Genomic DNA, 72,089 nt, shown 5'->3' on the forward strand with positions numbered 1-72,089 from the left:
ATATATATATATGTTTTGTCTGTATATGACTCTCTATATCATTATTGAGGCTTTAATTTAAAGCTGAGTATATATAGTATAATAATATCTTAATGGAAAGCAATTTTCTGTTGTGACTTATTAGGGGAGTAGACCTAAGTAACCCTTTTATAGGCGCATCGTATGCAATTTCTATTTTCCCGTGGTGTGATAGAGATTTTCTTTTTCCAATTAGATTTTCTGGTCGGTATCCCCATAAAAGATATTTATTACTACTTTCCTCAATGGATTTTCTACTCGCTTTTCCTGAATGGATTTTTTAGTCACTTGCTATAATAATAATATACTGTATTAATTTTCCATGACTCACTTTGGCATCCCCAAGTGGTTTCCAGTTGCCAAGCTCCAACAAGTTTGAAGAGTACCCTTTAAAAAAAATATCCCTCACCTTACTCTAGCTAGGGGGAGAATATTTTACAAAACTTACATATTGAATTCAACAAACTTCTTTCTTTCTGATACACTATTATTTTTTTTATTTTTTATTTTTTGGAGATTATAACAACAATCAATCTTGTAAAATTTTAGAGATCATAGATATGCCGCAAATTATTTGTATGGATTTTTAATGTAAAGCCATAATATATAAATATATATATATATATATATAACAATACCAAAAAGTCTTGTAACTATTCAAAATTCTTCACATAAGAAAAATCATAAACTTTGATCACGAGCTCATCCGTCGGCTAGAAGTAGAAGGATGAGACCTAATAAGTGGCAAATTCACATTCCTTCCTATGTTTTCCAACAAAAGTTAATAGGTAAAGAGGTTCCATATATCGGCCTCCCAACCCAAGCCCAAATAAAGTGCAAATTTCTAGACTTTGGAGAGTCTGCATGGGCTGGTGAGAGGTTAAACCCATATTTGTTGGCCCAACCTGTCAGACACAGAGCACAGGGCCAGGGCCTCAACAACAAAGAAAAGAACAAATAGAGATAGTGGGGCCCATTATCCCAATATGGGAATTCTTTCTTTCTTATTCAAAGTCACAAACTCCATTTATCAAAAAAAAAAAAAAAAGATAGATCCACACTGACTGCAGAGCTGACAAAAGTCGTTACTAATTGCTTAGTTATTAGGAGGAGTATAGTATATATAATATATAATACTAGTAAGTAAGAGAAGACTGAAAGATAAGATTCAGCTCCATCTGTTTGTCTCTCCGTCTTTTCAGGATTCAACAGCTTTTAACTCCATTCTTTGTTTTTTGCTACCTCTGCTTTGTATACAATACAGCCTCCTTTAATAAAATCTGCCCTTTTTAACAATCTCTACATTCTCTTTCCCATTTTACACATCGTTTCAGACCTCTTTTTTTCTTTTTCTTTTTCTTTTTTTTGGCTAAGAATTGTTTCAAAGTTCATAAAGGAACGAAAAGTGATACATGTAATAGGATTTGAATTTATAAACTATGAAAATTTTAATGTACTAATGATGTGCTTCATGATAAAAGCTTGTTAAAATATTGATAAATTTCATTTTAGTATAGATATAATTCAATCTCAAGTCTTTATTTAACAAAAACAAAATTCTTACTGGTTGAACTAACTAGAACTTCCATGCTTTAATACTCTCAACCTAGGAATGTGCCTGACTTTGTCAAATTGAGAAATTTTCAAACCAACCAAATTCATCACATGTGTAAAAACTAACAAAATCCAATCTATATAGTTTGAGTTGGATTGATGGTTCTACATACATACTTCATAATTTGTAAAAATAATTAGGCTTTCATAAACTATTTAAACATTTGTTTTATAATAAATGATTAAAATTCATACAATAGGCCTAAATTCACAAAAATTATAACCCAACTCAACTCGCTAATCCACAAAAATCAATACACAGCGCTAAATTGAGTTTGATTTTAGTTGTGTTGGATGGGTACCTCTAACTATAACAGATGTCCAAAATCTACATGGCCTTAGCCCTTAGGTATCCAACATTGGTAACAGACTAACAGGAGAGTGAGGAGAGAGTGGGAATGAGACAAAGACTTAGTCAAAGTATCTTTTTGACTTGGTGTTTGGGAGTTGGGTTAAAGAAATGGATATAAAAGTCAGTGTCATGTCACATGAATCATGGATGGAATGGTAGAGAGGTAGACTGATGTAGTGTTTGTTAATGTTACCGCTCACTGTGAGTATTCAAATCAAATTTGGACTCCTTTTTTGGTGTGGCTTGAGTTGAGGCTTGTGGTGTGCTATGCCGTGGGGGTGGGTCTTGGGTTTGGGGTCCGTCAATGCGTCATCCTTCCATTTTGGTTGCTTATTTTATCACACTTCCAAACAAAATTTCCGTCTTTATGCCGGCTTTTGGCTCATTCCTCCCAAGTTTTTTCATTTCATTATGTTATTGATTTATCATATTCCCACCTCTCTTTCTTTGACTAAAGTCTATTTGAGTAATTCTCAAAAAAAAAAAAAAAAAATGTCTATTTGAGTATTTATTTCTAACAAAAATGTTTAAGGTCATCAATTATTGAATTATAATAACAACAACAACAATAATAATTATAAAAGCTACCTAAAGTATTTGTTTTTTGATAATTTAGGGTCTGTTTAGATACCGCTTATTGCTGAAAAATAAAAACTAAAAACACTGTAGCGAAATAATTTTTAAATGTGTGAATAGTGCCGTGGGACCCAGTTTTAAAATTAGATAGTTAGATTTGCTGAAACCATACTTGCGGGTTTCATGAATAGTATACGGAACCCACAGAAAAAAACGTAGACACACTGGAAATACACAAACACGCTATCCAAACTCACACTTAATACATATAACAAGAAAAAAAGAATTGAACGCTAGACTTTTTGGTTAAAAATATTCGGAGGTATTAATTGAGTTACAAGACTTATAGGTACTCTTGAGTATTTTTAATTGGTTGGTTTGAATTTTTTTTTTTTTTTTTTTTTTTTTTTTTTTTTGTGATCAAATAAAAGGCTTCCACTTACATAACCCAAAAAATAAACATCAATCTAATAATGAAAAGCAACCATCATATAATCAACATCATATATTCAAATTATATTGTGATTCTAAAAAATATTACTTATATCGTAACTACTAAAATAATCTATTTGAGTGTTTCAACTTTCAGCTCAATTTGATTAATAAGGGGTTCTTAAGAGCATTCACATCTGGTTAGTCAAACTAGCTTGATGTTAAAAAAAAAAAAAAGTCAAGCACCCACAATTTAATCATGCATCAATCTCCTCAAAATAACCCAAAAAAAACTAGAGATGAATAGTACCACACTACTTTGTGGTGAGTTACTGTTCATTGCCAATGTTAAAAAAATGATTTTTTTTTTCCATCTCTCTCCAACCTTTTCTCTCTCACCCCAACACTTTCTCACCGAATCCACCACAAAGGCAGCAACCCACCTCAGATCTGCCACCACCAACCTATCATTTGATCCGCTCCACCCAATTCAAATCAAACAACCCAACAAAAATAAAAAATAAAAAAATCAACTTCAAATATTGCAACACCAAACCCTTCACCCAAAATCAACCTCAAACTTTCAGAATCACAACAAATAGCCATCAAAAGCCTCAACTCAAAGAACTCAAAGACGCAGTGAACAACAAACCCAACCCCATGAGCCGTCTATCACCACCATTATTACCACCACACACCCCAGCCAATCCACCCATAGAAAGATCGACGATGGGTTCAATGGCCAGGGAGGAATAGAGAAATTGAGAGGAAGAGAGAGAGGTTCAATGGTTAGTGGAAGAGATAGTGAGAAACAAAGAGAGAGACACAGAAGGTTACTTAGGCTTCGTTTGGGAGTTTATAAGGGAATGAAATTGAATGGAATGGAATGATCATAAAGGAATGGAAAGAAATGGAATGTATTTAAGTAACGGAAAGAAATGGAAAAGAATGGAATGGAATGAAATTAAGTAACCTTAATTGGATGTTTTAAAAAAAATGAATGGAAATGAATGAAAATGAATAGAATTTAAATAATCTAGTTTGGGAGTAACATGGAGGGAATGGAATTGAATCATTTTATGACAATATTACTATTAGACCCCTATTTTAAAATAAAGAGTTGAATATATAAGGGTATTTTGGGAGTTTTAGTAAAAAATATATTAAATCTAATTACATTCCCTCTCATTCCTCCCAATTTTGAGAGGAATGAAAATTTGAGATTTTAAAGGAATAGAGAGAAATAAGTGTTCCTTCCTACCCATTCCATTCCCTCCCACTTAGGTTTCGTTTGGGAGTTCATAAGGGAATGAAATGAAATGAAATGATCACAAGGGAATGGAAATGAACGGAATAGAATGGAATGTATTTAAGTAAGAGAAAGGAATGGAAAAGAATGAAATGAAATGGAATTAAGGCCTCGTTTGGGAGGAGGGAATGGAATGGAATTGAAAGAAATAAAAAGAATAATTTTAGAATATTCTTCCCTTCCCTTCTCCTTGTTTGGGAGTTTTAATGGAGGGAATGGAAAGTTCATTCCCTTATTTGGGAGTTTAAGTAGAAGGGAATAAAATGAGTAGGAGGGAACACTCATTCCTCTCTATTCCCTTAAAACCTCAAATTTTCATTCCCCCCAAAATTGGGAGGAATGGGAGGGAATGAAATTAGATTTAATGACTTTTTTACTAAAACTCCCAAAATACCCCTATATATTCAATTATTTATTTTAAAATAAGGGTCTAATAGTAATATTGTTATAAAATGAATCCATTCCATTCCCTCCATATTGCTCCCAAACAAAATTACTTACATTCCATTCCTTCATTTTAAAACATCCAATCAAGGTTACTTAATTCCATTCCATTCCATTCTTTTCCATTCCTTTCTCTTGCTTAAATACATTCCATTCCATTCTGTTCCCTTATGATCATTTTATTTCATTCCATTCCCTTCCCTTATGAACTCCCAAACGGAGCCTAAGTAACCTTGATTGGATATTTTAAAATAAAAGAATGGAAATGAATGGAATGTAAGTAATCTTGTTTGGGAGTAACATGAGAGGAATGGAATTGAATTATTTTATGACAATATTACTATTAGACCCCTATTTTAAAATAAGAGTTGAATATATAAAAATATTTTGGGAGTTATAGTAAAAAATTTATTAAATCTAATTTCATTCCCTCACATTCCTCCCAATTTCGGAGGAAATGAAAATTTGAGGTTTTAAGGGAATAAAGAGGAATGAGTGTTCTCTCCTACCCATTCTATTCTCTTCCACTTAAACTCCCAAATAAGGAAATAGACTTTCCATTCCCTCCATTAAAATTTCCAAAAAAGGGAAGAGATGAATAGTCTAAAATTATTTTTTTTTCATTCATTTCCATTCTATTTCATTCTCTCCTCCCAAACGAGGCCTTAAACTCCCAGACAATAGAATGGACTTTCCATTCTCTCCATTAAAAACTCTCAAACAAATGAATAGAAGAATATTCCAAAATTATTCTTTTTTATTTATTTCCATTCCATTCCATTCTCTCCTCCCAAACGAGACCTTAAGGAAGATTAGAAGAGAGAGAGAGAGAGAAATAATTAATAATGAATAAAATAAATATTTTAAATGAAATTAAAGGTAAAATATTGAGTCTGATATAAGTGTACCTACAAATGAGTAAATTAAAGTAGTTTTATAGATCAAATTTGACTAAAATGCTGTGAATGCTCTAACGGTCACAATAATTCACTACACTGCAGGCCTTTTGATTTAATGGACTCAGCTGCGTATGCTGCGTTCCAAGAAAAAATTTAATGAAAAAAAGTTTGGGAATCCAGAGATGGCGGAGAATTTAATAGATGAGGGCATTGTTGTTTTTTTTTTTTTTTTGAGGAGCAGATGAGGACATTGTTGTAGTTGATGAGAGACACACACATCCTTTTTAAATGTCCTCCATACTCCATATGTACATGTTGTAGTTCCTCTTTCTTTTTTTTTCTTTTTTTTTTTTTATGGGACATGTTGTAGTTCCTGTTCAGCCCTAGAACTAATTAATTAGTAATTCCGCCTATCCGTCCTATATCTAATACAGATTTTTGCCTAGTTTTATTCCTCAACAGTAAGTTTTTTTTTTTTTTTTTTAATGAAGTGAAAAGGAAGTTTATTTTTAATTCACGTAGACAGACAAGTAAAAAAAAAAAAAAAAAAAAACGATGCACGTTATATATATATATATATATGTTCGGATTCGGTAAGCCTATTAGCACAGTAGTTGGATACACAAAATACATGGCGAAAATCAATCTATCAATCTCTACGTAGTAAATACATGCTATAAAAAAAATAAGGAAAATATTAAAAAAAGAAAAAGATAAAAGATAACATGTCAATATAAAGTAACAAATAAATATAAGAATTAAGTTTAAGAAATCTTCTACATGCCAAAGTTCTTGGTAATATCTTCCTTAAAAAAATTAAAAAAAAAAAAAAACCATTCTTATAATCACGAAACAATCTTATGAAATCTCTCTCATAATATATTGGGATCTACACATTTGTAGTATCTAAGTGTTATGAGAGGAAAGTCTCGTAAAACTGTCTCATAAAATAATTACTACTTTCAAAAAGATAACATGTCAATATAAAGTAACAAATAAATATAAGAATTAAGTTTAAGAAATCTTTTACATGCCAAAGTCCTTGGTAATATCTTCCTAAAAAAAAAAAAAAAAGTCCTTGGTAATGTGATTTCTTTTTTGAAAAAACCATTCTTATAGTCATGAAACAATCTTATGAAATCTCTCTCATAATATATTGGGATCTACACATTTGTGGGCTCTAAGTGTTATGAGAGGAAAGTCTCGTAAAATTGTCTCATAAAATAATTACTACTTTCTTAAAAAAATTTATCAAAAAATTGAATTAGTAAATTAATAGGGGTATAATAGGAATATTAGTAAATTAATGACTTTTATTTTTAAAAATAGAACAATATTTTGGGACATCTTTTTTTTTTTTTTTTTGAAAGGATATTTTGGGACATCTCAAAATGGAATAAAAGACAAAAAAAGTGAGACGGAGAGAGTATTATATACTGATTACATGGGCCAAGTTCTCTGCCTAGGTTTTCAGCAAAAAAATAGAAAGTTCTCTGCCTAGTGCCTAGGTTATGTAGCAGTATCCAAAAGAAAAACTTCACAAAACAAAGGCATGGGATTTGACTTCGTACATGTCTTATAAACAAACTAGATCATATGAACTATGAAGCACAAGTCTCCATCTATTATTGAGTTGAAAATTCCTTAGGGCACCAAGAGCTTCATAGCTCATTGGCACTTTTTAGGACTCTGGTTCAATTACTAGAGGTTACATCTCTCTCTCCTTAATGTAGTTAAAAAAACAAAAACAAGAGCAAATCCTAAAGACGAAAATTGGCAAATTGCCTTATAGCGTTGTCATCCACCATGTTTTACTTGATATTTGATAAGAAAGCTAGGATTCACATCGGAAGAAGTTCAGTCTGAAGTTGATTTGGTGCTGTGTTCTTGTTGATGTTAGATATAGGTTTATTTGGAATAACAATGTTAAAAAATCTATCTATAATAGCTCTTTGCGATGGGTTTAGCTTGTGTCCAATGTTTTAAAGCACTGGACATGACACATGTTCGGTCTCATATTTCGTCTCATGCCACTGAACAGAAGTCTCATCTCTTTGTAGTTTATGAAATACCTAACTCTATTTTTGATAATTGGTGTTGATATCAATTATGTTGTGTTAGTATTTTGCTTTAATGAAATTTTCTCGTTCATTTAAAAACAATTGGCAAATTGCAACCTTAATTGTCCCACATCACATTACATCACAAAGTAAAGTAAAGTGTTTCTCATAAAAAAAAAAAAAAAAAAGGGTAAAGTAAAGTAAAGTAAAGTAAAGTGGGCTATAAAAAGATTATTTAGGTTAAATTGCAATTTACTCCTCTTATGTTTAGGTTTGCTTTTAATTCGGTCCCTTAATTGTGAAAATTTGTAATTTGTACTCTCAAATATTACAATATATAATATCAATTTGTCCCTTCTATCAACGTCATTAGAATCTTGTCATTAATTCACTCATAAACAACATCATTTTGGATACCAAAAAAAAAGACAGAAGTGTTTTTAGGTGGGTTAACAATGAAAATGTAATTGACCATAGGTCAATGAAAAGAACACATTAACATCATTATAAAAGTCAAGGGTGTCAATTGTAAATTTTGAAAGTCTTAAAAGTGATACTTAGTGTGAGTTTGGATAGCAAACGCAGCTGGCATTTGTGTTTTTTCCTGGGTCCCGTGGACTGTTCACGGGACCTGTAAGTTTTTTAATAAAGCAAAGGTAACATCCAAACTGGGTCCCATGGATACTATTCATAGTTTAAAAATTATTTTACTATAATGTTTTCTGCAATAAATTTTCAGTTTTCAATAATAAGTGATATCCAAACAAACCTATTAACAAGCTTTTGTTCGACTGACACTAACCAAAATTGGTGGTTTTCCTGGTTTTAAATCTTAAAAAAAAAAAAAAAACAAAACAAAAAAAAAAACAAATTTGGGTATATTGTTCGAGAATGGTGTCAAGATTTTGCATGCCAAAGCCAACTATACCAATTTAGATCCGAATTATTCTTGTTGATTGACAAGCTCTAGAGACCCTCGTAGCAATACTCTAAGGAGCACAGAGAGCTTTGTCGCCTAATCCCAACACTCGACATTCACCCTAATACATAGGGTCAGTGAGGATTTTATTTTGAGAGAATGCTACGTCTACAACATTTTTACAACAAATCACAGTTGCTTAGTTATTATTGGCTCAAATTTCAAACTAACGCTAAGATTACTTTTTTATCCCAACAATAACAACTAGTAACAACTTGCCACTTAGGATTTGTTGTAAAATGTTGTAGACATATCATTTCTTTTTTATTTTTACACCCTCCTCTGACCAAAACTAAACTTTTTTTTACCCATAGCAATAGGTATATATGTATTGTATATTTATAGCAATAGGTATACATGTATTGTATATTTGTGAACATACACATAATTTGTAATATGTTAGAGCATTTCCAGCAGTTTCAGCAAATTTTTGTACTGTTTGGAGAATGAATAATAACATTTAGTTTTTACATACCCACTTTTTCAAATACACTTCCAACAAATTCTCTATCTCATTCTTTATTTCATTTAAATATTATTTCTTCATTCATTCTTTATCATCATTTATTCTTCCTATATTTATTCTCAACAATTATATTTTTTAATGAAAAGTGTTATATTTACAACATTTTTCGCAATACTTTCACAACAAAATTTATGTGAAAAGTTGTTACTAGTTCTAATTTGAACTCACCACTGAAATTATTTTTTCTCTCGCCAATATTAACTAATAACAATTTGTTATTTAAAATTTATTGTGAAAATATTGTGGTAGAATTTCTCAACTAGGATTTTTTATTCTTTATATTATTTTTTATTCTTTCATTTCTTTCTCCTCCACACACATGTCCTCTATCCCCCTTCTTTTATTTCTTTTTCTCCTCCAGAACCTTCCAGTAACATCATTTGCTCTTCTCTGTTCCTCCAAAAAAAAAAAAAAAAAATTGCTCTTCTCATCAAAGAAAAGAGAGAGACGGAGACAAAGAGAGAGGAGAAAGACTGGGAGATCGGCGTTCACCATGCCGTCGAAGATCGAGGTTCACCATGTCATCGGAGATCAGCGTTCACCATGCACTACCATGTCCGCCGTCCCACCGCCGCTCGTCCTCCTCCCCACCACCAGGCTGGGTCAGATCAGCTTGTTCTTTTCTTTTTCTTTTTCTTTTCTTTTTTCATATTTGCTTGTTCTGATTCAACTTTATTTTATAAGAATTGGAATTTGTTTTGTGTTCTGTGTTTGGATTATGTGAGAAATGGGGTCAGGTCGACTTGTTCTTTTTTTTTTTTATATATATATATATATTTTCTTGTTCTGATTCAACTTTATTTTAAGAATTGGATTTTGTTTTGTGTTTTGTGTTTGGATTATGTGAGAAACAGAGAGAATGAGAGGGAAAAAAAAGGAAATCCGGAGGAGAGAGAAATAATTGATATAATAATAGCTGGTATAATTTTTTAATCCAAGAAATTCGATTGCTAATGTACAGTAGCCCATCAGACCTGATGGGCTACTGTTCATGAGCCAAAAAAAAATTCAGGTTTATCGAATTTGCTGGAGCATGAACAGTGCACAAATTCTCCAAATTTTAGCTAATATACCCGGATACATACACTGCTGGAGATGCTCTTAGTGATCATCTTACTTTGGAGGTAAATAAAAAAAGAACAAATTAAAAAAACTAAATTTTAGTAACTCACTCAGACTCAAGCAAGCCCTAGGCCTGCTTGAGCAAATCCATTATGAAGTCAAGTGCCAATCAGGAAATTAATAAAGTTCTCAAAATGGCATTTAAGTGAAGCCCGCTCGAGTGAATGATAGGCAAGCAACACAGGTGAGCTCGCGTAAGATATTAAGTGTACGTTTGGCATTGGCTTAAAAAACCAGTTTTTTTTTTTTTTTTTAATACCATTTAGCTTGTTTCTATTAGGAATAATACACAAAGTAATAAAGGAAAAATAAGGATAACACAAAAGACAAATATAAATAGATAACTTGGAGGCACAAATTTATATCCTTAGACAATATTTGCACCCACACTCTTGTTGCTAAAGGGTTATCACAAATTTGTCCCCACAATACAACCAAGTTGTTGAGTTCTACAAATAACAATTCTAAAGAATAACCACAGGATTTCTTGTATTTCTCTCTAACTTACTATTTTATGGAGTGAACATAAGCCTCTATTTATACTCAAAGGGTTATATTTCATCAAAAAACACGTATGGAAAGTCAAAATATTTCATAAAACCATTCACAAGGCTTAAAATCTCTTCAAACATTCAGAACAATTACCAAAAATTTTGCAGAAAACGTGTTTCACTCTGTCGAGAGTTCCTTTCGATTGATCGAATACTCTTTTCGATTGATCGAACATGAATCAAATAGCAATTGAATCATCTAGAGACTCCAGGATTATTTTCTTCATCATTTTGGTCGATCAAGCAAAAGTTTGGATCAATTGAAAATCCTTTAGTTCGAATTTCACTTAGAAAATTCAAGAACTTAATTTTCACTTAATGAAATAATACTCTCCAAACTCAAATATCATTATTACAACCTATTCATGTATATACCTATATACCTATATATACAACAATTTTTGCTACTATTCATGAGTCCCATTTCACTTTTTGGTACTATTCATGGATCTCACTGTATTATTTCAGTTACTTTTTTGCTTTATTTACAGTACTTTCAGTAAAAGGTTTTCAGTTTCAGTTAAATAAGCTATTCCCAAATGGATCCTAAGCTTGCTCAAGTGAGAGACATTTGTAAATATTGTTTTCTATAAAAAATTTGCAGCAAAAACAAGCGGAAATGACAAGGACAACCGAGGCAACATTTTAGAGAGCCTACATAACTTTTCTAGTTTATAAGTATCCATTGAAGGATGATGACAAATTTTTGTAACAGGTCAAAAAGCACCTATTCATAGATTTTGATAAGATAATGATAGAAATTCACAGGATGCTTCAAAATTCTAGCCAACCGCAAGTGTATTTTAGCCTGCTATACTTATTTCTTTTTAGCCAAAGGTCAGTGCATTTGACACAAATGTACGTATGCCTCAAACTCATCTGCCTGAAGGCCGCAATTGACAATACATAGGCTAATGGCTAATCAAACTTGGATTTTAAGTTTAAACTTGTATAGTAATAGATTCGATTGATTAAATCATTATCATCCATCATATAGAATACTAGGAATAATAAGATCTAGTCCCACCATATGAAGTAGAAGAAGATTGGCATGTGTCGGAGTTAATTGATTGGGCTACTTTCCAATGGAACCGTGCCTTCATTGACATGGCTTTTAACAGGTATGATGCAAAGGCTATTTATCGGATCCCTATGAGTAGGCAATGTGTTCCAGACAAGCTGTTCTAGCTGTATAACAAAAATGGGAGGTACTCGGTGAGATCCGGCTATCATACAGCAAGGTATTTGTGGAATGAGTTAAAGTAGGAAGGTGAGGGGTCCAATCCAAGGTCTAGCAGCGAAATTTGGGCGAGAATCTGGAAGTTTCGCCTACCAAATAAGATAAAAGTTTTTATGTGGCGAGCTTGTCATAATATTTTACCAATGCTTGAAAGGCTTAGGCAGCGAAGGATTATTGAAAATGCACTGTGCCCCATATGCATGCAAGCCCCTGAAACAATAATTCACGCATTGTGGGAATGTGGAGCAGCCCAAGACGTGTGGGCTGGTTGCTCTCACCGTGTTCTGCAAAAAGGGCTGACTGGCCAAGTCTCTGTATTTCGGCTAGTTGAGGAGCAAATGCAAAAGCTGCCTGAGGATGCTCTTGAATTTTTTCTGGTGCAAAGCTGGCTGCTCTAGCATAGGCGCAACCGAGTAGTGCATGGTGGTTTTTTGCAGGAGCCAGGTACATTGAATGAGCGGGCACGCAACTTGCTGGCAGAGTATAAGGATGCTCAGGCTCTGCTTGCACTCACCGCCCCTGCTGGCTCATCACTGTTGTGGCGGCCACTTGATGGTTCAACGTATAAGTTGAACTTTGATGCGGCGGTCTTCTTAGATTCTTCAGCTTCAGGCGTGGGCGTGATGATCAGAAATGCTGGCGATCAGGTGATGGCAGCCTTGTCGTCAAGGGGTCTCGCAGTCATGGACAGTGAAGAGGCTGAGGTCTTGGCTTGCTGTCGAGCTTTGGAGTTTGCAATTGAAGCTGGGTTCTCGGACTTAATTGTGGAAGGAGACAATTCAAATGTTATGAGGTCCATTGTGTCAACTTAAGCAAATTGGTCTCGGCTGGGGAACCTTTATGAGGATATTCGCTGCTTGGCCGGAAGGTTGCGACTGGTGGAATTCAGGGCCATTAGTCGTGCTGCTAACGGAGTGGCCCATTCATTAGCTCGGTTTGCTAGAAATCTTAGGGAGGAAGTTGTTTGGCTGGAGGAGAATCCTCCTCCGGCGCTTGAAGCTTTGTATGTGGACTCGTGTTCCTTGTCTATTTGAATGAAGTTGGTTTGGCTTTCAAAAAAAAAAAAAAAAAAAAAAAAAAAAAAAAAAAAAAAAAAGAAAAAAAAAAAAGAAAAAGGACTAGAAAAGAAGTGGCCGGGAAGCTCACAACCAGACGTACAACAAATAGAAGGCAACGCAGGAATGGACTAGCTAGAATATTATATATTCATGAAGGTCCACGTCGCACGATTTTGTTAGGGTAGAATTAGATCCTCTTTATATATAATAATAATAAAGGATAGATATTTAAAGATAAGATAACAATTCATTATGATCAACCAGTTGTTTCTACACTGTATTCATTATCATTATTATAATCATATATTATATAAAGTAGAAGCAAATGATCCCTCAATCCAACATTATTCCAAAGTTCAACAAAATACAAATAAATTCATAGTTTTGGAAAATATACTTCATATTTTGTCCTTTCCAATTTAACATATTACTTAGGTTAGACTCTCTCTCTCTCTCTCTCTCTCTCTCTCTCTCTCTCTCTTTAATGTATGAAAAAGAATTTATTACACAAATCAAAGAGAAAACAATGTACAAAAAGCCCTCATCAAAAAAAAAAAAAAAAAAGTACAAAAAGCCTAGCAAGGGTAAACCTCACACTGTCACACTACCTGTTTTCAGACCTATAACCAGCTAAAAAAATAAAGAATAAACATCTCAATCACATAAAGAATTGCATCATAATGTATAGTCAAAACCTCAACCTACTTAATTAGGGGATGTAGTAGAAGAAAGCAAAAAGCCACCAAAAAGATCCTTTACTTAATAAAAGTTTCAGTCGTTGCAATACGGAGTTTTCTCTCTAGGTTTTCTCTAGAAACCCTAGAGGTGAAAAAAGGGGCTAGAATAGCAACAGGGCTGCCGTCAGGCAATCTTTCTCTCCGTGCAAACGGTAGAAACGACTTCAAAAGAGAAACATGGAGGAGATTACAGATAGGTGTGCAAAGTTGAAGCTATCGTTGAAAGAAGATGTTGAAGTAGCAATCCATGCTCCAATGCCAGAGGAGGGTCTTGTCCTTCTTGGTAAATTTTGTACTAAGCGAAAAATCAATTTGGAGTCGGTGGCCAGAGTTTTGAGATTGGTTTGGAGAGAGGAACACAATTTCGAGGTCAGCGATCTGGGGGAAAATAAGGTAATGTTTCTTTTTCATTCGAAGGATGATATGGATAGGGTTTTATTGCTCAGCCCGTGGTCTTTCGATAAATATTTGTTGATCCTTCATAAGATGGTGCGTGGTGAGGCGGTTAAGGATATAAAGTTTAATAGGTCACCATTTTGGATTCAAATACACGGGCTGCCCACAATGTGTCAGACTAAAGAAGTTGGAAGGAGTATCGGAGCAACTTTAGGGGAGGTGGTGAAGGTGGATGCCAACGGGGAAGGTTTTTGCTTGGGGAACTGTCTACGTATAAGAGTTATTCTCGATGTCTCTATGCCACTTTGTCGGGGTCGGAAGGTGCGTTTAGGGGAATATGGCTTAAAATGGGTGGACTTTAGATACGAGAGACTTCCTATATTTTGCTATCTGTGTGGGAAGATTGACCATGATGAAAGGGACTGTTTGCAGTGGATACGAAGCAGTGACTCTCTAAAGCCAGACAAGAAGCAATTTGGTCCATGGCTACGCACGATGCAAGAAAAAACCCAGAAGCCGCAGCTTGTTATAGCAGGAAAACAAGGAGAAAATAGACCCAGTGACGTCGGAAAGGAGGTCCGGGAACCAGAATCTGCCGGAGTAATGGTTTCGCAGCCGGAGACGGTGACGGAACATGAGAAGTCATTAACGGAGAAGCTATCGGCCTCTAGGGCTGACGTGGAAATACCAGCAACAAACCCAGCTCATGGGTGTATCCTAACACCGGATATTCCGCGTGTCTTGAATCTTGAACAGCAGCTCAAGGAAATCGATGACGCTATTAATGGAGATGTTTTTGGCGCAAATTCCTAACAAAACCAGGATTCTCTCTCAGGGAAGGAGACCAAAATGCAGGCCATGCACGTGACTACGCTGAGTTTGGAAAACAGAGTACAAGCAAGTGGGTCGAATGTCATGAACCAAGCCCATCCATGTATGTATGGGCCGCATAACACTTTACACAAGCCCAGGCAGGAAAATAAGGAGAATGTGGGCTTAATTCATGCTGGGGCAACCTTTACTTTGGGGCTGGCTTCTCCTAAACATCACACGGCCCAGGGAGTAAAAAAGACTAAAGTTGGCAGCCAAAAGAAGAATAAAGAAAACAGAGGACTATCTGGGCAGGAGACTCAGTCGGGTAGTGCAGCAGTACAACTCCAGGGAGAAAAAACCACAGAAACAATGACCATGGAGTTTGAAATGGTTGATGTGGGACTCAAAAGAAGAACAAGGATACCTTTGATTGAGCTGGAAGATAAGGAAGACAATGGTAAACGCATCAAAAGGGAAGGGGAGGTTAAGGAGCTTGGCCAACTTTTAGCACAGCACTTGGGATCGGCGGAGGCTGCGGTGCAGCCCCGCCGGGCACAATGAGTGCCATCAGTTGGAACTGTAGGGGGCTTGGGAACCCCCTAACAGTTAATGCTCTCCAAAAGGTGGTGTTGGAGAAAGATCCCACCTTAGTCTTTTTAATGGAGACTAAGTTTGACGTTACGGAGATGGACGGTATTAAACAGAAAATAGAAAGGCAGCAAGGTCTGGTAGTATCAAGCATACGAAGGGCTGGTGGTCTAGCTCTCTTGTGGAAAAACTCATTACAGGTTGATATAATGTCATACTCACCTGGACATATTGATGCAATCATATCCGAAGAACAGGGCAGGAAAAAATGGAGGTTCACCGGATTTTACGGCCACCCGGAAACCAGTAAAAGAGGGGACTCAAGGTTGCTGCTGGAAGATCTTAGTCGTCGGAGTAGTTTGCCATGGGTATGCATGGGGGATTTTAATGAAATAATGCATGCTAAGGAGAAAGTTGGTGGTGGGGTTAGGCCAGAAGGTCAGATGAGGAAATTTCGGGAGACAATCAACAGATGCAGATTGAGGGACATAGGGTATGTGGGATCAGATTATACCTGGAGTAGAAGACTTGGTAGCAGAGGATGGGTGAGAGAAAGACTTGACAGAGCATTGGTCTCCATGAACTGGGCAGGAGTTTTTCCAAGAGTAAAGCTCCACCACTTGTCAAACTCAGTCTCTGACCACAGTATTTTGGTGCTTAAAGAAACTAATCCACTGAGACAGCAAAGGAGGCAAACAAAGTTGTTCCGGTTTGAATCTATGTGGCTGGAAGATGATGGATGCAAAAAAGTGGTAGAGGAGGCATGGGAAAGGGGGCGGTCCAGCTGCTCACTATGGCCTTTAGAAACTTGTTTGGAGGAATGCCAACAATCTTTGAAGTCCTGGAATGCTCATACCTTTGGTCATGTAGGAAAGCAAGTGGCTACAATACAAAAAAAGCTCCAAATACTTGAAGCAATGAAGGGTAATGGGACGGACCTGGAGGAAATCCATGCAACAAAATTGGAGCTTAATAGGTGGCTGGGAATTGAAGAGGAAATGTGGCATCAAAGAAGCAGGAACAATTGGTTAAAGGCAGGAGATAGAAATACCACCTTCTTCCACACTAAGGCCACGAACAGGTACCAGAGGAATACTATTAGTAAGATTATGGATGCAAATCACAATTGGCTGGAGGATGTAGATCAAATTGGGCAGACTTTTGTGCATTATTTTGAGGAGCTTTTTACCACTTCAAAGCCAAAGGTGGAGCAAGAAATGCTTGATGCAATCCAACCCAAAGTCACTGCTAGAATGAATTCTATTCTTACACGGGAATTTCAAGCAATGGAGGTGGAGAAAGCTCTAAAACAAATGCACCCGCTAACGGCTCCTGGTCCAGACGGTATGCCACCTTTATTTTATCATCATTTTTGGCCTACTGTTAAATCTATTGTTATCCATACTGCACTTAATTTTCTTAACCATGGTGTATCCCCTCCTAAATTTCATGATACTCACATTGTGCTTATTCCCAAAACGAAAAATCCGGAAAAAGTAACGGATTATAGGCCAATCTCTTTATGTAATGTTGCTTACAAATTAGCTTCAAAAGTTGTGGCAAATAGGATGAAACCGGTGCTGCAGGAAATCATAGGAGAGAACCAGAGTGCCTTTGTGGCGGAGCGCCTCATCACTGACAATGTCCTGGTGGCTCACGAAATGATGACTCATATCAGCAAGAAGAGAAAAGGAAAATGTGGCGAAATGGCCATAAAACTGGATATAAGCAAGGCGTACGATCGGGTTGAGTGGGAATGTTTGAAGCAGATTATGATGAAGCTCGGATTTCATATGAATTGGATTAGCACGGTGATGAGATGTGTATCTTTGGTGAAATATGCAGTTCGAATTAATGGGCAACCATATGACTTGAATAAGCCATCACGAGGGTTGAGACAAGGCGATCCATTGTCTCCGTATCTTTTCCTGATATGCGCCGAGGGTCTTTCAGCATTACTACATCAGGCGGCATACAAGAAAATAATTAAAGGGGTGGCTGCTTCTGTGAATGGTCCTAGAATATCCCATTTATTTTTTGCCGATGATAGTTTGGTGTTTGGTCGAGCAACAGTGAATGAAGCCATGGAAATTCTACGGATCCTTAAAGTCTATGAGGTCTCCTCTGGTCAACAGCTTAATTGTCACAAAACTTCCTTATTTTTCAGCCCAAACTCGGACAATGGAACCAAAGAAAGGGTGAAAACAATGTTTGGAGCTCAGGTTATTAAACCTCATGAAGCATACCTAGGTCTGCCATCACTTGTGGGAAGATCCAAGAATAATACTTTTGCCCAACTTAAACAGAGAATGGCTAATAAGGTCTCGGGTTGGAAGGAGAAGATTTTGACGCCTGCTGGGAAGGAAGTTCTGATTAAGTCCGTAGCTCAAGTCGTCCCCTCATATACAATGAGTTGTTTCCTGCTGCCTAAGAATCTATGTGATGAACTGACTAGGGTGATTAGACAATTCTGGTGGGGACAGACTGGGAATGAGAAGAAAATAGCATGGCTGAACTGGGATATGATGTGCAAGCCTAAAGACACAGGAGGTCTAGGATTTCGGGAGCTAAGAAGTTTCAATTTGGCGCTCTTGGCCAAACAGGGATGGAGGCTTCAAACAAACTCCAATTCTCTATTTAGCCGAGTGTACAAGGCCAAATACTTCCCACATTGCAGCTTTGCAGAGGCAAAAATAGGTCGAAACCCGTCCTATGCGTGGAGAAGTTTAATGGCAGCGCAAAACATAATCCAGAGAGGCATGCAGTGGCAAGTAGGGGATGGAAAGAAGATACGAGTGTGGCATGATAAATGGGTTCCTAGACCTTCAACGTACAAGTTGATAACAGCAGAAAAACCAGAGTCAGCAAATGCTCTGGTTTCGGAGCTCATAAACAGAGCAACAAAAGAGTGGAATAAAGGCAAAATAGAAAGCTGGTTCATTCCCGAAGACAGAGAAGCCATTCTGAAAATCCCTTTGAGCTCAAGCTGCACACAAGACAGATTAATTTGGGCCGTGAATAGAAGTGGGAAATTTACGGTTAAAAGCGCTTACGCACTGGCGTTGGAAGAGAAACTTCATGATACTAATGCAGATTGCTCAGATGATTCAGTTAGGAGGAAGATTTGGAAGACCATATGGCAGATGAAGACCCCACAGAAAATAAAACACTTTGCTTGGAAGGCAGGCCGTGGAATCCTTGCCACAAAATCCAGCTTAGCTCAACGGAAAATTCTTCAAGATAGCACGTGTGACCTCTGTGGACAGGAGGACGAAACAATATGCCACTTACTGTGGACTTGTGAACACGCTAAAGAGGTTTGGCAGAATAGTAAATTCGCTTTACCATTTACTATTTCGTCACACTGGGGTTTTTTGGATGTAGTCGCGAATTTATAGAGGAATGAACACATGCGGCTTGGACAGCTGGAGCAGTTCATCACGATCTGTTGGGGTATATGGAAGAACCGGAATGATCTTCGGATGGGTGGTAAGGGACGAGCAGGCAGAACAGTGTGGCGGACTGCCATGCACTTGGTAGAAGAGTTCCGAGCTGCAAATGATGGCAAAACAGAGCATCAGGCCAAACCGGAGCTTCCGATCTCTTGGCAACCACCAAGCCAAGGATACTATAAAGTAAACTTGGACGGTGCGGTCTTCTCGAAGAGGAACCAGGCGGGGGCCGGAGTGATAATAAGGGACGGCGCCGGTGAGGTGATCGCTGCTTTAAGCAAGAAATGGAAGTGTCCGTTGGGAGCAATAGAAGCGGAAGCTAAAGCTTTGGAAGCTGGAGTTGAGTTCGCCAAAGATGTTGGTATTAGAGAGGCAGAATTTGAGAGTGACTCTCTGTTGGTATGCAATGCTCTACAAGGACTGGGTTCACCGCCTTCCTCAGTGGTGAATGTGCTTGCCGGGGTGATGAACCAGATGTCGTATTTTAGACAATGGAAAGTTTCACACACTAAACGACAGGGAAATGTCCCTGCTCACTTACTAGCTCAACACGCCAAATACGTTGAGGATTATATTGCATGGCTAGAGGAATGTCCTAGCCTGATTGAACATGCTTGTGCGCATGACAGGAATGTAACTTGATGATTTGATTTTAATAAAGTGACGCATTTCTCATCCAAAAAAAAAAAAAAAAAGCTACCAAAAAAAAAAAAAAAAAAAAAAAACTAAACCAAACACGCTAACAACTACATAATGGTCTCTTGTTAAATTTGTACAATTAAGTTTCGTGTAAGAAGCAAAGTGATGAAAGCAAACATCTGTCTCCAAAGCTTTCTATATACATATATAATTTCCTAAGGTTTTTTTTTTTGCATTAAAGCATTCCCTTTTGTCAAGACGTAGTAGAAATAAGCATTCATGTCAATTTTGAATCTATAAATCCATCACCAACAATCTTGTTAATAATGAAACAATTATTCGAAGTTCTTTTCATATCCTTTCAGAGAAAGTAAAAGACACTACATATGTATATATATGTTAGAGCTATATAGCTAGTTTATGCTATATTGTATCCAATCAAGTTTCAACCATGTAACTAAAGTGATAGGTTTCCAAGTAGCAAAATAATAATAACCTCACCATATTTGGAAGCTTCTCATGACGGTCTTTTGTAATTGCTTGATTCCCTCTCTCAAGACTCAAGAATAATTAATAAAGTGGTGAGACTTAAGAGTCTTGACTTGTGGTGGGTCGGTACCATTCTTTGATCTTTGGGGGCTCCGATCATCCACCATGTAAACTGTCTTAATGCTCTGTCCTCACCCCAAAATTCTTTAAACTAAATGTGAATTGTGGACTCTTTGTGAACCTACAGTGCTGGAAGATGCTCTTTTTTTCACATGATAACATATTTCAACTAAATTAAATTTAGAGTTCCATCCACAAATGCCCCCAGGAGCATAACTTAAAGAAATTCTTAATATTTAATTGTGAGTTGTAAAGCACACTTTCGATAATAAAAAAAATACATGTGTAAATAATTTCTTTGGCTAGTAGTATAAATTCGTTGTGCTTGTGTCCTCTTTTCTTGATATATATAAATAATTTGATTTAAAAATAATAATAATATTGTTTAATGGAGTATTTAATGCAACTTAATTTATAAAATTGACAAAAAGGGTAAATCTAGTAATGTGGTTGCATTGACCAAATGAAACACATGATTGAATTTAGGCTTTTTTAACGGGCATCTTTGCCAACCGCTCAGGATGCTTAGAAGGAGTTTCTCCAATATTGGAAAATAACAAAAGTAAATAATAATAATAATAATAATAAAACTCAACTCTTTCAAAAAGTGGTTCAACTCTCTATAAAGTTATAAAATTTTATCTTTAACGCTTGCACTAAGGCACCTATTATCATGATCCTTGCACTTAATTTTCCTTGAAAAGAATATTGTGCATTATTGGTCAATGCAGTTACATAATTGAATTTAATTTTAAAACCTAAGATATAGATCTAAGAAACTAGGTCGCTCCATGAATACAAACATGGTTTTCCTTTTACACAATTTTTGACATTAGATAAAAATGAAAAAGACAACATAATAACAATTGCATTTAATTTTCATTTTCATGTTTGTTGGATGAACTTGGTACTATTGATAACGAAATGGTTTCTAGTCCAAAACACTTACAATTCATGGATTACCATCCAGTTCAAACTGGTACTATTAACTTTATAATTTATATACATAGAAACAAACATACACACAAAATAAAAGGAATGAAATTCTAACACAAATATACACCACAAACTCTACTAAACCGTTGTTAACTTATTAGATTGAAAGTGATACAAATTCATTGATGAAAGATATAACTGAAGTCATAGATAGACACTTCTGAAGTCATAACTGGTTATTGTTGCGTAAAAATAGTGAAGTGTACAACTAAACTGAATGTGTCAATTTGTGAATGCCAAAATTGGAAGAACAATATATAATAATAGGTAGTAGCTTAAGCACAACCCAAAATGGTAAAACAAGGCAGGGAAGCAAATAGGTGGTGGTTATAACATCCTTCACATTTGAAGGGTACAGGTGTTAGCACCTATTATATTCTCCTAGACTTTAGACACCCCAGCTGTACAACTATTTTCCAATTTCCCCACCAAAAAAAATAATAATAATAATTCAAAGTTAAAATGCATTTTCTAGCACAATCAAACACGTCATTAGTTTTAGAAATTGTATGAACTCAACTACCTAGAAGATTTTTTTTTTTTTTTTTTTTGGGTTGAAATTGATAAAATAATAAAAATCTAGAGGTTATATAGTGTGGTGTGGTGTGGTGTGGTGATGTAATTGAGTACACACTGTCAAACGAAGAAAATAAAATCTGGGCCGTAAAAAAAAGATGAAGTAGTTACATAAACTAGTAGTTGGAGGAGATGTGATTGAGGTGGTGGGGTTAAAAAGAAAAGGAAAGGGTTGAGTTCAAAAGAGAGGGAATAATAATTAGGAGATGGAAATCAATCAAAGAGGCAAAGCAGAGGTGAAGAAAAATTAGAATCCTTGTGTAAAAAAAAGCCTTTTCTTTTTTGTTCTCTCTCTTTTTGTCTTTCAAAGATTCCATCAAATTTCCGGTCCACCACCTCACCACCACTGCACACAACACATTACACAATCGCCCTTCCTTTCCTTTTCTTTTCATTTTTTCTTTTTCCTTTCCTCTGCTTTCTTTTCCTTTCCCTCCCAACCCCCCCCCACCGCACCCTCTTTTTCTTTATTATTATAAAAAAAAATAAAAAAAAAATACTAATCAATTTAATATTATATCTCTCTTTTTGTAATTATTCTGGAAGAACATCATCATTATCAAATTGGGCTAAAAATCAAACAGAAACAGAAACATAGAGACTGAAAGCTAGAAGATTTGAGAGAAAAACAAAATGGAAAAGAGAAACTAGAGAGGGTCTGGGTCTGGGTTTGGACAATTGGTCAGGTCAAGACAGTTAGGGTGGGTTGAGTCTGTGTTGTGTGGTAGTGGTGGTGGTGAAGGTGAAGGTGAAGGTGGCTGAGTCTTCCTTCACATAAATACATATATTACATACTTAATTTGAGTCTATAATCATTCAGGTAATCATTTTTATTCATTTCATCATTATCTCCTATCTCTCTCTCCCTTTCACTTTTTATTTTTATTTTTTTGGGTTATGTATGTGTCTCTTAATTTTCAAATTTGGGAAATTTTTGTCTGATCTTTTGCAATCAATATCTTATCTTATCTTGTCTTTTTTTTTTTTTTTTTTTAATAAATGTTAACTATTGCAGTCTGTGCAATTGTTGGGTTTTGATTGTGGAGTTTGTTTATCTTATTAGATCTTAGTGTGCTTTTAGGATCTAATATATTTGGGTTTTGTTTAATTTATCAAATTATGTTTCTCTTATGGATCTTCTTCAAATTTTGATTTTTTTTTTTAACCTTGCGCAAACTGAAAAGCTGGACACAGATGGAAAATTTTCTCGTCTGCAATCCATTTTCGTTTGTGGATAATGATACCTAGGATTTTGTTAATGAATGTTGTCTTAGAATGTTATTTTAAAATCCCCAGTTTTCAGACAAAGAACAAGTTTTTTGTCTTTCTTCTTAATTCTTAATTTTCTGGAAGTGGTCGTTTTTTGCTCTCTTAGATTGCATATAATGTGTAAACCAGATATTCTTTTTTCTTTTTCTTTTCCTTTTCTTCCTTTCTTTCTTTTTGTTCATTTTCTCTGCAATTAACGTAAAGGAAGCCCATTTCTTCTTTGACTTAATTGTTTGTTAATATAGCTTTATGTGCCATTTCAGAATAATTGGGCTAAATTTGTTTTGACCCCAATTGTGAACTCAGGAATTCCATCTGGGTGCAACCTCAGACCTCGATTTTTGTTGTTGGTAGTCCCGGTTTTGAGCTTGTGCATGGCTGGGATTGATGACAATGTTGCTATAATTGGAGATTGGGTGCCTCCAAGTCCAAGCCCAAGAACATTTTTCTCTGCAATGTTAGGTGAGGATATTGGGTCTAGACCATTGGTCTCAGAACCTCCCAGCAGTAATAGAAGTGAAGGACTCTTTCTGGGGCGACCTCCAGACCAAATGGTGTCAGGAAATAGAGCTGTAAACAACAATGGTACACTACAAGGCTGTCTTTCTAGTCACAAGCTCACTGAATTTGGTTCATTTTCTGAGCAAAAATCCGGCTCACGTGGTGGCCTAGTTGAAAGGATGGCAGCCAGAGCTGGATTTAATGCTCCCAGGTTGAATACAGAAAGCATTAGATCGGCTGACCTGTCTTTGAGTTCTGACAATCGTTCTCCTTACTTAACAATACCTCCTGGTCTCAGTCCCACTACACTGCTAGATTCTCCTGTTTTCCTTTCCAATTCTCTGGTAAGCTTAAGATTTTTTTACCTTTTTGGTTTTTAAATACTGTTTGGTTCATTTTCTTGGTAATGTATAGAATATGAGGACATTGTATCAGGCTATAATGGTATATGCTAAATTGCTTATTATGCGTTAGGGGCCTAGGAGTGGAAGTCATCAATGCTGTTTTCAACTCTACTGTAGACTGAGTTAGAAATATATTGGTCATATATGCTTTCTTACATGCTAAGCTATGATAAACAGTTCATTGCTGAAAGAAGATTTTTATGACCAATTTCTACTGACAGTTAATTAGTTATAGCAGATTAAGAGAGAGAAGATATTTGAAAAAGCTAAGGCTTCCATCATTAGAAAATGGGTTAACATGAATTTTGATTAAGATTGAAAGTCTGGTGATTGCCAAATCATTACATTGAAGGTAGAATACTAGTTCTGTTGATGTTGCTCTGCCTGATGTGTCCTTCTGAACCTGTCAAACTACAGGCACAGCCATCTCCAACAACTGGAAAATTCCCATTTGTTTCAAATGTTGACGGTAGGAGCTTGACATTGATGCCAGAGGCACCTGATAAAAGTAAAGATAGTCTTTTTGAAGATATCAATACCTCATCGTTTGCTTTCAAGCCTATGCCAGAACCAGGCACCTCTTTCTTTTTCGGCACTTCAAGCAAAGTAATTATACTATACAAATTGTACTTACTGGAACATTCAATTTTAATGCATGCACACATTTCAGATATGATTCATATTAGTGCTCACCACTCAGGAGTCCTCTGCACTTGATGATGTATGGGGAGTGAGTGGTAATCAATTCTCATCTTGCTAATAACACTCATCTTGTACAGATGACACCAGCCACTCTTCCTCAACAATCCTTTCCAAGAATTGAGGTTTCTGTTCAGTCAGAGAATTCTCTTCAAAGTGCAGAACCTACCAAAGTTCAAACACAGAATAGAAGCAACCTCCATCCTCAGGCAGACTTCTCTCGATCATCTACTGAAAAGGATAATGGGGCTAATACTATCTCGGTAGATCAAAGAGCCTTTGATGCTGTTGGTGGTATTGTCGAACATTCTCCACCACTTGATGAGCAACCAGATGAAGAATCAGATCAAAGAGGCAATGGAGATCCCATGGCTGCAGGTGGTGGTGGTGCACCATCTGAGGATGGATATAATTGGAGAAAATATGGACAAAAACAAGTAAAAGGGAGTGAATATCCACGCAGTTATTACAAGTGCACGCATTCAAATTGTCCGGTTAAAAAGAAAGTAGAACGATCTCATGAGGGCCACATAACAGAGATCATCTACAAGGGGGCCCATAACCACCCTAAACCTCCTCCAAATCGGCGATCAGCCATTGGTTCTGGTAACCCACTTGTGGACATGCAACTAGATATCCCTGAACAAGCTGTGCCGCAAAGTGGTGCTGATGGTGAACCAGTTTGGGCAAGTACACAAAAGGGAGTTGTTGCTGGGGCTTCTGATTGGAGGCATGACAACCTTGAGGTGACATCATCAGCGTCTGTGGGCCCTGAGTACCAATCTGCCTCTGTGCAGGCTCAGAATGGTACTCACTTTGAATCAGGTGATGCAGTGGATGCATCATCTACTTTTTCCAATGATGAAGACGAAGATGACAGGGGGACTCATGGCAGTGTGTCATTAGGTTATGATGGTGAAGGAGATGAATCTGAGTCCAAGAGAAGGTTGCTACATATTTCTATTGTTTTCTGAATGATATCTTGTTTCAAATATTGAGATCACCCTGAAACTAATACAAATCTTGTTTATATGTTCCAGGAAAATTGAAGCTTATGCAACAGAAATGAGTGGAGCCACTAGAGCTATTCGTGAACCTAGAGTTGTGGTCCAGACAACCAGTGAGGTAGACATCCTTGATGATGGATATCGTTGGCGCAAGTATGGTCAGAAAGTTGTGAAAGGAAATCCAAATCCAAGGTTGTTAATAATAATCACTGCAAGCTTTGCTTATTTCTTTTCCTCTTTGTCCTCGCAGTTACCCTCATTGCAAAACTGAAAAGATGGAGACATTTTGTTTGTGCAGGAGTTACTACAAGTGCACCAGTGCAGGTTGTACAGTAAGGAAGCATGTGGAGAGGGCATCACATGATCTTAAGTCAGTGATCACCACTTACGAGGGAAAGCACAATCATGATGTTCCTGCAGCTCGCAATAGTAGTCATGTAAATTCTGGCGCCTCTAGTGCAGTACCTGCCCAAGCTTCTGCTGCTGCCGCAGTTCAAGCTCATGTTCACAGGCCCGAGCCATCACAAGTTCACCCAGGCATGGCAAGGTTTGAAAGGCCTGCTTCACTCGGATCGTTCAGCCTACCTGGAAGGCAGCAGATGGGGCCTTCCCATGGCTTCTCGTTTGGAATGAGTCAACCAGGCCTGGCCAATCTAGCAATGGCTGGGTTGGGTCCTGGCCAAGGCAAGCTCCCTGTAATGCCTGTTCATCCATACTTGGCACAGCAACAACGCCAGGTGAATGAAATGGGTTTCTTGTTGCCAAAAGGAGAACCCAAGGTGGAGCCTATGTCTGAGCCTGGTCTGAACCTGTCTAATGGTTCATCAGTATACCAACAAATTATGAGTAGGCTGCCACTTGGGCCTCAGATGTAAATTTCTCATTTCTATTTTTCTATGGGAAAGTAGGAACGTTTACTTTTCTATATATATGCATATATGGTCGTTTTCAATTAGTGATCCATTTACATCTTGATTCTTTAATTTTTATAAGTGACATTGTCATCCAAACCTTGCTAAATATATATATATATATGTCTGTATCTTTTTTTACCACATTTTCCTCCACTACATCATTGTTAGCCTTATAGGCAATGCTAATGCCAAATAGGACATGCAAATTGATTTTCATATCTGTAAGTATCTTGCGTGAACTTGTGCATGATAGAAAATGGAGCAGTAGCATGTTCCTATAAAGATTGGGTAATTAAAAAGTAGAGTACTTTTTACATTGGAATTCCCAAGTCCTTGACAACGCGAACCAAGGCTGAAACAACTGCTATTGCGTGTCACAGACTTGCAGCAACCAAGAATACTGTACAATCAAAACCTGAAACTATGTATGTTGGTTGATTAACACTTATCACAGGCTTTTCCCAAGTACTAGATTTTTCCTTTGGAACCCTGCATCTCCCACTCCATTGAAATGGAAGCTGGAGTAATGGTTTTATATATCTCATCAGAATCAGTATCTGTTTACTTTCTGTTGCATCAGTATATATTGCTTGTTGCATGGTAGTGTTAGAATAATAGGCAAATTATTAGATTTACTATTTCCTTTCAATTTAAAATTTTGAAACAAGTGATAATATATAAAGAAAAAATTTGTAGACTACGGATGAAGCTCTAATCTATAGGCCGCTTCTTCTCTTCTACTGACTTTAGACGTCCCAATTGCTATGGCTGATTTTGTTTAGTGAGAGAGACATACCAGTGCTTGCACAACCACACAAATACAAGGGATCAACCATGCTAATATAGAGCCATCAATGACGAAGAATACCCAAACCATGTTAATTTGTCTTAGGAGTTAATGAGCAGGAAAGTCTTACATGCTTCCACAAACTAAGTGTGCGTTTGGCATTGACTTAAAAAGTTTTTTAAGTCAGTTTTTTTTACTATTCAGTTTATTTTTGCTACTATTTATAGATCTCATTGCATTTTTTAATACTATTCATAAGTTCCACTATACTATTTCAACTATCTTTTAGTTTTATCTACCGTACTTTTAGTAAAAAAAATTTAGTTTCAGCTAAATTAGTTGTTCCCAAACAGACACTAACAGTATTTTTTATCATCAATTTTGTCACGAAGATTTCTACAAATGCGATTGTTTCTTGCTTTAGTTTCTTGTTATTGTCACACAAAAAAGCTTGCATGGCTTTATCTCTCTTTTGCATTTTAGTAAACATTTTACAAGACTTCCCGACTGTGTGCTCGAGACTAAAAACGAAAAATAAAAAAAAGAGGAGGGAGAACTTGAAAAGAGAGGAAAGAAATGTCTTTTTATTGCAGTTTTTGCAGACAGCAGAGAAGTCTCAGATCCTAAATGAGTAAAAAAGAACAGACATACACAACTATGATATATAATTATATTCTACTATGAAAACGCCTTTGTAATGAGCATGGGCAGTCCACAATTCTCTAGTCCAATATATAAGCCTAAATTATGGTTGGAATGTCTTCGACAGCAGCCTTTAAGTCGGCCAATTTCGCTTGCTTCAATACTTTTAAATTCAACTCAAACTGTGCTTCCTATTCTTTTCACTCAAGTTACATTTCTGACACGAATTGTAATAGATTTTCTCTTCTTCTTTTTCATTGAGATATGAATTGTAATAGAAATTTGCATGTACAAAGCGCTAATTCTATATTACACTGAGGAATCTTGGATATCAGCAAAAAGTTGTTGTAAAATAGATCTCAACCCCCAAAGTTAGAGACTCGCGAATATATATTTGGTTATCGCTGACTTAGGAGGCCCAAAACCAGCAAAACAAAAATGATGGCCATGGTCTCACTTTCAACTTTTAACTTTTCTTTTGCAGGGGCAGTTGAAGGAACTCTGACAATCAATTGTATGACCCCATCAATGACCATTAGTAACCAGCACCTCTTGATTGTTCTCTTTTCTATGCTGATATATGGAATTTCTGCGATTAATCTCCTCTCTGCACACGCGAAAGATATCAACCTCAAGTAAAGCAAATAATCTAAGTTAACCTAGATGCAAAAATCATAAATCGTGGAATAAAGAACAATAGAAAATTTCAAACCACAATAAGAAAGAAAAGAATTAGAATCTTCACTCAGCCTAACAGCGCCCTAAATAGAGATATAACTAAGTAGCAATGAAAGACCATTTGGAATCTATTGCTCCCCAAAATTTTCCATTTTAATGTCGTGGGAGGATATAATGCACACATGCTCATTTCATTCCCAGACCCCAGCTCTAGATGAACCCATCAAAGTTTATATACACAAGAAACCAACTAATGTGAACAACAGGCTGGAGGCGGCCAATAGGTCCGACAAAAAATATTCACCTCATATTGGACCCATCATGCATGGGGCCCAAAAGAAGTGGCCATTATGCTAGAGAACAAGGAAACATTATTTAAAATAATTGGAATATATCATTTGGATGATTTCAGTTCCAAGCATCAATGATCTATCATCAAATGACCTGTGTAATTTTTAGCAAATCGGCATAATAGAGAATTTATCAACATAATTCGCATCAAAGAAAATCACATGAGGTTGCAATCTTAAAAAGTAGCATCAATGAAATGGCTAGTTGTATTAGAAGAGTAGCTAAAGAAGTACTTAGAGTACTTAAAAAAAAAGTACTTAGAGAATCTGAAGGACGTAGAGTCAACTAAGCAGACTTGGACCACTTGGGGGTGGAATGAGTACATTCATGCAAAAGATAAATTAACAAGAGAGATATATCTATAACTATAAAACATGCTAGGACAACCGAAAGAAAAACAAGAGACTTGAATGGTGCAAAATGCAATAAAGATGGAGATTAAAGAGAGATGGAAGATTTATTTTGATAAACTTTTAAATGGAAGCTATATAAAAAATTTAAGCGAACTGAATAATCTAAAGGAGGTTAGAAATTGTAAGTTTATTCAAGGTTTTATTACAACTATGGTAAATAATGCTTTGAGGATGAAGATGGGAAAAGCCATAAGGCATGATGAAATTCCCGTTGACATTTGGAAGTGCTTAGGTAATGCAGGTGTAGGATGGTTGACAAACCTTTTATATACGATCTATAATAACAAAACACCTAATAAATGGAAGAAAAGCACTTCAATACTTATATACAAAAACAAAGGAGATATTCAAAAATACACAAATTACCATGAAATTAAGTTAATGAGCTAAGAAAATTTAGGAGGGTTATAGAACATAGGTTAAGACACAAGCAACAATATTGGTTAATCAATTTGGTTTTATGCCAGACAAACTGGCAACAGAAGCGATTTTCATGCTAAAACATCTAATGAAGGAATAAAGAGAAGCCCATAAAAATATTTTTATTTTGATTTAAACAAAGGATATGATAGGGTAGAGAGGCTGTAGGTTCTAGAAAACAAGAGTACCTCTAAAAGATATTAAGCTGATTTAGGATATGTAAGACAATTCTATGACTAGGGTGAGAACAGGTGGAGGCATCACAAGCAAATTTTATATCACAATAGGTTTGTATTAAGGATTAGCATTAAGTCCATATTTGTTTGCATTTTGCATTGGTTATGGATGAGGTTATCAATTCAAGAAGTTTCTTGGTATTTTTGTTGTTGTAGAAAATAAAGTTTTAGTGGATGAAACAAGACATTGATAGTTGGAGATTTGGAGGGATGCTTTAGAATCTAAAGACTCCAAGTTAATCAAGACTAAAATAGAGTACATGCAGTTCAAGTTTAGTATAGATAGAAACGAAGATGAAGGAATTGTAAAACTTGATGGTCTAGAGATACCAAAAGTTACTTTCAATATCTAAGATCAAATATTGAAGAGGATGTGATTGCCCTCCCCCCCCACCCCCAAAAAATAAAAAAAGATGAAATCCTCCCACTCTCCAATTTTAAGTCAAATGTGAGACACGTGGCATTTAAAAAAAATTCAAGGGTCTTAAAACCCATGAAAACCCCACATATCAAGCAATACGTTCATAAAATGAGCACAGCTGAAAGGAGGAAGTTAAGGTAAACAAGAGGAATACAAAGAAATATAGAATACTAAATGAATAAATCAGCATAAAGATGAGGGTGGTTCCTATTGATGAAAAGATGAGAGAGAATCGTTTGCGATGGTTTGGCCATATGCAAAGGAGAGCAATTAATTCACTAGTGAGAATGAGTGATTTTTTTTTTTTTTTGGGGGGGGGGGGGGGGATAGGTAAGAATGAGTGATTTCATTCAAATCGAGAGAACGAAAAGAGATAGGAAAAAACGTTTGTTGTTATTGTTGCCATTGTATTGTTATATGTCAAAATTGAATGATTGAACTGAAAATGAACCCATTGGTCCAATAGTATGGGCTATGCAAGACACACATTAGTTTGAAAGGTCAGGCTATGCCAACAGTTAATTGGGTTTCTAGTTACTATCGTTTGGTCGAAACTGTTTGGTTGGTTACTATTGTTTGATCGGAAAGGAGGAAAAAAGAAGGGGACAATTTCTTATATATGTTTTTAGTTATATGACTTTAATACACTCAATCATCTACTTTCACTGTTTCTTGACAGAAGATTGTTACCTCTAAGAGCTCGGAAAGCACCAGAGACTTTTTTTTTTTTTTTTTTTTCCTTTTGAGAAACAAAATAAAAAATCCCCACAAGAATGAGATAAATGCAACATTGTTAGTATATCATAATTTAAAACCAGGATCAGGCATCAAATGTAGTATAGGAAACAAGGATATAATCATAGAAGACAAGACTATGAAATCAATGAGAACCTGAGACAGTTCCAGATTGAATCATAATGAAGAAGAGCAATAATCCTTCGCTTCCTTTCTTTGTTGGATTCCACACCCCGCTTAACCACAGGCAGCTGCTTGATGCCCTTGGCCTCCATTAGCTCCTTGGCAACGGCCAAATTGGTGTCCGGATAACAGGTTAAAAGTCTACGCTCTCGCCCGCGATAGCTTAAACCTCGAGTACAAACAGAGGAAACAAGACATGCACTCACCTACAAAGAATTTGACAATGCGCATCAAAAAGAAGTTGTAAAAAAATTAATTAATTAATTAAAACTAGAAATTTATCTTAAAAGTAGAAAGAAAAAATATATATACATCACAAAATATAGCCATGATGAGAAATTTTGAAGGAAAAAATAATAATAATAACAACAACAAATGCTTCAATAGGAATTGAACTTTGACCATTTAGCACAAACAAAAAACGATTTTGAGTACGCCTGTGTGTGTGCATGAGTGAGAGAGAGAGAGAGAGAAAGATGCATATGAGCCAATTAAATAAATTAATATATGACAATTTAGAACAACAAAGACAGTTTCATATTACATACATCCAAATGTCTTGAATCACTTTTGGCATCGTCACTAGACTTCTTAGAAAGATACCGCCTAATGTCACCACATGTTAGTATTCCCTCTAAAAGGCCTTCCTCATCAACCACCAGTACACAAGTTTGCTGGTTATCATCCATACGATCTCTTGCCTCCTTCAAGGTTATTTCCGAGGAAACCTTGACACAACTCTTTGACATGGCCTGAGAAACCTGACAATTAGGGATGTAAAACTAATGCTGTTAGGTTAAAAATAAAAAGCAATATATATAATATCAAATAATATGCTCAAGGTGTAACATTACAATAAGAAACAGCATTGATGAAATAAATAGATAAAATAGCAAATACAAATATCAGTTGAGAAAGGAAAAATAATTAAACCTCCAGTTTTTCCAGAAGCTTATCCAATGCCTCAATATCTGCACCATTTTCTATAACAGAAAGTTCTAAATCACCTCCATCATCTTTGTCATCAGCAAGTGAAAGAGAAGCATAACCTCTCACTGAACTCCGTGCATCAGATGCTTTACTGTCCTTGCCCTGGTTTGTCACAGAGGGAACCCATATTGCTAATCCAACAGCGCCCTAATTGCAAAATTCACAGGAACAGAGGGTAAAATCAAGCATTATAAAATTGTAGACATCCATATTACAATAATACCCAAAGTAATGAAAATCTACTCATCAACAACAATAAAGCAACAATAGAGCCTAATCCCAATATTGCAGAAAGATATGGAGAATTCTACATCTTCATATAAGAAGGAGAAGAAGATTTCCATTTCAAGCTACCAGAGCTTTGCATAATATTATCTTCATATGGCTGTTATGCCATCCCTTACTGTTTCAGAAACTGAAGCAGCTGCAAGAATTAAAGGAGTACTTTTGGAGAATTTATTATACTCTGCTATGAAAGAGCAATGCATTTTTCTCAGGCCAAAAATGTCAAGATAAATGTAGGGCGATACACTGTCCGACAACATTGGAGAAAAAAACAGTAATGCTTTTTCAGAATGCAGCATACTGAAGAAATGTGTGATGGACTGTAATTAACTAAAGCCAAGGTATGTAACCACCAAATTCTGAGAATTACAATCTAGTTGAGAAAGCAAAAGCAGCTAACATTTCCTTGAGGTGATATGGTTAATACCATGCTGCCTTTTAGACCTATTATATATGCAGTAACTATCAAGCAAGAATTACCATGAGAGGAAGCAATATCCTGTAATCTTTTGTCAACTCAAACAGGAGAAGGACTGATGTCAAGGGTACTGAACAAACAGAAGCTAATGTAGCAGCCATTCCTACCTGCAATACATGTTAGAAAGTATTAAATCAATTTTCACAGAATCAAATAAAAAATTGTAAGAGGGAGTGAGAAAAACTGCAGTTAATACTTGCCAAATTAAGATGAGCCAGTTATGAAGGAAAATTTTACCAGAGCATATGCCTGTGGCTGGGCAACAGCGGCATTTCCTGGAATTGCCGAATTGATAAGTTCTGCAGCTAAGCCACCAAATACAGCACCAACAGCAGCACCAATCATCAAACTTGGTGCATAAAGTCCACCAACAAGTCCAGACCCCTTGCACAGAGCTGTGGCCACAACTTTGGCCGCTGATAATTGAGTTAACAGCCAGATTCCAGGAGCTGAAGCAGAATTCCCAGTACGTAGAATCTCTTCAACATTTGTGAAACCCCAGTACAGTATTCCAGGATACTTAAGAGCTATTATTCCAGCTCCTAAACCACCTAAAGCAGGGCACACAACAGCAGGAAGGCCAAATTTTTCTTTGATGAAGTCAAAGAAATTTGTGAACCAAGTAACCAAGCGAGTGAAGACTACACTGACAACACCGCATAGCATGCCCAATATCAGGTACAAAGGTAGTTCTGCATGGCAATACAAAAATTAGACATGTGTGCATGGATTTTGGAAAGTAGTATATATTATGGGACATCTCAAAAGGGAAAGGTGGACAAACAAAATAGGACAGGGGTAATTGGGAAAAGCTACCTGATGTATCCTCTTTCAGCCAATCTATTCTAGTGAAGTTAATATTCTCTATCACATGTCTATTTATCTCATGCTTCTTTACTACTCGGGCCTTTTTTTTTTTCATTATTGCCTCCCTGCCCTTTACTTCTGTTAGAACTATGGTTAAATGATTAAATTCATCATTTCCTAATAACTTAATTTTGGGACAATCGATAATTTATCATGGTATCAGAGCAGAAGATCCTGAGTTCAATCCCTGTATTTACTCTACCTCCCATTTAAAATATTAAAAATCCCACATGTTGGGCCCCATTTATCAAGGGGAAGTTTAGGCCCACACAAGGTGGAGTGTTAGAACCATGATTAAATGATTAAATTCAACATTTCCTAATAGTTTAAGCTTTTGGAACAATCGGTAATTTAACAACTTCAAATTGAATCAAATCACTTTTTCTTATTTGTGCATATATTGATCTCTGTTACACATCATAAAACCATATGAAGCAACTTCAATACATCTTTTTCTCGGTAGGTACACCCCCACCACCTTCAAGCGGATGTGTTCACCCATTGTTTTATCTTTCCTAGTACCCATGTTACTTTATTGGATGTTTTTTATTTTTTTATTTAACTATTCATATTTGATTTTTATAAGAATAGTTACTTTATAGCACCTAGCACCCTAAACGACAAACTGCCTGGAACTATCAGAATTTTTTTATTTGCATAACAATGACATCCATGCACGCATACACAGATACACTTAAAACACAATAATATACAAATGCAAAGGCAGCATGTTGCTTCATGTAAAGTTAGAAGCATTGCTCTAAAGAAATATCAGAAGTTCTAAAATAACGAAACAAAAGTGACCAACATGCTTCATAGCATAGACCAAAATTTTTTTTTTTGATAAGTAATAAAGAAGTATATTAAGAAAACTACCTCATGAAAACAGAGGCAGAACAGACAATACAGAGAGAGAAACAAACAGAAAAAGAAAAGAGAACTAGAAAACAAGCAGAAAGCAACAAAGAACTAAATACAAAGGAGAGAACAAAGGAACAAAGGGAGGGAATCACTAGAGGTGAGTCCCCACGCCCTAGACCAATCAAAAAGAGAACCACAAAAATAAGCGAGCAACTGGTCATCGGATTTGTCCCTGTCCTCAAAAGTTCGCCAATTCCGCTCCCTCCAAATACACCACATTAGGCACAACGGAGCTAAATTCCAAATGCAAGAAGAGTGCTTTCCAAACCAGTTCCACCAACTGAAGAGCATTTCTGCAACCGATCTAGGCAAGACCCAAGAGATCCCGAAAGATCTGAAAATCAAGCTCCACAACTTATAAGCTTTTTCACAATGGAGAAGCAAATGATTCACCGTCTCCCCATTGCAACGACACATAATACACCAATCAACCAGCTCAAAGCCTCTACACCGCAAAGTGTCCCCTGTAAGAATCTTCTCCCAAGCAGCCGTCCAAACAAAGAAAGAGACGTGCATAGGGGCCTTAACCTTCCAAATACCTTTCCAAGGAAAAGTAAAAGGAAAGGGGCTTCGAAGCTTGTCGTAAAAGGAGCAAATGTTGAAATCCCCCTTCTTCGACAATTTCCAAACCATGCGGTCTCCTTGCTCGGAGTGAGGTAAACAAGAATCCAAAGTATGGAGAAATTCATCCACCTCTCCCATCTCCCAATCATTAGGGTCCCTAAGAAAAGGAACCTTCCAACTTCTACGAGCCTCGGTCCCCAATCTTTCGAGAGACGAGGCCACAGAAGCCTCTCTATTAGAAACAATCCCATACACAACCGGGAAGGAAAGATGGAGTGGAGAGTCCCCACACCACTGATCTGTCCAAAACTTCACTCTATCCCCCACCCCTATCTCAAACCGGATAAACTTGCTAAAAACCTCCCAACCTTTTCGGATACTTCTCCATAAACCACACCCATGAACACCCCTACCCAACTTGGAAGACCAACCCCCCCACTCTTCCCCAAACTTCAAAGCTACAACCCTCCTCCAAAGACGAGTCTCCTCAACCCCAAACCACCATAACCACTTCCCAAGTAAAGCTTTATTAAAGGTAGTTAGTTTCCTGATACCCAAGCCACCATTAACCTGAGGAGCACACACCTTATCCCACCCCACCAAATGAACCTTCGACTCCCCCCACAGGAAGTCCCTCTGAATCTTCTCAATTTTATTAGCCACATGCGACGGTATGGTGAAGAGAGATAAATAGTAAGTAGGAAGGCTGGAAAGCGTACTCCTGAGCAACGTCAATCTTCCACCTTTTGACAAATACAACTTCTTCCACCCGGCTAACCTCCGATTAATCTTCTCCAAGATAGGATTCCAAATAGAGGGGGATTTATGAGAAGCCCCCAACGGCATACCAAGGTAGGTCATAGGCAAGGACCCAATCCGGCAACCCAAAATCTCTGCCAAGGCATGAATATTATTAACCTCCCCTACTGGAACCATCTCACTCTTCAGGACATTAGCCTTCAAACCAGTCACAGCCTGAAAACAGAGGAGAAGCATCCGCACATGAAGGATCTGCTCCACATCCGCATCCCAAAACAAAATAGTATCATCCGCAAATAGAAGGTGCGAGACACATTCCCCTTCACTCCGTCTTCCAACAGCCTTGAAACCCCTAATCAGGCCAGCACCTTCAACTCTTTTCAACATCCTACTTAAGACCTCCATCATGACTAGAAATAACAGAGGAGATAGCGGATCCCCTTGCCTCAGACCCCTCGTGCTCCCAAAAAAGTCAGCAGGAGCCCCATTAATCAAAATAGAAAATTGGACCGTCGAGATACAAGTGCGGATCCATCTACGCCACTTCTCCCCGAAGCCCATTCTCTTCAAAAGGTCCAGAAGAGCCTCCCAATTCACATGATCGTAAGCTTTCTCAATGTCTAGCTTACAAATAACTCCCGAGATCTTACTCTTCACTCGGCTATCAACACACTCATTGGCAATAAGAACTGAGTCAAGAATCTGTCTTCCTCCCACAAAACTATTCTGAGACTCAGAAATCAGATGATCTAAGACCAGTTTCAAACGATTCGCCAAAACCTTAGACAGGATCTTGTACATGCTCCCCACCAAGCTAATAGGCTTGAAATCTTGAATATTGGAAGCATCATTCTTCTTAGGAATGAGAACTAAGAAGGTAGCATTCAAAGATTTCTCAAACTTACTATGTTGATAGAACTCCTCAAAAACTGCTAGGACATCCCTTTCCACCACTCTCCAACAATGGTGGAAAAAGGCCATAGAGAAGCCGTCTGGACCTGGAGCTTTATCTCCAGCCAACTCGTTAACGGCTAGAAGAATTTCCTCCTTCTCAAACCTCCTTTCAAGCCAACCCCTCTCCGACCCATCTATTTGATCAAACTCCAAACCTTCCGCAAAAGGCCTCCACTCCTCCGTCTCCTGATACAGATTTTTATAAAAGTTTACTACCTGGGCAGCCACCTCAGATTCCTCCTCATAGATCACCCCATCCACCTCCAAAATACTCAGATTATTATACCTTCTGCGGGAATTAGCCACCCTATGGAAAAATTTAGTATTATTATCTCCTTCCTTAATCCATAGCATCCTTGATTTCTGTCTTCAAGAGATTTCTTCCAAAGAGAGAAGATTCTTAACTTCAGATCTCATCACATCTCTCTCACAAGCCTCAGCATCAGAGAGGCCAAATTCCCCTTCCTTGGCATCGAAGGATTTTAGAGCCTCTAATAAATGAGACTTTTTGCGCCCAACATGACCAAACTCCAACCGGTTCCACTAAATGATATCTTCTTTCAAAGCCTTCAGCTTTTTGGCAAACACAAAGCTAGGAGTACCAGAGAAGGAATGACGATTCCACCAAGAATGAACTCTATCAATAAACCCATCCGACTTTAGCCACATATTCTCAAACCTAAACGGACTATTACCCCTCGCCATTCCCCCTACCTCCACAAGAATTGGGAAATGATCTGAAACAGGACAAGGTAAAATCCGTTGGGTCACATCCGGGAAGATCCCCAATAAACTCCGAAAAGAGTTCCATGGCTGGAGTAAGACGAGAATAACCCAACCGCTCGCTAGGGAAACGAACAATATTAAAATCCCCGATGCAACACCAAGGGACATTCCAATATTGCTGAACACCAACCAACTCGTCCCACATTAGACCCCTCTCATTGTTATCAACTGGGTCATAAACCCCCGAACACGCCTAAGTGAAACCGTCCCCCACCCCACGCCACCGAACAGACACAGAGAAAGAGCCCACCAAACACTCCGACCTCTCTAAAACCCTCCTATCCCACATCAGCAAAACCCCACCCGCCGTCTGGACAGCATCTAGCGCCACCCAATCCATAAATGGACAACTCCATAAGCTACCAAACAACTGTCTGTCCAGGCCAGCAAGCTTAGTTTCTTGAAGGCAGATTACATCACACTTCCAATCACGCAATAAATTTTTCACTATCAAACGTTTCCGACCGTCATTCAGACCCCTAACATTCCAAGAAAGAATTTTCAAATTCATAAAGACAATAACACCCCCACTGACCAAAAACTCAGCAGCCAGCACGCTGCCTACCATCATAATTAACCGAGGATTGCAAATTCCTCAGTTCTCTCTTCCCTTTCTCCTTAAAAATGACAACTTTTCTAGTAGCAGTAGCTTTCCTGTTCAACTCTTTGGCAGCCTCCGTCTCCCTCTCAATCTTTTGTAGCAAGGCAATACATAAGTTCTCATGCCGGCACAAAGGCAGCCCCACCAGTTTACTAAACCCAGGAAGTCTGTTCTTCACTCATCTAGAAATATTCAACATGTTCACATTCTCCACTGCCTCATTACTCCAATTAAACTCAGCTGCCAAAGGGAACCCAAAGGACGAGATAGATAACAAAGGAGTTGATAAACTATCCTCTCCCCCCAAACCCATATCTGAGTTGTTCATTTCGTCCTCCACCAAATCACTCACCCCAGCAACAGCACATAAAGCCTTCGAGGGAGTCACCGCTGAACTGGGTTGCACTATTTCAAGGGCAACATTCGGCTTGGAGATGACACAACTGTCCCAGCCACCTTCAACCCCAATGTTGTCCCTCAAGCCCACAAGCCCAGCCCTTGATAAACTCAGAAATAAATCAGATAGAAACCTCTCTGCCGATGACCACAACGGCTCCTTATCAGACTTACCCGGTGACACCGAATGCACAACGGAATTAATTCCGTCGGATGAGGGGCCGCCAGCCTTGATCGGAGGGATCGAAGACTCGCCGGAGCAAGAACCTGAACAAAAACCTGAGGTGCAGGGGTCGCCGGCCTTTCCCGGTGTCATCGGAAGCTCGTCGGAGCTGAATCCGGCAGAGGAGGGGCCGTCGACCTCCACTAGCTGCAACGAAGACCCAACGGACCCAGTCCCGACAGTGGGGAGATCGGCGTCCTTTCCTGGCGGCTCCAAGAGCTCGTCGGAGCTAGGACTGGCGACGAAGGGGCCGTCGGCCACCACCAAAGGCTTGGCGCTCCGGTCCAACGCTCCTTGCTGGTGACGAGTCTTGGGACAAGCCTCTAATGCCAGGACCTGGGCTGACTTACCTTCCCCAGCCAGAGAACACTCACCCATTTCAAACAAGCTTGGGCCTGAGAAAGAAAAACCCATCACTGGGCTTGTTCCACGGCCCAAACCAGGCCTAAGAGCATCCTGTTTGGTTCCTTGAGGAGCCCAATTAAGGACCTTAGAAGCATCAGAGTTGCCTTCCCAATCCACTTTACGTACCACCCCTCTGATCTTAGAAACTCCCCCTTTCTTTCTAACCCAAGAGACCCGTCTCCTCCCTATCACATCAACCTCTATGACAAGACCTCTCCCTGCCCAGCAAGATCTCCTAAAATCAGACTTCTTCCCCTTTACATCAGCTTTTGAATTCAAAAAGCTTGGGGAAAGTAAGCTAGTATCTGCCAACTTCTGCTAACCCACCTCAGCCACCTCACTCAACCGTTGCTCCCTCCAAATCCTTCCCACCACCTCCATCCTTCCAGACTTGCTCACTGGAATTTCCCCCACTTTTGCACCTGAGAGTTTCAAATTCTCCCCTTTTTTCTCCTTTCCTAGCTGTGTAAACTTCTCTTTGGCTGTGAGTCCAAGATGTGACAGCTGCTTTCTATCCTCAATTCTTCCATGAAAACCTTGCACAACTTCAGCAAAAGTTCTAGAGTTTTGATCCTCCAGCTTATGCTTCCGTGCCTGAGGAATGAATTTAGGGGGACCGTTTCCACCCACTGCATATTGAGAAGGAAACAACAATTTCCTTAGTTCTAGACCAAAAACCCTCCAACCAAATCTCTCATTGCCTTCCGGTACAATAATCGATCTCCTAGTCCCACCAGCTTTGAGTTCAGATAACAGCAAGAACTGGCCTGAGAAATTGGAACACCATTGGAGAAAGAAAGCAGTGTCACCCTCTCTAAGAGTGAAAAACTGCTTGAATCTCTTCCCAACAACAAAGTGTTCAATGCAAAACATCAGCCAATGGGCTGCGTTCTTGCTCATGAAAACTGATCTCATGGCAAACTTGCCCCTCTCAAAAATCCTTAATAAGAAAAAACGACCCCCTTCCTCTACAACTAATTGAAAAGATTTAGACTCTGAGAAAGCTACGAATCCCCCCCATGACTCCTTCCTAATTTTTATTCAAATTCTAATATACCAAAATTTGAAAGAGACTATATAAGGTTTCAACTACACCTACATGACATCTTGAGGCGGCGGTATTTGCACCACACCCAATTTTATATGAAGATGTCCATATCAGTAACAATTCATAAAGGGATAATGCAAGAAGCAAAAAGTAGAATATGGGTACACAAACAGGAATAGCCTACATGTATAAATATCATATTAAAAGGAATGGAATCTTGAGTAACTTCTACTGCTTTATTTTTTGGGAAGAACCTTAAGTTCTTTGACTGAATCTCTGGTGACTCCTGAAAACAAGGTTTATTGTTCAAGTCAAGCTGGGTTCCCCACCCCCCCCCCCCAAACACCATTTATTTTCTCTGGATAAGAATAACTGTGTATTCATCCTAATAAAAAAAATGAAAACACAAAACAAATACTTATGCTTCTCCTTTCAGAAAAACACCTGTAGAAAACTCACATGCACATATAAGCAAGTGTATACTGAGAGGAGGGTCAAAAATGAGGGTATGATTATCTAACCAGCAGCAGATTTCAAATCATATGTAGGCACTGTGAAAGCTGATTGTGTCCCAAGTGAAACATTTGATACAGTTGATGAGATGACAGAGGCCAATATTATCATCGCAGTTGTAAATGGAGGAGAGTTCTCTGCTTTGTTAGACCTTAACACAGTTTCAATTGCGAAGAAACAACCAGCAACTGCTGCATTAAAACCTGGCAGAAAGAATTTTAAAAGAGTATTAACCATTTAAGTTATAACATGAAAACATGGAATTATATGCAGAAACCTTATATGGTATCTACTTCAAAAAAAAAAAATGTTGCACTAAACTTGCATGTACCAAGATTACACTGATTGCACCCCTAATTACATAAATTTCTAGTAGTTAAATTGTAGGCCAAACTACTAGTTGGTCCTTGAATCATGTGTCAGTCTGAGTTTACGTTTGTCCTTTAACTACCAAACATCTCAATTTAATCCCTAAAGCCTCCAAAAAGATTCAAAGTTACACTTACCCTAACTTGTTGGCAAAGCTAATTGCCAAAGGCTCTGCCTAGCTCTGTGTTGAGTAGAGGCTTACAGAAATTTTAGAGCTAAAAATGAAGCGTATGGTAACCCACTAAAAAGAGCTTTATACTCTTAAAATTTTACACAGAAAAGCTGAAATTTAGAGCTTTTAGGAAAATTGAACTAGTGTACATGCTTTAGAAATTCAGATCTTTAGAGCACTATTCACTATAATTTTTCCAAACACTCAGAACGGTGAAGAGATTCTTAGTCAAAGCTCTATATCACAAAAGTTTTAATGCAAAAGCTCCACAGATCAATTTTCCTAGAGCAATAATCATACAAACCTTGCCTTCTTTGAACTCTTTGCTTCTCATGTTAGTAAAGATCAAAGTTAACTATAGGTTTTTATTACTTGATTTTTAAAAGCAATGTCAGCAGGAGTAAGAATGAAACCCCTTTCAAGACTTCCAAGGATTGAATTAACACAATCAATAGTTCACTAACAAAATTGAAGAATCCTAGCAGATTTAAGGGATTAAAAATTTAAAATCATAGTGTGCCCTAAATTGTATCCATTCATAATAAAGTGACTAAATTCATGATTGCTCTATATTTGATGATCCTATTCATAATAAAGTGACTGAATTGCAATTGCCCTAAATTGTATCCACTGATAATTTGATTGATAGTTACAATGGGTGAGGAAAGATTTGAAGTTGGAAACACCAAGGGTGTTGGCAAATCCATTCATAATAATAAAGAATTGGAAAAGGAATGAAGAATACCAGAAGCAATGCCAGCAGCAGCACCAGCAGCAAGAAGAGCCAATTCCCTATCACTGCTATTATCCATCATAACAGAGAAACCCTTAGCGCAGGATGTGCCAATATCGACACTTGGACCCTCAGGACCCAAAGAACAACCGGTACCTAAAGTGACAGCAGCTTGAATCGCCTTAATGGTGGGGAAAACAGCAGCAACGAAATCAAAACCTTGCCTTTGGGATTGGGATTGGGATTTGGATTTGTTGGAATTGGAAATGGATTGTCTGATTTGGTCCAAAATCTCAAGCAAACCATGCATCATCCCAACAATAACACCACCGGTGACAGGAATCAAGAGAATCCGATGCCAGGTGTCGGCGAGGCGCTGCAATCGGAGCCAAGCGGCACCTTCGCTGGGAGTACCGGCCCAGGCCCATTCGTGGATGACGTGGACACCTTTGTTGAAAGCGGCGACGAAGAGACCCGTGGCGAGGCCGAGGAGGCAACCCAAGAGGAGTAAAACCCATTCGGGAGGTGCACCAGCGTCGGTTAGAACGGCATCATCGCTAGGATCCGCATCAACAACAACAGGATCTCTGTCTCTGTCTCTGTCTCTAACAGAAGAAGAAGAAGAAGAAGAAATGGTTCTATCGAGGAGGCGCTTGAAACTGTGGCGACGAGGTTTGGAAGAAGAAGAGGAGGAGGGAGATGATGAGAAGGCGGCGTAGGGTTGTTGTTGTTCGATGTCGAGGACGACTACGACGCCTTCATGATCATGGTCGTTGGTTGATCGGAGAAGATGAGTATCATCACTGTACTCTTCTTCTTCTACAACTCCTGACATTTTCTTTCTTTCTTTCTTTCTTTCTAAGTCATTGGGAGGGATTTCTGCTTTCAATGAAACAAAAAATTGAGACAAAAAGTGACGAGATCGAGATCGAGATCATTGACATTTCTATTCTACTTTAATTTATTGAGATCACTTTCATTCCTAAAACTAAATCGTACTCTTTCTTTGCCTCGTTTTCTTCCTCCCACCTCCACCTGTTTTCCATTTTTTATTTTTTTGTTATTAGTGGACCAAACAAAATACATGAGAAGAAGCCGATGCATTTATTTATTAATATTAGATCATTCTCATCAAACATGTCTAACATTTAGCATTTTAAAATATTATTTTATTTATTTTAATACTTCACTTTATAATATATCAAATATCAAAAGTTTTATTTTTTTTTACCACTTTATTAAAATATTATTTATTTATTATTTATAATTCTTTTTTTTTTCCCCTATGAGCCACAACCAACCACTGAATCAATCAGCCCATAGCCACTAGAGAGAGATTTCACCAAAGAGAGATTGACAACCCACGGCCTCAACCCATAACAAACCACTATAACCAACTACCGAATCAATCAACCCACACCCACAAATCAACTCAGCACCCACAAATCAACCCACACCACCGAATCAACCTAACACCCATAAATCAACCCACACCATGGAATCAACCCACACCCATAACTAGCAAACCCCCATCAACCCAGCCACACTCGAAGCGTCTCATGTCCAGCGTGGCACTATCGATGGAAGCCACAGACAGGGAACACGTCCACAACACCTTTGACGAGGCCCTCGAAAAAACGGCGACAGCAGCACCATCTTTGTCATTGTGTCACTCATCATTGTTGAAGTGGAGATCAAGAGTCAAAAAGAGATGGGGAGGCATAAAGAAGGAGAGAGAGAGAGAGAGAGAGAGAGAGAGAGAGAGAGGAAAGCACTGGAGAGAGGCACACCACAAGAGAGAGAGAGAGAGAGAGAGAGAGAAAAAAAATCTAACAACTTGCTACAATAGGGTGTCAAAGATGACACTCCACTGTAGCCAAGATGTCAAAAATTTTAAGAATAGCATGCTTAATGTGAATGATATTTTAAAAGAACGAGAGCTAAAATTCGGGTTTAGCATTTTTCACATATTTTATGTGAATACTCTTAAAGGAACAAGATTATTATTCTTAATTATTAGCAATTCCTCCGTTCCATGTTATTGTTTTTTTGTTTTTTTATAAACGTTCCGTGCATTGTTGGTTTGCACAAAAGTTAGCTTTTTTTTTGGTCCAAACAAACATATATGACCTCGACTAACTCCACAGTACTAACAATCTCTTTTTCTCTAGGAAGGGAAGCAACTCCCTGTAATGTAATTACAAATTAGAGACATTTATATATATATATATATAGATGATGAATAGAATTTGTCCCTTCCACGCGCATTTCGATACAACTGCAATGCGCGGCGCCGTTGACATTTATCAAAGTGGTTGGAAAGAAAGAAAACAACCCTGCAGCAAACACTTTTGTAATAACCATCATTTTTCCTTTATGCTCAGATTTTTTGTTTTTAAAGAGGTTCGTTCATGATGACATATTTTATATTTATGATCTCAACTTTGTGTTTCCTCACTTCTTCTTGCAAATTACTACATCGTTGTATTCCCTTTTCATATGTTTGATTTACTTCATTCACACTATTACTCCCTCCCTACACATAATGTCGCCACAATTGCACTTTCATTATTTCATATCATATATGTAGCCTTTTAAAAAAAAAAAAAAAATTGATCACAACTATTTCTTGAATTCCATTATAATATCTAGAAAAGGGATTAATTTAAAATATATCCTCTGATTGCAGATGCCAAAGCAGCCCGCATGTATTAAATTTGTGATGCTCGAAGAAAATGGTAAATGTACAGGTACACTGACCAAAAATTAATAATTTATTAATTCATTGAATAAATTAATCATAAATTACAGATACAACTGATTTTAACTAGTTAGCTCACACACACACAAAAAAAAAAAAAAAAAAAAAATGTACACAATCTCAAAGCTTTTAGGAAAGCCCCTCCTCTACAACAAAACAAAGCTAAATTGAGATTAAGCATGCATGTTTACAGGAATATGGTAGTGAAAACAAAATAGCTTGCTTGTGCTTAATGAATATTGTCCTCAAACTACCAATTTAGAGTCTACTGTTTGATTTTGATAAAGTGTATCAAACTTCAAGCTTCTTGCAACTTCAAAAAAATGTGCAACAGCTTCTTCAGGCGTCCCAACAAGAACGCCATGTCCTAAATTTAGAATGTGTCCCCTTTGACCTGCACACTTCACAACCCTGGCCCCAAAAAATCAAAATCAAAATCTATCAGTTAAATACTATTATGAAAGTTCCAAAGTCAATTTTAAGTTTAATTTCAACAAGAACCAAAAGTGCATAATTCACTTCATGTCATGTCAGACACCTCGTAAATGTCAACTGCCACCAAAGCCATATGCTTTAATAGATACATAAATTAAATCAAAATTCTTTAAGTTTCAGAGTCACACCTGGTAATTTTGTTAGAAAATGATACCCATGTTCTTCTTGTTACACAAGTAATTTTGACTATAAGAAGAAAGACTCAACCAGCTCATGCAGAGACTCAGGTAAGTAAGTGTCATTTAGATGTTCCAATTAGGATATTTTCAAACCATTGGAAATCTTTATCATCTCTGTGGAATAATAACTCCATTCCTAACCAATTTCCCTGACAACACATATCTATCCAACTCTTACTTCTTGATTGAATAGAAAAATTACAAAATCTATATAATCTTAGGCAATAAACAGCAAAGAGGAAAGTCTCCGTGGCAAGCACATAGAAGCTTTTGAATGATATGTGGCTCGCACCCTTTAGAGGTCGTTTGGTCAAGTTTCGCTTAAACCCCAAATTTGGCTAGGGTTACGGTTTTAATTTTGAAGAGTTTTCTCCTTTTCGTGATATCTTGTTTGTTTTTAAGTCTGACTCTAGCAATCCACTTGTCATTTTAAAGGACTTAAATTTTCTATGTATTAGGATTTAGGACATGATTCATTTCAAGTAAACAGTCAGATTTTTGGTCAAACGTCTATTAAACTTAATTAAAACTTGCAAATTTTATCTAATTTGACAAGATTTAGCAAAGGAGGGTATGAATTGCAGGTGACAGAAATTTTTATTAGAAACTTTTGTCACAAACCTTTCAATTTCTTCTGTCAGGGCAGGAAGAGGAGAAAATAAGCAAGCAGGGTCAACGTTGCCTTGTACACTGACCTCCTTACCCAATCGTTTCCTTCCATCTTCCATGTCCACTGTCCAGTCAAGCCCAATCACATCAACGCCAGTTCCTTTCATACGCTCAAGAAGACCACCATTTCCATTAATGTATAGAACAAGTGGTGTTTGAGGACATTTGTTCTTCACTATACTTGCAATCTGCACTTTCAGAAAAACAATTAATACCAAGGAAAAATAAGAAAATGTGAAAACTTACACAAATCATGCTCTGCTCTCCAGAACACACACACAGAAAAAAAAAAAAAAACAAAAAACAAAACCCTAAAGCGGTTGAAATCCTGCAATTTTGTCAAGAATATAGCATGTAGACATAACGTGCACAGCAATGTTTCATCAAAATGATAAGTGAGAAGGCAATGACAGATAGGTGAAAATGATGTTCTTGGTCTATGAGTCACTCTTCACATGTTACAAAATTGTGCTCTGCAATTTTCACAGTATCTAAAATTCTATACATGACACACTAACTATGCAAGAAACTTGACTTGAAAATTCACACCTTTGCATATCGTGGCAAACCAAGTAGAAAAATAATATTTTTAAATTTTTTGGGTAAGACAGTAAGTCAAGTAGAAGTAGATCAATACAATAAAAAGAGAAAAGGGTGGGGGGGGATAAAGCTATGCATAGTGCACTGTGAAGCAAATTGTTAACAGGAAGTCCCAATATCATAGTGCACAGTTTAAGAAAAGTTTTATAGTGCCCAGATTAAAATAATCAATGTCATCCACAACTACAGCAGTGAATGGTGAAACCATTCATTCCAATTTACCTCTTCAATATAAGGCCTTGACCAGCGTTCCCACATATCAGGCGGTAGTTGTCCACCCCATGAGTCGAAAATTTGTATGCAATGAGCCCCAGATTCCACTTGGAATACAATGTAGTCTGATATTGCCCGTGTCAAATGAGAAAGAAGGGCCCTCAATACATGTGGTGCAGTATGGCACATGGTCTTTATGGTTGTATAAGTGCGTGTTGTACCCCCTTCCACTATATATGTAGCTATTGTCCAAGGTGCTCCTACAAAACCTAAAACAGCAGTGTTCCCACCAACCTACCCAAAAGAATAAATAATAAAATAAATTACAGGAGCAAGACTAAAGAGAGATACTACACTTCTATCATAATTTACATGTAAAACAAATGCCAAACAGCACAATTGTTATTCTTTCTAGGCATGAATGAGTATAGAAAGTACCTCCTGGCGCAATATCCTAAGGGATTCCCCCACAAAATGAAGTTTTTCTAAGTCAATGGGATGCAGAGACTTCAATCCCTCTTCAGAATAAATCGGTGACTGGATAACAGGACCCCTTACTTCTTCTATGTCAAATGGGACACCAAAGGCAGGTAAAGGGGTAAGTATGTCAGAGAAAATAATAACTCCATCAGGATGGAAAGCTTCCCAAGGCTGCAAAGAGATTTCTACAATGAGATCAGTTGTTTCTGACCTCTCTCTAAAGGATGGATATCTCTCTGCAAGCTTTCTATAAACAGCCATATACCTTCCTGCCTGGCGCATCATCCATGCTGGAGGTCGATTTACAGGATCTCCTCTTGCAGCCTTAACCAAAATAGGATCTGGAAATATAAATAAATAACATAAGAGGGTCAAATGAAGACCTCCGCATATCTCAAATCATGGAGTCCAAACATCAAGTAATATTCAATGGTACAATAGCATACTTGATTCTAAAAGGAAAAAAATTTAAACGTCCCCAAAACATCAAGGTTAAGAAACAGATAAAAAAAGATGATCTATTTATGTTCAAACATGGAGTCCAAAACATTGGGAAAATATCATAATAATACAACAGATATAGGTAATTTTCAAATGAGGGGGAAGAAAGGAAAAGAAGGTTAAATTAACAGATGGCAAATCCTTTGTCATGGGCTCCATAGTAGCGGATGTACCAAGAATTCCATAAGACTACAAGAGCAGGGTTGACAACATAAAAATATTTGCAGGTACAAGTAAAACCAGCAAGTGTAATATTAAAACAGGCTCCAAGGCAACTTTATGAATGATCTTCATTTATCATATAGCATAAAAGAATATAAGTGTAATACAAGAAATCCCTTATGTCAGGTAGCCTAATAAATTAAAGGAATACATATTCCGCATAAAAGAATGCATATTTTCATAACAGCCATCATTGCTATTATTACAGAGAACTTAACAAAAACTTATGGTTTAAGAACATTGATTTGGTACATCTAATTCCACCAAAGTCATATGAAGTATTTTATCTTGAGCAGTCAGCCTAAGCATAGAATACATGTGACCCTAAAAGTCATCCTGAAATGGAAAAGGTCAACTAACTACTGCTTATGGGCTGCTCCAGCTGCTTTGTTTCTACTACTGTTTCTAGTGCTTGGATACACCCATCTTATCTAAAAAGTGAGTTAGAACTAAATAGAAAGAGTTATGAACCAGTTTTTCTGCTTCAGGGTGTGAGTGGGTAGGTGTGTAGTACTAAAATTAAGTTATTCCGATTTGTTACATCCTTTGAAGGGATGGACTCAAAATCATAATGTTGTTCGTAGCTCAGTCAGAGGGAAGAAGCTACATACATTTAGCTAAAACTTTTGGCAATATTCTTGTTAGAATAAAGGTTAAATTATTAAATTCATCATTTTCTAACAACTTAAGTTTTTGGGACAACTGGTAATTTATTACGGTATAGCAAGTAGCTTTGAGTTTGAAATTTGAATCCTATCTCCACTCCACCTCCAATTATAAAAATAAAAAATAAAAAATTTAATCCCACGTATCCCCCACACCTGAGGAGAGAGTTATTGTGTTTAAATAGCGATTAAATGATTAAATTTACATTTTCCTAATAGCTTAAGCTTTTGAAATGAATAGTAGTTTATCAATTTTAAATGACAAAGCACAAAAAGCCTCATATATAATATACATTTCCAAACAAGTAAATAAAAAACTGAAACTTAGGATTGTGGGCATTAATAATTTAATTTCTGTGTGCCCATCAAAACTCATTGCAAACTATAACATGTTCACCAATTGAAACAAACAAAAATGCAGAATTACCATTATCAGGCAGAGTACCATAACCTAAAGTATACACACAAATATATATAGTAGAGAAAGAAAAGCAAAGAAAACATACCAGAAGGAGAAGTAGAGCACGCCACGTGGAACTTTTTTGAGAAGCATTTTGTTTTAGGAGGAAAGAAAGGCCTGGTGGGAAAGCTAGACTTCGAAGCCAAGTGTGTGAAGAAGCTTGAAGGGCAAATCACACTGCAAGAAAACCAAATTACTTTGTCAAAAATTGCAACTTGACAAAAACATAGAAGGGACGCAGAGAGAGAGAGAGTTGCTTACATGGTTGGGGAATAGAAACCCATTTCTGAGAAACTGTGAGAGAAGATTTTCTTTTATCTGAATCTGATAAGAGTGATGGAAAATAGAGATAGACCCACTTTAATCTCAAAAGCAACAACCCAGGACTGTTGGATAGCGTCACTAGATCAGCAGTTTCAGTAAACAACGTTATAGGTATATTCACACATTTTTTTCACCACCCACCCATATTTCTAAAAATTAACGTAAAACTTCCGTTATGGTCTACCGTTAAGTAAATTTTTTTTCTTCATTTTTTTTTAAATTGAAAAATGCAAAAAACTAATTTAATTATTAAAAAAAAAAATCCCAGAAACACAATAGTGTTGGAAAATATGACTAAATAAACAAGTTTTGATTCAACAATACAAACCCTAAAAAATTAGCAATGACAAAAATAAATAGATAGAGTTAGAAAGATCTCACAAACTATAGAATCACGCAAAATGCGTTGTCTTTAAAGGTTGATTCGTGCCACCCGGAGTAGAACTCGGTGTGAATGGCTCTCTTGGCCGAACAACCCCCCAAGATTAGACTATAGTAATTTCTTCAAGTTGATCACACACTCAAGCAAGAAGAACTAGGAACAACCTTAATTTGCTTTTCCTTAAAACTAAAAATTGATGCTGAAATTTTTAGTGGAGATGAGCAAAAAAAACAGAGCAAAAACAGAGGGAAGAGAGGTGGCTGCTGTAGCTGAAAAACTTTTGAGCTAAAGAGGGGAATATAGGGTTTATATACTAACTAATGAGGGCTGAAGGGCTGCAAGTGTAACAGTCACTATGCAAGCCAACGGGCTGCACATTTAATGCCCCAACGGGTTGCTCAATTAATGCCCAACGGGTAGAACCAAAAGGGCTGAAAAGAAAAGAATGGAAAAAATAGAATGAGGCCCAAGAATGATGTAACAAACCCAAACCCAAGCCCAAGCCAACACCTAGCCCATTGTAATCCAACTTACCACCTAAGATGTGCAAAGCCTTATAAACTCATTACAAGATTCATTCCTAACCAATGTGGAACACAAACATACATTAAGTGTTTGAAACATACACATACTCCAACAAATAGTCCCAGCGCAATGAAACACATTCGCTAGTTAAGAGAAAGAGAAAGAGTCCAAGGAGACCCAGATCAGATAAGAGAGAGAGCTCACCTCACCTCACCTCGTCGGGTTGTTCACCAAATCCAAAAAACTCTGAAACCAACCAAACACAACAGCCCAGTCGTGGAATTATAGCTGAACACAAACAATAGTCGGACAGTAAACTTGACTACCGCCAAGCAACATTAGTCGGACAGTGACCGGTGAGAAGTAGTGAGCGGCTGAGCTTGGTGGTCGGCATTGAACGAAGCTTGGAATGGAGCTCCTTGGATCCGGCCTAGAGAGAGAGAGATAGAGATTCAGATTATAGAAAGAGAAGAAGAGAAGTGAGAGCAATTACGATTTATATTTTTATAACTTTTGTTTCTTCAAAATATAATTTTTCTGCTAATTCTTATGGATTTTTTAATGGAGAAATTTTTTAAAAAAATAAATGAAACTAACAGTGCATTTGACGAAATCAAACGGAAAAACTGGATTTTTTTTTTCTTTCCAAATAATGCTCATTTTCAAACAATTTCGTTAGTTAGTAATATTTTCAAATTATTTAGAAAACTAACATCTCAAGTTTTTTAGAGTCAAGTTCACGGTAACAAATCAAAAATTTAGAAAATACCCAAAACCCAAAGGCTCTAGTTCAAATCTGGTTCAGAGAGAGAGAGAAAGAGAGTGAGAATCCAATTTTATTTCTTAAAACCCAAAATAAAAATTCAGAAAATACCCAAAACCCAAATGCTAGGGTTTCTACAAATCTAGTTTAGAGAGAGAGAGAGAGTGAGAATCCAAAGTGGACAAGTTTAGTTCGAGCCAATTTCCCTTGCTTGGAGCCTTTGCCACCTAGGTTCAGTCTGTACTGTGGGGGTTGCTTCGTTGCTCCATTGTTGCTTCTCTTGATTGGTTGTTTTTGTTGCATCGTTGTTTTCATTTTGTTGCTTCTTTGAGTTGCGTTTATGTTGCTAGGTTGCTTAGGTGCGTAAAGACTCGAGTTCCACAGAACTCAAGTTTCTAAGACTCGAGTTACGACAGAATTTGCTAAATAGTACGATTTTAGGAAATATTTTGATGAATAGCATGCGCGTGAAAGTATTTAGTTAGTTAGACTGATTTTGGAACTCGAGTTTGGCAAACTTGAGTTCCACCTCAAAAATCAATTTTACTACTCGAGGTCCGACCAACATAAATCTGACGTGGAATTTAAAAAAAAAAATCCACATGGAACTCGAGCTTAGCAAACTCGAGTTCCAGTTTACTCGCTTGAAAATCGAGTCTAGCAAACTTGAGTTCCAGACAGGTAAAATTTTTTAAAAGTTGGAACTCGGGTTTGCTAAACTCGAGCTCCAATTAAATTACTCCAACTAACCCAACTGTCTCAACTTTCCATAACTCTCAAATATATCACAAATCCCAGCTCTCTGCCACGCCTAATACACATAGACTGCTTTCCCAGTTCTCTCCCACACCATTTTTTTTTACTTCAAATGCAACTTTCATTCTCTCCCACACCCACACCCACGCCCAAGCTCTCTTTTTTTTACTTCATAGCAAACTTTCATTGATCTCTACAAAATTAAAAGCTGCATTCTTCTTCAACCACTAGGTAAATATCTAAACCTTTTTCAAAAAAATTTTGGTTAGACATGGTGAATTAAGTTTTCATTTGTAGATATATTTTTCGAGAAATACTACGCCCACAACATTTTTACAACAAATCATAGGTGGTTAGTTATTATTGGTTCAAATTTGAACTTAACACTAAACTTACTTTTTTACCCCAACAAAAACAACTAGTAACAACTTGCCATTTATGATTTGTTGTAAAAATGTTGTGGACATATCATTTCTCATATTTTTCACATACCACTTTTATAGTGTTTATGAGTAATTAGTTCTTTGTAATGTGTTTTTTTTTTTTTTTTTTTATGTATTTGTAATTGGTTGTTATTTGTTCTTTGTAATGGGTTGTTCTTTGCAATGTGTAATGAGTTTTTTTGTGAAATGGGTTGTTATTTGTAATGTGTTTAACATGTTATTATTTGCAATGTGTTGTTATTTGTAATGGGTTTGTTATTTGTAACAGATTTTAATTTTTAAAGGTTAGTGACCATATAAAAAATTGCTTGAGAATAAAAATTCAAATATTTCTATTTGCTTGGAGAGAGTATTTTATATGTGCTTGGTTAATCATACAAAATTTGCTTGGAAATTTCAAAAATATTATCTCCAATGTTATATTTGGTGGACCATACAATGTTATTTTTACTTGGTTGACCATACAACGTTATATTTTATATTTTCTATTTGCTTGAAGCTAATAAAATTTCAATGTTATCTTTATATTTGCTTGGAGATAATATTTTATAGTTCATATCGGATAAAAGTGTTATACTTGTCACTAACTTTTAGTAAACTCATTTGACTTTGAATAGGTTTGTAATGGGTTCAATTGATTTATATCTATATTATGGTGGGGAGCCCTGCAGTGATGTGATTCATGGAGTGACATATGAAGGGCTTGGTAAAAGGTTAGAGATTATTCAGCTAAAAAAACGACGGGAGATCAATTTGAAGAAGTTGAAAAAGAAAATTATGAAAGAGCTAGATTTGGACCGTTGGTCCCATGACATAAAAATTATATATTGTTCTCCTCATGCAGTTTTCAGTGTCCGCATTGTCTTCACACCTATTAAAATATAAGGAGACAAGCATGTAAAGATTATGTTTGATAGGATAAACTCGACGCCTCAGTTAAAAGCTACTGAGTTATATATAAGTGTGGAGCCTCGTACAGAACTTGGCAGTGAAGATTGTGCAACAAACAATTTTGGAGGGTGGTGGAGGGGAAGAATTACAATCATTACATGCAAATGGTCATCCGACTTTTACCCCATGCACCACAGTTAGGGGTTATACACTACCATGTCATGAGACACCAACTCCAATGGATGTTTGCAGATCTAGTTATCAACAAGAATGTATATAATCTCTAGGGGGGGAAGACGAAGGTGATGTTGATCATGGTAGAGATGAGTATGAAGAGATGATTGGAAGAGACAACTTCCACGAGTATGTTGATCACTATGAAAATGTTGACAATGTTCATAATGATGTTGTGGATGATCATGATGATGATGCTATGGAGTTTCATGATGACATAGGCGATCATATAGGTGTGCAAAATGTTACGAATACAATCCCTACCTACAAAGCTCATGCCCCGTCATTTCATGCAAACACTTGGGATAATATAGTTGATCCTTCAAATGTTGAGATACCATTTGTATCAAGTTGGGTGCGGGGAATGAATTTTAACAAAGGGTTGATTTTCCCTAATAAAGAGGCGGTGAAGCTGGCATTAATAGTGTACTCTATGGACAATAATAGGAGTTATACAACTGAGTGGTCCAACCGGTAGAGATTGTGTGTGAAGAGCGTGAACGAGTCATGTGCATGGAAAGTTCGAGCATTCTCGCAACGGAAACTTAACAGACTATGGGCCATCACAGTATACAACAGTCTTCACACTTGTCCATCAGTTGGGGTCAACAAAGATGGCAGAATGATGGATTCAAATTTTCTTACTCAAGAACTTCACAAATATGTACTTGAAGATCACACTTACAAAATAAAGGATCTCCAAAACCTGATGAAGGAAATGTTTCAACACAAAATATCGTACTACAAGATATGGGATGCAAAATAAAAGGCCATTGCAAACATACATGGGAATTGGGAAGAGTCGTACCAAAAGTTGCAAAAGTTGTTGTTGGCATATAAGGATAGTGATTCGGGTACACAAGTGTCTTATTGGTCAATCAACGGGGACACACCAGGTATTATTATATTCAAGTATGTGTTCTGGGCTTTCGCTCATTTCATTGTTGGATTCGCACATTGTAGGCCAGTAATTAGTAATGGTGGAACTCATCTTTATAGAGAATATAAAGGAAAATTGTTGATTACAGTGGCTACTAATGCTAACAATGAGATTTTTCCACTTGCCTTTACGATTATGGATGATGAGACAAGGGCCAGTTGGAGATGGTTTTTATCTTGCTTGCGAATAGCAATACAACATGTGGTACCCGATTCCGGCATTTGCATAATATCTAACCGACATAGAGCTATCATATCTTCCATTGAACAGTGGCCCCATGATTATGTATCGGTATATCATCGATATTGCATTAGACATGTTGCTAGCAACTTCAACACTCAATTTAAGGATCCATTCTTAAAGTCTCTGGCCTTGAAAGCAGGATACACTACTCAAGCTCGTAAACTTGATAAAATATTGGATTGCCTTAAGAAAGCTGGCGAATAGCAATACAACATGTGGTACCCGATTCCGGCATTTGCATAATATCTAACCGACATAGAGCTATCATATCTTCCATTGAACAGTGGCCCCATGATTATGTATCGGTATATCATCGATATTGCATTAGACATGTTGCTAGCAACTTCAACACTCAATTTAAGGATCCATTCTTAAAGTCTCTGGCCTTGAAAGCAGGATACACTACTCAAGCTCGTAAACTTGATAAAATATTGGATTGCCTTAAGAAAGCTGAAGAGATATATATATATATATATATATATATATATATATATCAAGGTCTAAAAAAATCTTAAATTCATCTACCGTTAACATATTTTCTTGTGAAACAAATAAGATGCTTCTCACTTTAAAGAGATAATGCAAGAAATTAAAGAGACCATTCAAATAACGGAAAATGCAAAAACCACACATTTTCAAAAAATATCTTCTTTAGGCTACACCCTCCCTGCGTTTACTTCTTTTCTGGTCATGTCTAGTGTACTGTTTGGTTGTAGGGTGAGCGTTTTTGTCAGTTGGAGCTACAACCTACTGTAATGACTCATTTAGAGCTCTAACCTGCTCATAAAACCATTTGTAAGCTTATACAAACAAACAAATTCATGCATATAGAACCACGAAAAATAAATGAAATTAAAAGAACAATAAAGCACTTGGAGTACCAAGTGGGAACCTGTGCCACATCTCTTTGGTTGGATGGTGCAAGTTGATTTTTGTTTAGGTGGAGCGTGATCATTTGCATCGTGTGGCTACTCAACTTGATCATGTTGCCCCTGCATAACGTGCCCATCATGTGGTTGCGTCACTTGTGAAACATGTATTACAGCAGAAAGTGTCTACATATTCTGCGGAAGCAGAAAAATGAGTATTTGTCCCCCAAAAGCAAAGAAATGAGTACATGCTACTGCAGAAACGTGAAGAAATAAGTATACAAATTGCCACAAACATAAAGAAATGAGTACCACTATAGAAGTCCAAGATCACAAGGAATTTCCAAGAAGCAAACCAAGAAACAAGCAAAGGAAGGATGCACACATCATCATCATCAACAATCCCTTTGAATGAGAGTAATGTTGATGCCCACTTTGGCAAGGGGGCCCAATAGCAAGAAGAAGCCCAACAATATGGGAAGAAAATAGTTAGTAAATTGAGAAGAAAACCATTAAGCCCGAATGGCAGGAAGAATGGAGCATAGGCCCATGAGATAAACAAATGGATCTTAAAGAGGTAAATGGGCCTAAAGGAGCCCGGAAAGAGAGAAAAAGCAAATCATGGGCAGTATATGATGTGAAAAAGTAAGAATGGGTCGCGACAGGCCTAAAGTAATGAAAACAAAGAAAGTAAGGGGTTGATGGCAAGCCCATGAGCCCCAAGGATGAGAACAAGGTAATTGGGTTGGGGAAGCCCAATAAAGTTAGTAAAAGCTTATGGTAATGCGAAGTTAGAAAAAGAGTCGAGGAAGCCCAAGGAAAGCAAACGGGCCCAGGACGCCCAAGGGAAAACAAATGGGACAAAGGAGCCCGAAAGCGATGAAACGGGTAGAGGATGCCCAAAAGAATAAAATGGAACAAAGGAGCCCGAAAATGATGAAACGGGCCGAGGATGCCCAAAAGAATAAAATGGGACAAAGGAGCCCGAAAGCAATGAAATGTGCTAGGAAAGCTCGAAACAGCATAGTACAAGCCCAATGATAGAACTGGGTTAATGGAATTTAGCAAAAGGAAAGCATATAGCAGACACAAGTCAAATAATAACATGCAGGCAATCAGCAGAAACAATCAAGCTAAAAAGAAAGGCATTCGCATGTGACTTGTGAAACAACCCACAAAAGAAAACTACATGAGTTTTCGTATAAGAATTGCAGGAGCAATCCATATACTCAGGGGGCTGAATGTTGATGCCCATTTTTGCAAAACTATACCCAAAGGCCCATGAGGAAGAAAACCCAATGAAAAAGCAAGGCCCAAAGACCCACCAAAAAGACTGAAGAGCAAGAAAGGTCCAAAGAAAGAAGTGCATGGGAAATGGATCTGTAGCAAAATACAAGTCTGCCGCAGAATACAGTTCTTTGGCAAAATGGCTTCGGCAGACAAAGACAAATTTGGCCCAAGACCCTTTTGATCCAGTCAACATTATTTGGCCCACAAAGGCCCAAATCCTTTTGTATAAAAAAGATAGGCATGAAAGCTAATATGAAGAAGCACGGTGAAAAGAAACAAGGAGCAGCAGGAAGTGTCAGCAGCAGGAATCACGTGAAGGAAAGAAAAGCCAAACCAAAGGAAAATGACAAACGTAGCAGGAAACGCGTGAAGAAATAAGACAAAACACGCAGCAGACCAAAACAAAGCTAATTTGCTACGGCAAAAATGGCGTGGGAGACAAACACAGAAGACAGTGGAGCAAGCATAGAAGGGCCGGGGCACCACCAACATGTACCCAGCCAATACAAGGGAGGTGGGCCCACGGTCAAGGGGATTCAGAGGGCGTGGTTTGGTGGTGGGGGGGAAAAGGGGGTCTATATTTAGTTTCCTGCCGTGACTTCTTTTGGGGAATATATCTTGCTGGGATAGTATCTTACCCAAAAGAAGTAATAAATGGTTGGGATCATCTGATGCATGCCATAGAGCTAGGTAGTGAGGTAGAGGTATACAGCAGGAACAAACAAAAGGAAATTTTGTCATGAAATAGGTAGTGGTGCAGCAGACATGAACTGAATAATGGCAGTAGTCTGGCCAACCAATGGGTGAGTGGGTAATTTTGAAAAGATGCCCACAACAAACCAAAAACAGTTGGTAAAGCCCTAGGAGTAAAAGGGAGAAATTTCATTGAATCAGTTGGCTATAAAAGGAAGGTAACCAAGCAGAAAAAATGGGGAATGGAGGAGGAAAAACAGAGGAAGAAAAGGAAAAATAAGGGAAGAGAGAAAAACACCGAAAGAGAAATCCAATGGAGGGAAGCACTTAAGGGAGGAAAACCCATGATAAGAGAGTAGTAAGCGCCCAGAGAGAGGGACCCAGGAAAAGGAAAGGCCACAAATGGGAAACAACACATGGCAGAAGAGTAATAAAAAACTAAGAGTAAAGAAAGAACGAAGAGAAAGAAAGAAAGTGGTAAAACAAAGAGAGAAAATACGGCAGGAATAGGGGCATGCATCAATAGACCATCTTTTCCCTCCCTCTTAGCAAACCCACTCTTTGATGTCCCCAAAAGTAATAGCTAGTAGCCATTTAGGCCTATTCTCCAAAATGCACAACTTTGATGGCAAAAGTCTATGACAAGGTTGTTCAAGTTGGGATTTGGGTTCTTTATTGGTTAAATTATCCTATAGGAAGATTTAGTACTTGATTTTGATTGCAAATATATTTGATTTCTCTCATTATAAATTATATCTGCTGTATTTAGTCATTCTACCGTAACACGTTTTTATCATGTTTGTTGTATTAGTTGTCCTGCTGTGATATATTTACTTTTTGTACTAGTTATTCTGCTGTAGCAATTTTTCATTATATGTACCGTGTTGGCTATTATACTAGCTAAACCTTTTCTGCGGAATCTTTCTTCTTTATTTGTTATTACGTGTTTAACTGTTGACACAAACTAATCATTATCCTGCCATAATTATATATATACATATATCTTGTTTCTCATGTTCTACAAAATATATTTTATATATGTATATGTGAATACATATAAGTATATATACTCATATATGTATGTATATATTTGAGAATATGCTAACCCATTTAAACTAACATTTGTTTGATGGGTATTTTCTTTGGGTTTTAGATTTGTTTATGTGCAGGAAGTAGAAAAGTATTTCTGCAGTAAAAACGAAGAGTAGTCATTCACATTGCAAAAGGTTTTACTGTACGGCAGAAGGCTTTAAAGCACAACAGACAATTTTAAAGCACAACAGACGGCTTTAATGCACAGCAGGAAGCTTTGTTGCACAGTAGGAAGCTTTGTTGCACAGTAGAAAATTTTGCTACATAGCCAAAAAAGTCAGTCCTACAGCAAAAACAGAGGATAAGCACCACGTTCTGCCCGCCGTAAGCATGCTCCTGGTAGACGAGACATAGTTTGCGCACTAGCCGGACCAAATTGAGTTGCAATTGGACCGGTCTCAACTCCCTTACTCAAAATACTTGGGCCCAATACCGCAGGAGGCAACCCAGCCCACTTTAACCACAAAAAGGCCCACCACAATCACCAAATACCATTATGCGAAAATTTTTACCTGGCCTCCAGGGTTCCAAAGTAACTCAGATCGATATTTCACTTGTTCCGTCAAAACGCTACGATCAATGGGCCCAGGATCTATTGTCATGCTGCAAAAAGTTATGTCATGTCAATTAGAAATAAAAGAGAGGAAAAAGAAAAGACACAAGATCTATGCATAAATGTGCCAAGTATGAGAGGAAAAAGAAAAGACACATGATTTATTTTAAACCATACAATATAAAATATCGTCTAAAATCCTTTAAATTTACAACATTCAATAATCAAAGTAATAAAATCAAAAAGGAAGCAAGGTAAAAGACAAAAAGATCTAAACTTTCTTTCCAAGACTTGTGTACATTTTCTCAGCAACCCTAACAAAAGTAAATAAATTTAACCCAAAAGAAAAAGAAAAAAAAGTAGCAATCTTTTTCACATTTTGCTCTATTGGAGTAATGGGTTTTGTTTTGTTGACCGTTTGAATAGATCCAGAATATTTGAAGAAACAACAAACAGGCCCTAATGAAGAAATTCAAGCATAAAATACAAATTACACTAAAAAGTAAAGAAAAAAATTCACAAAATTAAACCAACCCCAAAAAGAAATTAGCAAACCAAAAGGCCCTAATGAAGAAATTCAAGCATAAACTACAAATTACACTAAAATTAAACTTTACCAGAACTGAATCACCTACCCTATTATTTATGTAATCAAGCATAAACCCAACATTAAAATATGATTAGTAAACAAACCTGGTTATTAATTACAAGCAGAACAATGAAATTGAGCTTAAAAATTAGACTTACCTTGCAGGCACGACCAAGGTCAGGAATGTGAGGAACGTCGGTGTATTTAGACGATGTGTGACTAAGAGCGAGATCGGAGAGAGAGAGGGATGCCGTGAAGGAACGTCGGTGACTGAGAGAGACCGGAGCAAGAGAGAGGGACGTGTGACTAAGAGAGAGAGTGGGACGGCGTGACTGTTAGGAAGAATCAAAATGTGAAGGATGTATAGTGCCCTAGAAATCGAGTTTATTAATCTTAGTTTCCTTTTTTAAAAAATAACCGAAATCATGTTTGCCATAGTCGAGTTCCATCTGGATTTTTTTTTTTTTTTTTTACCGCATGGAACTCAAGTTTAATAAACTCGGGTTCCACTTGGTTTTTTTTTTTTTTCCCCCGTTAGATATTGTTGATGGCCATTTCGGAAGCCCAAGAAGAAGGGAGAAGCCTAGCAACACAGACAGAAAGGAGTTGGCAAATGGATAGAAAACCCACTAAACCTAAGTGGCAGGAATACTGGATCACAAGCCCATAAGATAAACAAATGGGTCTTGAAGAGGTAAATGGGTTTAAAGGAGCTCGGAAAGAGAGAAAAAGCAAACCATGGGCAGTATATGATGTGGAAAAGTGAGAATGGGCCACGACAGGCCTAAAGTAATGAAAACTAAAAAAGTAAGGGGTTGATAGCAAGTCCATGAGCCCCAAGGATGAGGAATAACGTAATTAGGCTGGGGAAGCCCAAAGAATTCAGTAAAAGCCCATGGTAATGCGAAGTTAGGAAAAAGGCCGAGGAAGTCTAAGGAAAGCAAATGGGCCCAAAATGTCCAAGGGAAAACAAATGGGACACAGGAGTCTGCTAGTAATGTAACACAAGAACCAATGGTCTTGCTAGGCCATTAGGGAAAGAATAAATGGTAGGCCCAAAGAGGCCCAACCATATTGAAACAAAACAAACTCCACAGCAGGAATGATAGAATGGTATGGCGGGAGATGGTAGCAGGAAGAAGGGTGGGCTGAGGAAAAAGAAAAGCCCACCATAAAGTAAGGCCCAGCCCCAAATAGGGCAAGCCATAAAGGAAAGGGAAACCAGGAAAGGGTCAAGAACGGACGGTAAACTGTGTAGACCAACCATGGCAGACGCATGAGCAGCAGGCAGATTTTGGACATACATGGAAGAGAGGCACGCGCAAGGCCTAGACTTCACCAGCCTATACCCAGCCAATACAGGACACAGTGAGGTCATGAGTTAGAGGTAAGAGGGCATGGTTTGGTGGTGGGGAGAAGGGAAAACCTATTTTTGAGGTTCCTGCTAGGGCTCTTTTAGGGGAAGTATCCTGTTGGGATGATATACCACCCAAACGGGCATAGCCCAAATGGATGGCAAGGACCTAATGGATCCCATCAATAGGAAATGGTTGAAGCGTTATTATGCCTGAGTTAAGGTTATGTAGTTGTCCCTTTCATTCAATGAGTTCAAGGTTTATCTTTTGTTTTTCTTTTTTCCTTCAAGTGACCATGTCACAAACAAGTTTTGTAACATGCTTTTATGAGTACACGATGAAAAGGACATGAATTATTATAAGAAACATTCCATGTCATAAAGTAATAGCATAAACATCAAACAAGTGTAGCATTTTAAGAGTTACAAACCCAAAATGTAGCAACTATGCCAAATTAGCTAAATAAGTGCTGTAAAAGGGAAGTATGTAGATAAAGTGTACTAAGTCGGGGTAAAAGAAGGAAAGAACAAAAAAAAGGGGGAAACTGCATCAGCGAGGTCTAGAGATAAAAGGCTAGTCTCCAAAGCGACTGGACCCACCAATGCTAGCAAAGAGGCGCTCACAACGACCCTCCAAATCTGCCACCTCCTTCTTCAAAGTCTCTATTTGTGAGTCAATAGCATCTACGGCAGGCTGAACCTTTCTCATGAAAAAAGCCTGGGCAATCTCTCGAAGATGATCTAGAATGAACTCCACAGCAAAACACACACTGATCAGCTTCTAAATCGCGGCCCTCCACTGTAGGATCCTCTCTGAGGAGACAGTATCAACAAAGTTATATTCAATATCATTCATTATGCTTTCCAGCAAATTCAAGAAATGCTCCTTAGCAGAGCGACCAAGACGGAATCCCTGCATAAAGTCTCCCCAGCTACTGAAAATTGCCTCTAAGTGAGAAATGCAATCCTGGAGAACCCTGAAGCCATGGAAGTCCACGTAAGGAGGGCTGGAAGCCCAGAAGTCTACAGGATCGAGGTTGTTAATCTTAGGTTGATCAAAATGTACAAAAAAGGCTACGGCCTCACCCACGGGGTCTGGAACCGTGGCAGAACTACTGCCCACATCAAACTGAGAAGGGACAGTAGGCAATGGACCTAATAAGGAGTATGAGATGAAAAACTATAAGTTATGAGCAATAAACTTGCAAGAAAGAAAATAAGAGAGGAGCCGAGAAACTCACCAGGACCCGTGAAAATGGAAGTTGTGGGAACGGCAAAAATAGGTGCGGAAGGTACGGCAGAAACAGGTATAAAAGGTACGGCAGAAATGGGCACTGTGAGAATAGCAGAAACAGGTGCTATGGGTGTGGCAGGAGCAGTGGCCAAAGGCATATCTACTTCTGCTACGACTCCTAGCCCCTTAAAAGTCTTTGCAAGATACGGAAATAGACGTACATATTTAAGGGAATTGCAGCAAAAGGGAAATGCAAATACCTACGCCTAAGGAAGAGACGACAAAAAAGGGGGAGGAACGGACTTAGTCAAAAAACAAAAAGAAGGGAGAAAGGCACATACCCATGAATTCGGTCTCAATGGGAGCATCCTCCTCCTCGTCAAAGTCAGAAATCCTCTTATTCAAAACAGGTTCATCGTCCGGATCCTCAAGGACGTCCTCAAACCCCTCGAAGGACAAGTCCACGTCAGGACCACGTGCGGTAGAGCTGGGAATGGAAGAAGGAGTAACCACCAGTGAAGAACCATCCTTCACAGCCTGGGATAGAGCTGCAAAGGGGTCACTGGTAGAGATGATCAGGGGTGTGGCAGGAGAGGGAGCCTCGGTCTGAATAGTAGCAGGAGGAGTGATCACCTCTTTTGGAAAGTATGTCTTGGCAGGAACGGGAGTGGCCTCACTAACCTTCCCAGTATGAGTACCCTCGTCTATGGGTACCAGCTCAATGGGAAGGCTAGAAGTCTCAGCAGGAACTCCGGGTGCAGCAGAAGGGACAGGTGTTACAAATACTATGTCAGCCCCATAAAAAAAGCCTCCTATGGGCGCACCCATAGAGGCAAAAAGCTCCTCCGCCGTAGGGTGGTATATAGAAAGAGGCTCAGGCTCATCCTAGAAAAAAAAAAAAAAAAAGAATGTGATGATTAAAGGAACTTTTTAGCAGATGTGTCAAACAAGAGCATGTGGCAGATGGAATGCGTGCAAAGAAAAAAAAAAGGTGGGGGGGGGGGAGAAGAAGAAAAGAAAAGGAGATGTACCTCAAACTCAGGTTCATCAAGTAAAATAGGTCGGGTGGCTGATGTATCCTCCTTATGCTTAGACTGCAAAGGGGAAAAGAAAACAAAAGATAAAGTTAAAAAGAAAAGTCAACACACATGTAGCAGTAGGAAAGTCAAAAGTATATAAAAAAGAAAAAGAAGGGGGCAGAATTAGAAGTAACTTACTCTCCGCTCAGCAGCAGATGCAGGGTGAAAGGCTGTCTTTCTCTTGCTGCCTCGTGTTCTGCTAGAAGGGGAAGCATTTGTAGATGGCCGTGAAGCAGTAGGTTTCGGCTTACTCGCAGACTTAAGCTTGGCAGGAGCTTTCTTACTCAGCCCAAGAATATTTATCACTTTAATGTTCTTCTTCCAGCCCGGAGGATAATCACCAGCGTGCCAATACCACCTATTTTCTCCTAATCCCACTCAAAGATACTAGATCGGTTCTACTTCCTAGCATACGCTAATATAGACTTGGAAGGCAAAAGCAACTGAGGATTGACCGAAATAATTGCGCTAAGCCCATCAGGAGGAATGAGAGAAAAGCCATGACTACCTATCAACTCTGTTTCAAATGAAGTCATCATGGCCTGCCAATATTCATGCATGGCAAGGGTACAAAGACCTTCCCTTAGTGAGCCCGGAACGGTGACTGCAGTAAAACGCTGACTCCAAAATTCAAAAGCAATGGGTCGTAGAAAGGGTCGAACAGAGGTGGGGGATTCCATAAGAAAAGAAAGGTTATCAGGGATGTCCTGATCTAATCCGAATTGCCTTCTCACATGGTTGGCAGGATAATGAACAAATCTAATCCCTTGGTCAGCCAACTAAGGCAGCCACCCAGCATTGGTGGCCGTTAAATAAGTAATTCTGTTCTCATCAAAACCGGTCAAGGGAGTGGTAGTCCCGGCGATATCAACAAACAAACTCATGGCAAAATCTACACATGTATAATCGACACCCAATTTCCTATAAGCCCTCCAAGAAAATCCTACACCTTGATCAAAGGATTCAACAGCAGAATGGCCAATCGGTTTTAGACTAACCTAGCAAAAGGCTAATGGAAAGTCTGAAGCAAATCTACCATAAAAATCAGTAATGGCCTGCAGACACGACTAATACTTGTCTCTGGCAAAACGAGAAGGCCTACACTTTGACAAATGCTTAGTACAACGCTCGTACAGCAGGTGTTGCAAAATAGTACTATGAACAGAGGAGGTGACTATATGACAAGAGCCTACCTGGCTCTCATCACTCCGTAGGATATCCAGTTGAACATATAGATGCCCCAAGAACATAGGGGCCAGCAGAAATCTTAATGGCCAAGTGGAAATATAAATGTTTCACGGCGTAATAAGGGTGGGACCCAAAAACAAACTTGCAAAGCCAAAATGCAACAAAAGCCGCACGGCGGACAGACTCAGAAAATTTAGAAGAAGAACTAACCCAGTAAGACAGCTTGGCATTCCCACTCATCTTTCTCTTCAACTCAGCTTCCACGGTCTCTTCTTCCGGGGAAAGCTCTAAGGTGGTAGGACCAACGTCTCCAAGGATGGGCAGGAGTAACTGGTTGGCCAAATCTTCTAGGGTCACAATGACCAAGTGACGAAGGTTGAAGAGGTCCCGGAAGTTGGACAAGCAGCGAGATGAAATTATGGCTTTCAAAACACCAGCCCGTTGCAATAACCCTATGAAGCCGGTGTCAAATAACTCACTGTCCACCCACTCTCTCCAACCCAAGGCGGTACCGGACCTAAACTCAAAATGGATGGGCACAGGGAGCAAAGTACCCTGGCGAATGACTAGATCGGGAATCAAAGAGACCAACGGAGCCCAGGAAGTGTCTGTATTTTGCTGGCAAAGAGAGAGCCATACACGGCCTGACGGCGGTGGCACCTAATCGCCAGGAATCTTTGGGAAATGGGGATGAACGTTGTACCAAGGATCAATGAGTGGAGCGCACTCGCTGTCTGGGTCATGCTCCGTTTCTTCCTTGTCAGAGTGGTCCGACTTGGAGTACACCGCCTCCTCGTCTACACCACCTGCAGTGGGAGGAATTTGATCGAAGAAGATGTATGGGGTGTTTGAGGAAGAGAAAACAGAGAAGAAAGGGGAAACAGAAGGAAAGTTCTAGAAAGAAGGAAAGAGTTTGTATTTAGATTACAGAGGGACTCCTTCTTAAATACCTAGGTCATTAATGCCGGCACGAAAGGAGGCAATGGGTCAGCCATCAGAAAGAGGGTGAAATTAATGAAACGACGACTATATTTCAAAATAACTGCCAAGTTAGGAAATCTGAAGTGACAACACTACTCACGGTAGGAAAATATATATATATATATATATATATATATATATGAATATATATGTGTGTGTAAGGTAGGGACCACTGTTCAAAAAACCCGCGAAAGAAAAGAAGATGGAAAGACAGGAAAGGCAGAGGAGTTTTTATTCACATATGAACTGCAGGAACGCTTCATATGTACAGGGGGCTAAATGTTGATGGCCATTTCGAAAGCTCAAGAAGAAGGGAGAAGCCCAGCAACATGAACAGAAAGGAGTTGGCAAACGGATAGAAAACCCATTAAGCCCACGTGGCAAGAATAATAGATCACAGACCCATGAGATAAATAAATAGGTCTTGATGAGGTAAATGGGCTTAAAGGAGTCTAGAATAGAAAGAGAGAAAAGCAAACCATAGGCAGTATATGATGTGGAAAAGTGAGAATGGGCTACGATAGGCCCAAAGTAATGAAAACAAAGAAAGTAAGGGGTTGATGGCAAGTCCATGAACCCCAAAGATGAGGAATAACATAATTAGGCCGGGGAAGCCCAAAGAATTTAGTAAAAGCCCATGGTAATGCGAAGTTAGGAAAATGGCCGATGAAGTCTAAGGAAAGCAAACGGGCCCTGAACGCCCAAGGGAAAACAAATGGGACACAAGAGTCTGCTAGTAATGTAACACAAGAACCAATGGTTTTGTTAGGCCATTAGGAGAAGAATAAACGGCAGGCCCAAAAGGGCTTAGCCAGATTGAAATAAAATAAACTCCGTAGCAAGAATGATAGAATGGTATGATAAGAGATGGTAGCAGGAAAAATGGTGGGCTGAGGAAAAAGCAAAGCCCACCATCAAGCAAGGCCCAGCCCCGAATAGGGCAAGCTATAAAGGAAAGGGAAACCAGGAAATGGTCAAGAACGGACGGCAGACTGTGTAGACCAACCATGGTAGACGCATGAGCAGCATACAGATTTTGGACATACATGGAAGAGAGGCACGCGTAAGGCCTAAATTTCACCAGTCTGTACCTAGCCAATATAGGACACGGTGAGGTCATGGGTTAGAGGTAAGAGGGCATAGTTTGGTTGTGGGGAGAGGGGAAAACCTATTTTTGAGGTTCCTACTAAGGCTCTTTTGGGGGAAGTGTCCTGCTGGGATGACATACCACCCAAACGGGCATAGCTGAACTGGAACCACTAGGTGCATGCCATAAGGGATAGAGAGAGAGAGAAGGCACCCACACTGTAACAGGAAAGGGTGCCACGGCAGACAAACAAACAAAATAGCTTTCTTTTGTCTGACAATAGGGAGTGACACATAGTTGGACCAGTGGTGGTCAGCAGGTACATCCAGACCAGACAAAAGTGGTTAAGAGTTAGAATAGTAAAATTCGGTCATGACAGGCACTATAAAGAGGCCCTTGCCGTATACAGGAACAACAACAGTAAGCATCACAGTATTGAAAACTTGAAAGTCAGGAAATAGAAATAAGGATTAAAAAAGAAAAAAAGAAAAGAAAAAAGAGGAATATTAGAGAAGAAGAAGAGAAAAAGATAGAGAGTTAGAATAGCAGGCATGCGCCAATAGGTTGATTCCCTCTCTCCCTCTCAAAATCTTGTTCTCTGCCAGAAATGAAAGGTGTTCTTGGGTACCAACCATTTAGGTCCACTTCCCCTCAAAGTGATTAATTTCTACGGTAGGATCACTCTGAGAGATTATACACTTTGAGAAGAGGTGTTCTTCCCTCTCTGGTTCTAGTCCTGCGGATCAGACTTGATCTAATTTATTTACTCTCTCAATCAACTCACAAACTACCCACTCGATCCCCTTTACTTTTCTTATAAAATGATTGTTGCTAAGATTGTGATTATCTTTTTTTTCTTAAGAAACGTTTATCTGTTCGCCTTAATAAAGATCTCAAAATATTTGATTTTATTATTATTATCATGTCTGTCTGCCGCAATTCATTTGAAACAGTTCCACTCGCTGTAAGCGTGCTTCTGGCAGATGAGGCATAGTTTGTGCACAAGTCGAACCAAGTTGAGTTGCAGTTGGACCAGTCTCAACTCCCTTACTCAGAACATTCGGGCCCAATATCGCAAGAGGCAGCCCAACCCACTTTAACCACAAAAAGACCCACTACAAATATATCTTGGTCGGATTTTGGGATGGAACTCGAGTTTGGCAAACTCAAGTTCCAAAATTAGTCTAACTAACTAAATACTTTCACGCGCATGCTATTCACCGAAATATTTCCTAAAATCGTACTATTTAGCAAATTTTGCCCTCGAGTTACTGCTGTGAACTTAAGTCTAAAAGACTCGAGATGTTAATTTATTAAATAATTTGAAAACGTTACTAACTTATTGAACATTTTTCAAACTTATTACTTATAGGACTGCTTGCTCACTCCCAAGTGCAGGAGATCGTAGCAATATAATTCTTGGAGTACCGAGGTCGAACCACAAGGAGCATGATAGATTTAAAGACAATATAATTAAACAAAAATTTGGGTAAAGAAGAAAAATACTTTTGCTTGGTGATTGTTAACAACAATAATAATAAAAACTAATTTAAATCAATAATGTAAATACTAGGGTATCGGGGTGTTTCCCTATATCGATATGAAATTCTTTGTGATCTAAGAAAACATCTATTTCATAATTGATTATTCTTATACAATTAAAAACTTATGATTTGGTTGAACTGAAACAATTTAAGAACGCATGATAATCTCGATTGATAATGTGGTTAGAAAAATTTTCAGAAAAACCCATTCACTTTAAATCCTGATTTCTGTTTGAAACTATTAGAAATTCATCTAAACAATAAGAAAAACATGATTGAACTTATTGAGATTATGGAAGAACTAATACATCAAAAGAAATCTAATTGAACAATCAAATATATTGTAGAAAAAATCCTAGAAAGAATCACATTGAATATTCATACCGTATAGAAGAAACATAACCCCTAGCCCTAGCAAAGAGTTTAGGCTGCCATTAGAGAAAGAAAAATACAAGGTTTGCTCTCCAAAATTCGTTCTCACAGCCTCCCTTCTAAACCCTAATGTCTAAGTGTCCAAAGAAAATAAAACATTTACTATTTTAATTTCCGTCCAAGTTTACAGTAATAATTTGTGAGTTAATTTCGGCTGCCAAAAATTGAGAATTTCGCAAAACTCAAAACAGGAAAGTTGTAGATATTTAAATCATGGTTCCAACTCATCTGGCCTTGTGTGTATTGGATTTTTGAGGAGAGAGATACGTCCAAAATACTGATCAGTGCTCAAATTAGATTTTTCCTTTTCAGATTCTGCCTCTTTGATTTCTTTCCTTATTTGGAGCTTCCAATCATTGTAGACGATCCAAGCACTCCAGCTGCACCTCCTTAGACATTTAAGCATGGTCCTTTAGCTCCACTTTAATTCTAGTTTGGCCTCCATTCTCTTACAAATTCCTGTAAACTCATCTTTCTCACATGATTTCCTGAAAGTAGAAAATTAAACACAATGAATAGCATCTTATTCAAGAAATTATGTAAAGATAAATAATAGGGACTAATGCAAATCATGGCTTAATTATACAAATCAAGCATACTAATAAGGAGGTAACGCCCATATAAATATATAACAAGTATACATTTTAAGGCGTTATCAAGGATTGAATTGATTGAATGCAAAGTTAGAAGACTAAAATGAATTCTGTGAAACTTAGATGGTGAGTTTTGCATTATAGCCTAAATGACTTTTCTTTTTCTTTTTCCTTTTTTTTTTCTTTTTTCTTTTACCTAATAAGTTGTTTAGAGTTTTGTATCTATCTATTTATACTATCCTTCGAGACTCTTTTTTTTTTTTTTTTTTTTTTTTTTTTTTTTTTTTTAATTTTTGTAAAAGTTAATAATTAGCATCCATTATAATTAGGGATTACTAAATTTTCCAATTACAAAAATACCTAAGGGTTTGATGAGTGTTATACGCTTTGGATAAAATAATTTTTTCATTACACTCTTAGGTTTTTTTTTTGTGATTGGAAAATGTAGTAATTTCAAATTATAATGAATGCAAATTATCAATATTTACTTTGCATAGTTGTGCCAGACAAATTAATATTTCATTGATAAAATTTTGTATTCAATACGATTTCCTTAATCAAAGCATTGCAAAATACTATCACATCTCTTGACTTAGCTATTGAAATAATCTCCTCTCATACATAGCACTTGGAATACTACTTTAAAAATTTACTTGGATGCAAATTCACTTGGAATATTACTTTAAAAATTAAATTGCAAGTTTTCAAACAAGTTACTTTTCCTTAATCAATCTATTCCTTAATGCAGATATTATTTTAGGAAATGGTTTTGTTCCAAATCGATTTGGAAGAGTAGTTATTTTTTATTTTTTTAAGTTAATAGCAGTTTAAATTGTAAACAAACTTGTATATATCTATTTAGGTTTTTTTGGGATAAACTTGAGAATGTTTTTAAATAAAAAAAATTGATAGGAAGATAAACCTGAGGATGATTTTTTTTAAAAAAAAGGAAAAAAAGAAATAGCAGTATAGGGTTGTTTAACTTGTTTTTCTATTTAAAAATAAATAAATAAATGTATAGTTGCTTTAAGGGAGTGGCTTAGTGGGAGAGTGATCCTATTTTGTAGGAAATGTTTTAGGTGAAAGTTAGAGATATAATTTTTTAGTGTTATCCTCAAGTTTTGCCGTACTTAAATGTAGGTTGTAAGAATATTTTGAAATCAGAAAAATGTTTAGTCCAAACAGAGAAAGCTCTTAAATAGTAGTACAGAAGAAGATTCTCCTCTTTGGACTGAACTTTTACGTGGTTCAAAAATACCCCTACCTTAAGTTTAATAGGGACAAAACTTGAGGACAATCTGATAAAAATATATCTCTAACTTTATGTAAAATGTTTACAAAATAGGACACTTTCCTACTAATCCATGTATTCAAAACAAAATTATCTAAAAAAAAAAATTCTCAGTCCACTTTGATATTTTCCTCAAGACCACGTTCCAATTTTTTTTTTTTTTTTTTTTTTTTTTTTTTTTTTTTTAACTTTATCAAAGACTCACTAGTTTCTTTTATCATTACTATTATTTTTTAAATTCCCAATTTCCTTAATTCCTAATCTCACATACTCTAGACTAAAAAAAAACCTCATTGCAGGTACTTTGCATGTGTGATGAGGCTAGTCTATTATATTGTTATTCAGGTGGTTATATATTTTGATCTTTTTTAATCAAAATATTGTGCATTATTTTTGTACTTTGTAATGTTATGAATGAAAGGATCTGGAAATTAAACTAATTTTTAAAAAAAATAAAAATAAAAATATATAACCACTTGAATAAGAATATAATGGATATAAGTAAGACTCTAAACAACATATTAGGAAAAAGAAAAATGTTAGTGAAGAAGCTGGCTCTGTTGTAGTTGCTTAATTTTTTTGCTGCTGTTGGAATAAAATTTTTCAATTCATAAAAAAAAATTTAATAATCGTATTTGTCTTTGTTTCCTAATGAATTTAGTGAGAACTTTAGTTACATCCTCAGTCTACTTTGGCACAATTTGTTGGCTTCTATAATAGCAGTAGAACATAATTGTCACCACGCCGATCAGCAAACTGATTAC

At 37.6% G+C, this 72,089-nt stretch overlaps 4 protein-coding genes across 5 annotated transcripts; 2 read left to right on the forward strand and 2 right to left on the reverse strand.

Moving 5' to 3' along the window:
- Positions 1-19,124: 19,124 nt before the first annotated feature.
- On the forward strand, positions 19,125-19,808 carry LOC115955399. Its single transcript, XM_031073516.1, has one exon. It carries the CDS (start codon positions 19,125-19,127, stop codon positions 19,806-19,808), a length of 684 nt encoding a protein of 227 aa, XP_030929376.1.
- Positions 19,809-22,132: 2,324 nt separating this feature from the next.
- LOC115955731 (probable WRKY transcription factor 2) lies at positions 22,133-26,918 on the forward strand. Of its 2 annotated transcripts, none has more exons than XM_031074023.1 (6): positions 22,133-22,806; positions 23,519-24,100; positions 24,578-24,766; positions 24,940-25,805; positions 25,900-26,058; positions 26,165-26,918. In XM_031074023.1, exons 2-6 carry the CDS (start codon positions 23,630-23,632, stop codon positions 26,739-26,741), a joined length of 2,262 nt encoding a protein of 753 aa, XP_030929883.1. In that variant the 5' UTR covers positions 22,133-22,806; positions 23,519-23,629; the 3' UTR covers positions 26,742-26,918. The 2 variants fall into 2 exon arrangements, with proteins under 2 accessions (XP_030929883.1, XP_030929882.1); XM_031074022.1 differs by having other exon boundaries at positions 22,474-22,806; positions 23,562-24,100; positions 26,165-26,829.
- Positions 26,919-28,215: 1,297 nt separating this feature from the next.
- LOC115955109 (chloride channel protein CLC-f) lies at positions 28,216-43,779 on the reverse strand. The gene is made up of 8 exons (XM_031073159.1): positions 42,723-43,779; positions 41,445-41,639; positions 33,637-34,091; positions 33,402-33,506; positions 32,580-32,783; positions 32,195-32,407; positions 31,620-31,852; positions 28,216-28,816 (listed from the first exon to the last, which is right to left on the reverse strand). The coding sequence occupies exons 1-8, from the start codon at positions 43,543-43,545 to the stop codon at positions 28,735-28,737; spliced, it is 2,310 nt and encodes a 769-aa protein (XP_030929019.1). The 5' UTR covers positions 43,546-43,779; the 3' UTR covers positions 28,216-28,734.
- A 1,695-nt stretch (positions 43,780-45,474) lies between these two features.
- Positions 45,475-50,356, reverse strand: LOC115957996 (uroporphyrinogen decarboxylase 1, chloroplastic). The gene is made up of 6 exons (XM_031076359.1): positions 50,217-50,356; positions 50,002-50,132; positions 48,066-48,448; positions 47,637-47,921; positions 46,767-47,002; positions 45,475-45,882 (listed from the first exon to the last, which is right to left on the reverse strand). The coding sequence occupies exons 1-6, from the start codon at positions 50,237-50,239 to the stop codon at positions 45,717-45,719; spliced, it is 1,224 nt and encodes a 407-aa protein (XP_030932219.1). The 5' UTR covers positions 50,240-50,356; the 3' UTR covers positions 45,475-45,716.
- Positions 50,357-72,089: the final 21,733 nt, after the last annotated feature.

This window comes from Quercus lobata, chromosome 8 (genome assembly GCF_001633185.2).
Source record: "Quercus lobata isolate SW786 chromosome 8, ValleyOak3.0 Primary Assembly, whole genome shotgun sequence".
Classification (NCBI taxonomy): Eukaryota; Viridiplantae; Streptophyta; class Magnoliopsida; order Fagales; family Fagaceae; genus Quercus; species Quercus lobata.

Excerpts from the sequence above, each read along its gene's own strand:
- LOC115955109 (XM_031073159.1), bottom strand. The coding sequence starts at position 43,545 with ATGTCAGGAGTTGTAGAAGAAGAAGAGTACAGTGATGATACTCATCTT. Across the intron at positions 34,092-41,444 it reads TGATTTGAAATCTGCTGCTG|AACTACCTTTGTACCTGATA; the intron begins GTTAGATAATCA and ends ATTGCCATGCAG. Across the intron at positions 32,408-32,579 it reads AGCTTCTGGAAAAACTGGAG|GTTTCTCAGGCCATGTCAAA; the intron begins GTTTAATTATTT and ends CCTAATTGTCAG.
- LOC115955731 (XM_031074023.1), top strand. The coding sequence starts at position 23,630 with ATGGCTGGGATTGATGACAATGTTGCTATAATTGGAGATTGGGTGCCT. Across the intron at positions 24,101-24,577 it reads TTTTCCTTTCCAATTCTCTG|GCACAGCCATCTCCAACAAC; the intron begins GTAAGCTTAAGA and ends GTCAAACTACAG. Across the intron at positions 24,767-24,939 it reads TTTTCGGCACTTCAAGCAAA|ATGACACCAGCCACTCTTCC; the intron begins GTAATTATACTA and ends CATCTTGTACAG.
- LOC115955399 (XM_031073516.1), top strand. The coding sequence starts at position 19,125 with ATGCGGCTTGGACAGCTGGAGCAGTTCATCACGATCTGTTGGGGTATA.
- LOC115957996 (XM_031076359.1), bottom strand. The coding sequence starts at position 50,239 with ATGGGTTTCTATTCCCCAACCAT. Across the intron at positions 48,449-50,001 it reads GTGCTCTACTTCTCCTTCTG|ATCCTATTTTGGTTAAGGCT; the intron begins GTATGTTTTCTT and ends TTATATTTCCAG. Across the intron at positions 47,922-48,065 it reads TTAGGATATTGCGCCAGGAG|GTTGGTGGGAACACTGCTGT; the intron begins GTACTTTCTATA and ends TCTTTTGGGTAG.